The sequence below is a fragment of the Pipistrellus kuhlii genome, unplaced genomic scaffold (assembly GCF_014108245.1).
Source record: "Pipistrellus kuhlii isolate mPipKuh1 unplaced genomic scaffold, mPipKuh1.p scaffold_m20_p_48, whole genome shotgun sequence".
In the NCBI taxonomy this organism is placed as follows: Eukaryota; Metazoa; Chordata; class Mammalia; order Chiroptera; family Vespertilionidae; genus Pipistrellus; species Pipistrellus kuhlii.
Genome location: NW_023425549.1, coordinates 43,675 through 112,016, shown reverse-complemented (window position 1 = coordinate 112,016; position 68,342 = coordinate 43,675). Strand labels below are relative to the sequence as shown.

The window sequence follows — 68,342 nt, the reverse complement described above, 5'->3', positions numbered from 1 at the left end:
CAAATAAACTCAGAAATTCTCGACAGGTTTGGACGTTTCTTATGTTGACAGAGTCAAGCCTGGATACTTCCCCGCCGGTCAGACACACTAGGCCCAACAACCCAGAACCTTCCTAGTGGGAATTCCAGCGCTCTTGCCTCATCCACAGAACTGTAGATGTAAGAAACCTGCACACCTGAGAGACTCACAAGAGTGTATCTGAGCCAAACTGACGGGAAACAAGATCTCAAAATGCTCCATGAACAACAGCCCAGCTTTGTCAAGAAGATGCTTTGGAGGCAGCAACCATTTGCAGGAAGTTCAGATGTTCTGGCCAGCACAGCAGCCCAAGCCTTTAGTCTTCCAGGACTAGCTCTCCTAAAGGTCGTAATATCTGTTTAACATTAAAGGGATCTACGTAATACGTAATACGGGTGACTAATTCACGGTCAAGCAGGTTTTCTCTTATCCCAGCCCAACAAAGAAGACCGAGAGAGAGGAGGGTCCTGGCTGGCCACACGTCAGGGGGCGGGAGGCATGATGTAGATGAGATTGTCTAGAGCCAGTGTTTAACCTGGAATCCTTGCGAGGGGTCAGAGGATAACAGATTTGGAGAGGAAAACATTATAGTAGTTTCACCTTTTTCATGCTTTAAAAAATGTATTTTTATTGATTTCAGAGAGGAAGGGAGAGGGAATGAGAGATAGATACATCAATGATGAGAGAGAATCATTGATCAGCTGCCTCCTGCACACCCCCTACTGGGGATTGAGCCTGCAACCCAAGCATGTGCCCTGACCGGGAATCGAACCATGACCTCCTGGTTCATAGGTCAACAATGCTCAACCACTGAACCACACAGGCTGGAATCCTTTTCCATACTTTTGCTTCCTGAAGTTTTCAGTTACCTGTGATCAACCGCCATCCTAAAGTATTAAATGAAAAATTCCAGAAATAAACAATTCGTAAGCTGTGTGCCATTCTGAGTTGTGTGATGACTTCTGGCACTATCTGTGTTCCGTCTATCTGTCGAGTGAATCATCCCTTTGCTCAGTGTATCCACACCGTATATGTTACCCAATGGTTAGCCACCAAGTAGCCGACTCATTATAGGATCAGCCGTTGTGGTATCGCAGTGCTTGTGTTCAGCTAATCCTTATTTTGCTTAATAACTTAATAATGGCCCCGAAGTACAAAAGCAGTGCTGCTGGCAATTTGGATATGCCACAGAGAAGCCATAGTGTTTCATCCAGGTGGAAAGGTGTGTACAGTGTTAAAAAAACAAAACTCAGCCGAGTAAATCTGAAGATGTAATTGGCTTTATTAAGCAGTTCATGAATCAGGTGTGTGAATGGGGAACGTCCCAACTAGCAAATAGAGAGGGGCTCCGTGTGGCTGTGCAAGAGGGAGGTTCTTATAGAAGGAAGGACATCTTTTTAGGGGTGGTAGAGAATGGAAGGCTTACTTCTTCCTATGGGGGTAGGGGTGGGGCCCATGTGACAGATGACCTCCAGAAAATTCCATACTGGTTGATTAAGATGTTTCTGGGAGAGGTTGAACCTTCAGCTAGATGAGATATTAAGCCTAGGTTTGGTATCACTGACGTTAGCATGAGTGATACCATTTGGGGCTTCTGGTTTTCTCTTTAACAACTGTAGAAAGAGGGAAACGCATAGGACATATAGGGCTCAGTGCTACCTGAGGTTTCCAGCATCCACTGTAGCGTATCTCCTGTGAATCCACTGTAGCGTATCTCCAACTGAAAGTCAGCATTTTCCCCAATTCAGTATCTGTGGGCAATGAATCACAGTTATTTCTGGGTCTCTGTCACCAACAAAAAATTTCATATCACATCGCTGTTCTTGCAGGTATTGATTTTCTGCTCTAGTCGGTTTGGCTCGGTGGATAGAGCATCAGCCTGCGAACTGAAAGGTCCCAGGTTTGATTCCGGTCAAGGGCACATGCCTGGGTTGTGGGCTCGATCCCCAGTGGGGGACTTGCAGGAAGCAGCTGATCCATGATTCTCTCTCATCGTGGATGTTTCTCTCTCTCTCTCTCTCCTTCTTCCTTCCTCTCAATAAAAATATATTTAAAAAAAAACCCAAAACCCCCAAAATATTTTTTTACATTCTACTCTGCTTCAAAATTAAGATGGTTATTGTATTATCAACCAGATGGGTATATTTGATCAAAAAGATGTTAAAGAAATATTTTGATAACTGTATTTCTATTTAATTGATTTCCTTTGTTTTGTACAGTTTGTTTCATGAGTCTATAAATATAAAGAACTAATATGCTGTGTCCCTCCCGCTGTCCGACCAGTCACTATGATGTGCACTGACCACCAAGGGGCAGACACTCAACTCAGGAGCTGCTGAGCTGCAGTGACTTGGCAGCGGCAGTTCTCAGGTGATGCACCCTGAAAGCAGAGAGGAAGGAGCCCAGTTCCTCACAGGGCCATGGATTCCACCTTTGGTGGGTTATATTGTTGCTGGGGCACTGTCGGCCCGAATCTGGTTTACTGCACACTTGGGCTCCACACCCTGTAAGACAGCAACTTTGCAGAGTGCCCTCTCTCATTCCAGGACCCCTTGGGGGATGTCAAGCTAGTTTTGGCCTGATCCCTGCAGGCCAGGCCAAGGGCCCCCACTTACTCTGCAGAGCCTTTTGAGTCACAGCGCCACCCCAGGTGTGGCTGGCCAGGATGGGACTATGGGGGAGTGGCTTTAGAGTGTGTCTGGCCCATCTAGCCCAGTCCCCGCAGGCCAACTTTTAATTAATTTCCTTTCAATATGCACAAATCCCTACCCCGGGCTACTAGTTTAAATATATTATCTAAGAAGGGGTCCACAGACTTCACTAGACTCTGGCACAAAAGACGTTAAAAATCCCGGATCTGAGCCCTCGTTGGTTTGGCTCAGTGGATAATGCGTCAGCCTGCGGAATTAAGAGTCCTAGGTTCACCGAAACCGGTTTGGCTCAGTGGATAGAGCATCAGACTGTGGACTGGGGGGTCCCAGGTTCGATTCTGGTCAAGGGCATGTCCTTGGTTGCGGGCACATCCCCAGTGGGGGGGTGTGCAGGAGGCAGCTGGTCGGTGTTTCTCTCCCATCGATGTTTCTAGCTCTCTATTCTTCTCCCTTCCTCTCTGTACAGAATCAATAAAATATATTAAAAAAAAGAATACATTGTCTGAAAAAAAAATTATACAGAGTCCTAAAAACAGAATGGAAGATCGCAAGAATCAAGTCAAAGATTTGGAACATAAAGAACCAGAAGAGCCGAAACCGGTTTGGCTCAGCGGTAGAGCGAATGTCTGCGGACTGAAGGGTCCTGGGTTCGATTCCGGTCAAGGGCATGTACATTGGCTGCGGGCACATCCCCAGTATGTGTAGGAGGCGGCTGGTCGATGTTTCTCTCTCATCGACGTTTCTGGCTCTCTATCTCTCTCCCTCCCTCTCTGTAAAAAATCAATAAAGTATATATATATTAAAAAAAAAAAAAAAAAAAAGAACCAGAAGACACTCCTCCGCAGAAGCAAGAAGATAAGAGAACCCAGAAAGTTGAATCAGAATTATGGGGGTCCCAGAAGAAGAGAGAGAGCAAGATACCGAAAACATACTGGAAGAAATAGTGACAGAAAACTTCCCCACTTGGTGAAAGAATTAGACTTACAAGTCCAGGGAGTGCACAGAACCCCAAACAAAAGAAATACAAAGAGGACCACACCAAAACACATCATAATTAAAATTCCAAGAGCAAATGACAAAGAGAGAATATTAAAAGCAGCAGGAGAAAAGCAGGTAGTTACCTATAAAGGAGCACCCATATGATTGTCAGCTGATTTCTCAACAGAAACCATGCAGGCCAGACAGGAATGGCAAGAAATATTCAAGGTAATGAATAGCAAGAACCTACAACCAAAAATACTCTACCCTCGCTGAAACCGGTTTGGCTCAGTGGTAGAGCGTCAGTCTGGGGACTCAAAGGTCCCATGTTCGATTCCAGTCAAGGGCATGTACATTGGTTGCGGGCACATCCTCGGTTAAGGGGTGTGCAAGAGGCAGCTGGTCGATGTTTCTTTCATTGATGTTTCTAGCTCTCTATCTCTCTCCCTTCCTCTCTGTAAAAAAATCAATAAAATATATTTAAAAAAAAAGAAAAACAAAAATACTCTACCCAGCAAAGCTATCACTCAGAATCTAAGGCCAGATAAAGAACTTTACAAATAAAAAAAAAAGCTAAAGGAGTTCATCACTGCCAAACCAGAATTATATGAATTGCTGAAGGTGGTTCTTTAGGAAGAGAAAGAAAATAAAGATAAAAATTATGAAGAACAAATAAGTAACTATCAACAAGTGAATCTAAAAACCAAGGGAATTAAAAAATCTGATGAACAATATTAACTGGTGAATATAATAGAATCAGAGGTATGGAAGGGGAGTGAACTGACGATTCTTGGGGAAAAGGAGAGTGGGGGTGTGGGAAGAGACTGAACATAAACAGTGCATCTATGGATGAGGACAATGGTGGGTGGGGAAAGGGTAGTGGGGTGGGAACCTGGTGGAGGGGAGCGATGGAGGGGGGGGAATGAGGAACATTTGTAATAATATGAACAATAAAGATTTATTTTAAAAATAATAAAAAATAAAAATAAAAAAATAAGAAAGGAGAGGGAGAGAGAGAAACATCAATGATGAGAGAGAATCATTGATAGGTTACCTCCTGCATGCCTCCTACTGGGGACTGAGCCTGCAACCCATGCAATATGGCCTTGACTGGAATAGAACCAGAGATTCTTCAGTCCACAGGCTGTGGCTCTATCCACTGAGCCAATCCCGCTAGGGCTAGACTGGATTTTTTTTTAAGTACTGTACATATATTTATTGATTTCAGATAGGAAGGGAGAGGGAGAAATGGAAACATCAATGATGAGAGAATCATTGATCGGCTGCCTCCTGCTTGCCCCCAACTGGGGATTGAGGCCACAACCCAGGCATATGTCCCTGACCGGAATCAAACCCGGGACCCTTCAGTTCGCAGGCAAACCAGCCAGGGCTGGGCTGGATCTTTCTTATCTTTCTCTCCAGGAATGCTTCAGGCTTGGTACGATTTATGTGGTGCTCAAGTGATGTTTGTGGGAGCATAGGGGTTAAGAGCAGGAACTCTGAGCCAGGCTGCCTGGGCTGGGGACCTGGCTTTGCCACTGTCTGTCTCAGAAGGCCCAGGGCACAGCTTGTTTGGACATTTCTGTGCCTATTTGCTTATCTGAAAAGTGTAATCCTCACATAAATCTTTTATTGTGAAGAATAAGATTAAACGCCGGGACCGGTTTGGCTCAGTGGATAGAGTGTCGGCCTGCGGACTGAAAGGTCCCGGGTTCGATTTTGGTCAAGGGCATGTACCTTGGTTGCAGGCACATCCCCAGTAGGGGGTGTGCAAGAGGCAGCTGAACGATGATTCTCTCTCATCGATGTTTCTAACTCTCTGTCCCTCTCAATTCCTCTCTGTGTAAAATCAATAAAATATATATTAAAAAAAAAGAATAAGATTAAACAAGTTATACTCAAAGCACTCAGAAGAGTGCCTGACACTTGGCTAGATTTATCAAAGTGTTACCCTATTATAAATGTTATATATATATATATTTATATATATATATATATATATTTAAAAAATATATATTTTATTGAGTTTTTACAGAGGGGAAGAGAGAGGGATAGAAAGCTAGAAACATTGATGAGAGAGAAATATCAATCAGTTGCCTCTTGCACACCCCCTACTGGGAATGTGCCCACAACCAAGGTACATGCCCTTGATCAGAATACAACCTGGGACCCTTTAGTCTGCAGGCCGACACCCTATCTACTGAGCCAAACTGGTTTTGGCTAAATGTTATATATTTAATACTAGGGGCCCAGTGCATGAATTCATGCACCTTGAAAGGAACTGTGAGCTGCAATGCTTTGGTGGGCACAGGGGAAGATGGAGAAGCCCTCAGTGGTGATCAGGGCTGGCAGCTGCCACTTGTACTCAGTGATGATGCCAAGTGATTGGGACCAGCGCTGGGAGCCCACAGGTGTGAATGCTGGGCAGGACTGCAGCAGAGGGCGCGGGGGAAGGGCGAAAAATTTTCAGTAATCCCCTGGGGCTTGCACCGATGATGACAGTGACTGGCGCCCTGCCTTGGTCTGGTGATACAAGCCATGTTCTGTGCTCTGCTGCCTGTTGCCAATGCCTGCTATGTTCTGTGCACACACCCTGGTGGTCAGTGCCTATCTTAGCAACCGGTTGTTCGGTCTATTTGGATATCAGCCTTTTACTATATAGGACTAGTGACCTGTTGCAGGAATATTCCTACAAGACTTTTGGGGGGCTTCCCTCCAGCCACTGCCACCTCCCTCCCCCACCTCTCCCGCTGTGGAGGGCAGGGTGGGGTGGAGCAGGGCAGGGTGGTGTGGGTGAAACAGGCGGGGCATGCCCCGCCCGTCCCACCTGCCCTACCACCCCTGCAGCCACCTCTGCCACCTCCGCTGCCCACCTCGCCCCACATGCCTGACCCTCCACACCCACCACCCCTGCTGCCTCCCACGGCTGCCACCATCACTGCTGCCACCATCACTGCTACCACCACTGTGCGCCTCCCTGTATGTGCTGCCAGTGCTTTCCCTCCAGCAGCCACAGCTGCCTTGCTTTCTACTTTCCCTCCCTCTGCCTGCTATGCTGTCTTCAGTATTCATTCCTCCCTCCCTCTGTGTATGCAAATTAACTGCCATCTTTGTTGGGTTAATTTGCATATGTGCTCTGTTTGGCTGGTGGCCGTGGCTGGTTGGCATGGCTTGTGGGTGTAGCGGAGTAATGGTTAACTTGCATATTACTCTATTATTAGATAGGATATAAATATTTCACTATTAAATGTTAGCTTTGTTATTAAATTGCTTCATTTATTTTGTACACTAGTGCATCTTCAGGTCCCAGAACAGTGCCTGGTACACTGTAGATACTTAATAAATATTTGTAGAATGAATGAATGAGTGGTAGACTTCCTTTCCTCTCACTCCAGAGTCTCGCTGCCCTCCCAATCTGGATGGGTGACAGGGTGTTCAAAGGCCATCAGGGCCTCAGTTAGGGGGTTAGTAGAAGTTTGTAAGCAGGCCTAGGAAATACCTCTGGATTTTTCTCCAGGAAAACGTGTCTAATCTAAAAAGGAACTTCTGGAACCCAGGTCAAAGGTACATTGGGGAGAAAAATCTGCATGTGTACCAGGAACAACTTCCTTTGTCTTGTTTTATTCTATACATTCAAGTTTTCTTCTCTAGGCTAGGCTGATTAGAGTGCAAGTTGCCAAGTTAATTTGAATTTCACTTTTTGTCCTTGGTCTCACAGAGAGTCAACAGGCTTCAGAACACTGCAAAGTGTCTCTGGCACCAACAAAAGGAGTGTTTTTCAGCTACATAGACCTGGATTTGAATTAGGCCTTCAGAGTCTTAGCTGCACTTGGACTCACTTTTCTTATCTATAAAATGGAAATACCCTTACTTTCTGCACAAGACTGCATTTTGAAACACTTAAGCCCTCTACAACTATCAGTTATTGTGGATCTTCACATTGGTTCCTCGGTAGGGCTTCAGGGGAAAAAACAGAGATCCCTACTCTATGCAAGGGTTCAGAGGGACCAGGTTTTCTTGTCCCAAGGGTATTTGGGGGCAAAGCTGTGACAGTTTGGGTGGGCGATCAGTGCTGGACCAGACTAGGATCCAGGGGTCCTGGCTAAATCTTATGCTTTTTTGCAGGTCAAAAAATTATAATCAGCCTGGCCAGTGTGAACCTATGAACCAAGAGGTCACAGTTGGATTCCAGTCTGGCACATGCTCAAATTGTGAGTTAGATTCCCCAGAGTAGGGGTGAGGGGGGTGCAGGAGGCAGCTTATGGATGATTCTCTCTCCTCATTGATGTTTCTCTCTATCCGTCTCCCTTCTTCTCTCTCTAAAAAAGCCAATAAAAATATTTTTAGCCCTTTCTGGTTTGGTTCAGTTGATAGAGTGTCAGCTTGTGGACTGAAGGGTTTTGGTCCTGGGTTCGATTCTGGGCACGGACACATGCCTGGGTTGCAGGTTCGATCACCAGTAGGGGACATGCAGGAGGCAGCCGATCAATGATTCTCTCTCTCTCTCTCTCTCTCTCTCTCTCTCTCTATATATATATATATGTATAAAATTTTATTTTTATTGATTTTTTTACAGAAAGGAAGGGAGAAGGATAGAGTTAGAAACATCGATGAGAGCGAAACACCAATCAGCTGCCTCCTGCACACCCCCTACTGAGGATGTGCCCACAACCAAGGTACATGCCCTTGACTAGAATCGAACCTGGGACCCTTTAGTCCGCAGGCCAACGCTTTATCCACTGAGCCAAACCGGTTAGGGCTCATCATTGATATTTCTATATCTCTCTCCCCTCTCCCTTCCTCTCTGAAACCAATAAAGATATATTACAAAAAATAAAAATATTTAAAAAAAGTCACAATTCACAAATCCTGGTAAGGACGAAAGAAACACAACCCCTAAAGACGGTGAAGTGGCCCGGTCAGTGTGGCTCAGTGGCTGAGCATCAGCCAGCCTGACGGGTGTGGACCTATGAATCAGGAGGTCGCCGTTAGATTCCTGGTTAGGGCACAAGCCCGGGTTGAGGGCTCAATCCAGTGGGGGGGGGGGGGGGTGGAGGAGGCAGCGGATTAACGATTCTCTCTCATCATTGATGTTTCTATCTCCCTCTCCCTTCCTCTCTGAAACCAATAAAAAAAAATACACATATATATGAAAGACGGTGAAGTGAAAACCGAGAGGGTCTGGGTGTGCAGTCAGGTAGAAACCTGTGAGCGATGGGCACAGATCGCCATCCAGAGTGAAAGTAGGGCCGCCAAAGGCGCCAGGCCAAGGAATTTCGGTTCCGCCCGGCGATTCTCGCTTTGACTCCAGTTCAGTCCACAGAAGCCCTGGCCCCTCGCCCCGCCCCCGAGGGTAATTAGACTGTACCATTGTGCCTTGCCAGGGGTGGAAGTAATCGTGGGCTAGCCTCCAGAGCGAACCAGAGTTCTTTGTTAGAAAAAGCATGATTATATGTATTATTTGAAGTTTCTTATGTTCTTAGTTTATATGCTTCCCCTCTGCCTGCTCGGCCCTCTATACTTTCTGGAGTGTTGAGAGTGCGGCCACACCTCCCCCTGGCTTTCCGCACTTGGTACCTCCCCCCGCGGTACGTAGGCGGGAGGCATACATAAACCGCGACGCGGCGGCGGGCGCTCAGTCCTCGAGGCGTCGGCGCTGTGCGGTGTGGGGCTTTGCGGCGTGTCGGCTGAGTGCGCGTGCGCCGACATGGCCTCAAACGGTATGTAGGGGCGCGAGGCGGTGGCGGCGCGCCGACCCGGGCTCGTTGCCTCCCAGCCGGGCTTGTGTGTTTCGGTGGGGCCGGGGCGGTGATCCCGTGTAGGATCTGGTACCTCTGGCGGGAAGCAGCAGAGAAGGGTGGAGGGGGGAAGCCGAGGTCGCCATCTTGTTTCTCTGCTCCGATGCCTCGCGCGGGGCGGGATGTCTTCCATTCGCAGTCCTGCTCCTTGAGGTGAGGGTTGGGAGGCATGATTCTTGGTGGCATGAAATGCGAGATACGGATGGAGATGCTCGGCCCCTGCAGCCGCTTTCCCCCGGCTCCCCAGCCCGGCGCCCGGGCCGCTTTGTCGCAGTGCTGCATCCGGGCACTCGGGGCGCGCACGCGCTCTGCCGGCCCCTCCCCCCCATTCGCGGCGCGAAGCCCCCTCCCGCCTCTTTTGGGACCTTTTTGTCGCGAGGCCCTCTCGGCCAAAGGCTGCGCGGTGCCCGTCCCGCACGGGCCTCGGTCCCCCCGCCGCCCACGGGTCCCTCGGGAAGGGGCGGGGCCGCCCCGTTCCCTCTCGGGCTGCCACGCGGCGCGGGGCCGGGGTTCGAGATCCCGGGCCCGTGCCCGCCTAACGGCTGGCGGGTGGCGGTGGTTCCTGAGGGTCGTCCTGCGGCCTTCGGGGCCGGGCCCGGCCGAGCGTGCTCCCCCCAACCCCCCTCTTCCTGAGGTGGGAACGGAAAGGAGCGACCGCCCCGGGCCACACCCTCTCGCGGTTCTTTGGCCCTTTTCCTGGGGGGAAGCGCCGTGTGCTGTGCGGAGGAGAGGGGTGCTCTGGCCGGGCGCCTTCGTGCCGGCGTCTAAAGGCGCTTTCACTGCTTTTGGTTCCGGGGAAGGCGGGTTCAGTTGGAGCCCCGGGGCTGGGGACGTGGGTACCAATGGTCTTGTCTCTGAGGCGATGCTCTCTGTCCTGTGGGGTCGGAGTTCTCTGGGTTACCTGTCTTTGCATTAGAAGTCCAGCTGCTAGTCTTCAAATTGTGGAAAGGGTGGGTGGCCTCTTTGTAGACATGCTTGCTCTTTTATTTTGCTCTTCGGTGGAGAGAATGGCCACATCCCGAACACTGTTGCCTCCTGCTTCCAGCTGTAATTAAAACCTGCCCCACTTACACAGCCCTGACTTCAGCTAACTCTCGGTGATAGCTTCCTCCTGGAGTGGGCATGACGAGGAGGCGTGTGGATATGTGCGGCTCCTGAGCCCATTGAGTCTGTGGGAAAGTGTGGCTGCCCACCACAACTCTCGGTGTTTCCATCCAGAAAGGTTTCTGTAGAATTCCCTTTTTCTTTATTGTGTTCTCCTTTCTTCGGAGTGGCGGAAAGTAATTGTATTTTTCTTTTGCAGACTATACCCAGCAAGCAACCCAAAGGTGAGTATCATTTCTGGCCTTCCAAAGTTTTCAGAGGGCAGGAGTTGCTATGTTTTCCTGATTGCTGATTTTGTTTTTTCTTCCCCACCCCCTCTCCAGCTATGGGGCCTACCCCACCCAGCCTGGGCAGGGTTATTCCCAGCAGAGCAACCAGCCCTACGGACAGCAGAGTTACGGTGGCTACAGCCAGTCTGGGGACACTTCAGGCTATGGCCAGAGCACCTATGGTTCTTATGGGCAGACCCAGAACAGTGAGTGCTTTTAAGTGGGTCACCCGCCTCTTCCTACTGTTCTCAATGTTGCTTTTCTTAACCGCCAAGCAGTGCTGAAATGTTGAAACTGCCCCATGTTTCTTTTCTCTTATCCAACCCTTAAGACTCTGGAGTTGAGTCCTTTCAAACAAAAATGCTTATTGGTTTGTAATTCTGTTTTGTTTTCTTTTTTTACTTCTATTTATACTGCACTTTTCCCTATTTCACCTCAGGATGAAAGTGAATGTGTCGGGGAAATATTCACTAAAGGGGAGAAAGTTTTAGGCTTTTAATACTCATAGGGGGAAAAATGATTTGCCTGAAGATGTTTGAGATTAGACTATTAAATGTCATATGCTATATGAGAGGTGGAATTTTCCCAGAAGTATAAATAATGGATTGTCCTAATTGTAGTGCAGACACGTGAGCAGGTTGAAACGATGGTAATGAGTAGGAATATCGGGCTGTGGTTAGTGGTGGTCCCTGGAGACTGGCTTTGGGGTGGGTGGGATGAGATTGGAACTCTGAAGTTGGAACATTAGCCTTAGAGTAGAAGAGAAGGGTAACTTCTTTGACTATGATTTGCACAATTTCTAAGTAGCTTCTAAGAGGCTGACTTTTAAAATAAGGTAGCATTGGGTAATATGTAAAGTTTTTCCCCTCTTCTTTTTCCTCTTAGCTCTCGTGACTTCTTTGCTCTTTTCCTTGTTAGCAGGCTATGGCACCCAGTCAGCTCCCCAGGGATATGGCTCAACCGGTGGCTATGGCGGTGGCCAGAGTTCTCAGTCATCTTATGGGCAGCAGTCCTACCCTGGCTATGGCCAGCAGCCAGCTCCTAGCAGCACCTCGGGAAGGTAAGAAATTACGGAGAGGGGTGAATTGATAAGGAATGATGTGACTCCAATAGGAGCAATTATAATGGGGAGTGTTTTTGTTGGATTTAGAGTAGGGGTGTCGAACTCAATCAGAGAAGGGGCAAAAATCTAAAATCCAGCCTAAATCGTGGGCCGAATGGTTTACTGAACAGTCATAAACTGTCATTGTGATGGAAACGCAGCGGAGTGCAGTGATAACAGCGCGGTGCTGGCCACATTGCAAGGCCTGGCGGGACGGATTTGGCCCGCGGGCCTTGTGTTTGACACATGTGATTTAGAGAATGGGGATGTACCAAAAGTGAAAGGAAGTAGTGGACATGTTGGCATTATAATTCTGTGTGTTTTTTTTCCTTTTAGTTACGGTAGCAGCTCTCAGAGCAGCAGCTATGGGCAGCCCCCGAGCGGGGGCTATGGTCAGCAGTCTGGCTATGGTGGACAGCAGCCTAGCTATGGACAGCAGCAAAGCTCCTATAATCCTCCTCAGGGCTATGGACAGCAGAACCAGTACAACAGTAGCAGTGGAGGTGGCGGAGGGGGTGGAGGAGGTGAGAAGGTGTCTTCGGTTTTTGTCTCATAATCTTGGTTCTATAAAGATTGATATTCTGCCTGGTCCTTGCCCTAAAAGGGTTCTTAAAAGTCTTGATTTCTTATTTCCTTCTCTTTTTTTTAAATATGTTTTTATTGATTACAGAGAAGGAGGGAGAGAGAAACACATCAATGAGAGAATCATTGATTGGCTGCTTCCTCATACCCTCAACTGGGGATTGACCCACAATCTGGGCATGTGCCCTGAGGGAATGGAACTGTGAACAACTGAGCTACACTGGCTGGGCTGTGTATTTATTTCTAGTCACTTATCTCCTGGTTGGTTGAACTGTTTTAAGTCATTTCACAGTGTGTGTGGGTTTTTTCCCCCTCTTACGGTATCTTTTCCTTCTGACAGGTAACTATGGCCAAGATCAGTCCTCCATGAGTGGTGGCGGCGGTTATGGCAATCAGGACCAAAGCGGTGGTGGCGGTGGCTACGGGGGCGGCCAGCAGGACCGCGGGGGACGAGGCCGGGGCGGTGGCGGTGGTTACAGCCGCAGCAGCGGCGGCTATGAACCCAGAGGCCGTGGCGGCGGCCGTGGCGGCAGAGGCGGCATGGGGTAGGTGTCTTGTGAGCCAGGGTATAATATCATGGGGGGGGGGGGGGTTTGTGGTGGGTTGCATGATTCAGTACCTTAGAGCATGTTAGTCTTACAGGGATTTGTCATGGCCTTTATACAGGGGGGCATAGACTGTATATCCTCCATCCCATTTTTGTGAGAGCTTGGGAGCCTGAACCCACACCTCAGCATTGACACATTTCCAAAGGAAAAGGAAAAACATGGGTGTGTATGGATTGGAGTCATTGATATCCTAGGCAGGAAACATGGAAGTAAAGGCTTCTCTCTGCAAGGGAAACCGATGATCCCACTCCTGGCAATAGGAAAACTTGTTGTGTTCCCATGTGTCTTTTAAGGGAGTTGTTAACGGTGAATCTGACTTCAGCTTCCAGGATTTGACTACTCTTCCCATATTCTGTAGTCATTTGAATCCACGAGCTTTATTTGCAGTAATTTGACCGACAGTGGCGATTTTGTTTCTGACTTGCTTTGTGGGGCTATTGAAGTGTGCAGACCATTTGGACAAAACACACTGGACAGTTGTATCCCACATATTTGCTCCACTGTCCCCCTCCCCCTGGTGACCTGTCCAACTGGACCTTCCCTTCCCGCTGTAGTTGATTTGAAGTAAAACCTTCGATTTGATGTTAAAGCATGCGTCAAATCTGTAGGTAAATATTATTAGAAGGACCATACTCTTGTCTCCTTTGTAAAGGGGAGAGATGTCATCAGTGTGTTATTCCTTTTTTTTTTTTTTTTAAAGTAGGGTTTTAAAGTGAAAGTTTATATATGGTAAGTATTCAGAGGGTGGGTGGGGGCAATCTCAAAAAACCATACAGAAATGAGGAAAACTATTGTGTGCGTGTGTTTAATGCAAAACTTTAAAAAGAAAAAACAACTGTTATGTGACTGTTAACTTGCTCTGCATTTTATGTGCCACAGGTATGAAAGGTGACATTGCAAAATACTCCGCTCTTCTCGAAGTGTAGAAGGGGTGACCCCGGTGGGTGGGGGGAAAACGGCTCAGTAGTTAGGATAGGGTTTAGTTAGCTAAGTTTGTCTCGCTTTAAGGGGAAATTGCCTTTGGTTTTGACTTTTTATGGAATGGGGTTGGGTCTGCTTGCTGCTTTCAAAGCAAAAACCACAGAAGTGTGTTCAGGGCTACCCCAGCCTGGTGTGAAATGTCTTCTGGGTAAATTGGGGGTAGGGTTTTTAAACCAACAATTGGGTTGTCAACCACTTGCGTGCAACAAGAGGAAAAAACATCTGCTACGTTGGAAGACCAACCAAGGAAAATGGGTCATTTTTTTTTTCCAGAGGAAATAGATATATAACCTTTTAAAGCAAAATTCTTAAAAACAAACAAACAAACAAACAAAACTGTGTCTAAGAAATTTGCACACATGTGTGTGACATGCTCAAAGGTCAGACAAGGGGTGGTCAGGAAGAGGAATGTATTTTAGTAGCCACTTGTATCTTTCCCAAAACACAATACCCTTGTTGAGAATACTAAAACAAAAACAAACACACAAAAACAAACGCCCGTTTGTAGCTGTTGGAAGCTTCATGTCCTTTCTTCTAACTTGTCTTCTCCAGCGGAAGTGATCGTGGTGGCTTCAATAAATTTGGTGGTAAGTGAACAGAGTTTCCAAAATTCCCAACTCTCCCAGCAATGCTTTGTCTGATTGTTCATTTGCCAGATGTCTTAGCGTGTTTTAAGTGTCAAAGGTTTTGAAGTGTCCAGAACCACCTCCAGAAAGGGGTGGGGTAGAATGCCACCTGCTGCCAGATGTGTGCTAACGAGGCAGGCAGGGGTAAGACTCCACAGTCGTCTTTCACCAAATTGGTTTGACTCAGGTCGATAGGTGTTTAATGCGTGTTGCCATACCTGGTACTTGGTGACCATGGCATTATGAAAAACTGGAGAGTGTGCTGGAACACGAACAAACTTGGCTCTAGGGTACTTTTTGATAATTGTGTTCAGGGTGTGTGTGTGTATATATATGTATGTATGTGTATTTGTATGCGTATGTGTAAAAGTGTAACAACCTCTTAAGTGTTAATTCTGGAAGAGGGATGTGAAATACTGCCCTGAGAATGGTGAAGTTGGTATATACAGTATTTATACATTAAATACTGAATGGTGTCAATTCAATTCTACATATATGTATTTAAACAACTCAGATGGGCAAATAGCAACTAGCTGTGGAAAGGAAGGTGTGGACCACAAGAACGGTTGGGAGCATGTGTGGCTCATGGGAAATAACAGCACAAACTAAGTTCATGAAAAATGGCAAATTTGAGAAGTCTGCCAGTAAGCTGGAACTTTTCTGGTTTGGTTAACAAAAGGTTTCTTGATTTGTCTCACCATTTAAAACCAAAGGCCCGGGTTCATGATTTTGGTGTCATTGAATGTGGGTACAGTGTATATATGGTGAATTCAGAGAAACTTTGGTCAAAGGTGGTCTCTGGAAAAAAATAGGCTGCATTATGGAAATAAAGCTATTATATATGTTTTTAATTTTTAAAATTTTCATATGTGGTTTTGGGGAAACAACATGGTTTTAAGAAGGTTTCTAAAGAAGAAATTAAAAATTGTTTCACGAGGGATAAGTGTCTTTGGTGGTAAAAGTATGGAGAAGCTGGATGGATGCATATCACATTGCTGGTGGTGAGCCCATTTCTCTCGGGTGAGAGAACAGGGCCAAGTTATGAGTTGGTTTGTTAACTTCAATGAGTTTCCTTTGGCCTCCCACCTCCCCCCAATCTGTGCTGAGGACATTTCCCAGCCTGAGCTGGGGGAGGCAGCATTTATGAAGTGCGGAGTTGTCCCTGTGGGGACTCAAGTTACATACAGATGTTAAGAAGAGGGGCCTGTGTCTTCTCCCCCAGCCCTGCCTAGGATTTTCTCTGGGGTTTGGAGTGAGACTGTGAGCACTTAACTGATACTTTGCGAGTTTGGATTTGGTTTTAAGTTTTTGCCTTGTCAATCTTTACCTGTTGACTAACGACCCCTCTTTCCTTGTTTTTTTTCTTTCCCCCCCATGTTACTTAAGGCCCTCGGGACCAAGGATCTCGTCATGACTCTGGTGAGTCCACAGGTGGCTAACATGGGACCTTTTCTGGATGTGTTTTGAGAAAGAGCAGGGGGTAGAGAAGGAAAAAGGAAGGGAAGGAGGGAGTTTAGGCGTAGCTGTAGTTAGTGTATCAGAAATAAACATGTATCAGAAATAATTGATGTAGTTTACTCCACCAGCAATTTAGCCCAATAAGTCTTGCATTTCTAACAAGTCTTAAGAGTGCTGATACATGTGTATGGTCCATGCACCAGAACTGCTGGTTTAAAGTATAGGTTTTTTAAGATGTAAATCATGATCAAATTAGTGAACACTGAAGACTTATATAGGGAAGCATTTTAGTGTACCTTTGTTTTGATGATGCTTGTACTGGATTTTAGTATAAAATAGGTTTCTTACCTTGAGGTCTTCAATTAAGAGTTTTACAAACATTGGTGTTCTTAATTATGTGATATTTGGCAGTTAATTTGAGCCCTGGTTTCTGTAATGGCTATTAACGTGTGCAAGTATAGTTGTAGAACTAATTTTAAATTTCTGAAATGGGTGCCATATAGACATTCAAATAATAAAAATTAGAGATGTGGGTTTTTTGTTTGTTATAAACCAAATTATATTGGTTATTTTAGGATTTTTTTCCTTTGGAAGTTTAGTATCGGTTTAGGTGAAGAGTCAGCCATTTTTATCTTTGCTTGTTGTCTTTTGCACAAACAGAACAGGATAATTCAGACAACAACACCATCTTCGTGCAAGGCCTGGGCGAGAATGTCACAGTCGAGTCTGTGGCTGATTACTTCAAGCAGATTGGTATTATTAAGGTACTTGTGGTGCAGGGTGGGTGCTTCCTATCTGTTTCAGACGTGGATTTCACACATTAGTAAAAATAAATGTCTTAATGGTTATGAACTTAATTTGATGAGGAAGGAGCATTTGCTGTTGCTGTTTTCCAAAAGAAATAGCAAACAATTGATAAAAGGACTATTCTAGACTTTTGAATTTGTAAGGCTTAACCATTAATTTTATCTTTTTAACTAGAGGCCCAGTGCATGAATTTGTGCATCAGTGGGATCCCTCAGCCTGGCCTGTGGTATTGATCCGAAACCAGCTCTCTGACATCCCCCAAGGGGTCCCGGGTTACAAGAGGGTACAGGCCAGACTGAGGGATCTCACTGGTACATGTCGGGCTAGGGAGAGACGCTAGGGAGGGACTGCAGCAGCCACACCCCATCAGCAAGCTAACCAACCAGTCGGAGCATCTGCCCTCTAGTGGTCAGTGCATGTCATACCAAGCTGTTAAGCGGCCTTAGCATATCATTGGCATATTATGCTTTGATTGGTTGAATGGACACAACCAGACACTTAGCATACATATTAGGCTTTTATTATATAGGATATGATGTGAGCGAATGGGAGCTACTGATTTTTATTCAAATTACATGTGAGGTGGGAACTAGTAACTGAGAAGAGAGGAGCTGACGTATGGTTACGATGAGCCTCAGGTTCTGGAGGAGGAAGTTAGAAGGTGGGTAGAACTATTATGTCCTGTAAGCCTAATGTTATCTCAATGTTGCCTTTTTCAGACAAATAAGAAAACAGGACAACCCATGATTAATCTGTACACAGACAGGGAAACAGGCAAGCTGAAGGGAGAGGCAACGGTATCGTTTGATGACCCACCTTCTGCTAAAGCAGCTATTGACTGGTTTGATGGTATGTATGAGGAGGTTGTGGTGTCAGGTGGGGAGATCCGGGCAAGCAAGCCTTGGGAAACTGACTACATTTTGAGGGTTTCTTTGAGTCTTTCAACATTTGCTCTATGTGCTACTTAAAGTAGTATTTATTTTTGCTTATATCTCTTTAGATTATAAACCTTTTCAGGAAGGCAGAGTCTTACCTTGTTGATTGTATCTAGTGTCCTTTCCAAGCATGTCAAATGAGGCATCTGTGTTAGACTTGCTTATTTTTAGACCCATGGGTCATAATAAGCCTCCCCCTTTTTTGGGGATATGTTTATTGATTTTACAGAGAGTGATAGAGAAAATCACCGATTGGCTGCTTTCTACACACCCCCTTTTGGGGATCAAGCATGCAACCTGGCATGCCTGGAGAATCAAACTGACCTGGTTCAAAGCTCAATCACTTAGCCACACCGGTCAGGCAAAAGCCTCCTTTTTATACCTTCTTTATTTCTTTAGGTAAAGAATTCTCTGGGAATCCTATCAAGGTTTCATTTGCTACTCGGCGTGCAGATTTCAATCGAGGTGGTGGCAATGGTCGTGGAGGCCGAGGGCGAGGAGGTGAGGAGCTATTTCCTGATGTTCGTGTAAAGAGGTGATGGGAAGAGGGGGCAGCATTGGGAGGGCTTGCATAGGAAAGAAGGCTAGGTTAACTAAACATGGAAAGGGGCCGGACCCATGTTTGTATCTACACTAGGACCCATGGGCCGCGGAGGCTATGGAGGTGGTGGCAGTGGTGGCGGTGGCCGAGGTGGATTCCCAAGTGGAGGTGGTGGCGGTGGAGGACAGCAGCGAGCTGGGGACTGGAAGTGTCCTAATCCGTGAGTGAAACTTTTTTCTCTCAGTCTTACACGTGTGCCCTTTGATGTTATGGTGGAGTTGTGTGTTTTCTAAACTAGTAAAGCCAAGGCTGCAGTGATAGAGAGAAACAGGCTAAGAGCTTACCTCCTAGGTAAGGTAACTGTAGTGGGAATGGCATTGGACTGGGTTTGCTAATTGAAGTTTTTGTTCCTGTCTTTGAGAAGCAAGCCTTCTTACCTTACTTGAGGGCTGAGGCTCAGTTTTCTCTCTGTAAGGTCACTGGAGTCTGAGTCTTTCAATTCTAGGTCTTGCCTTACTCTCCACCCCTTCAAGTTATTTTCTTTCCTCAGTACATGCGAGAACATGAACTTCTCTTGGAGGAATGAATGCAACCAGTGTAAGGCCCCTAAACCAGATGGCCCGGGAGGGGGACCAGGAGGCTCTCATATGGGTAAGGAAAAGGCGGAGCTGGTAATAAGAATTTGGGATCAAAAAGCCCTTAATTTTTGGGGGGCTGGGGGTGGGCTAGAAGGGGTCAGTGGGAAGAAAAGGGAGGCACATGTAATACTTTTGACTATTTTTTTAAAAAGCCCTTAATTTTAAGCAGAAAAGCTAGAGGGAAGGGTAAGGGAGATTTTGGGATATGATATATCATATTTCTTTTGTCCTAGGGGGTAGCTACGGAGATGATCGTCGTGGAGGCAGAGGCGGCTATGATCGGGGCGGCTACCGAGGCCGAGGCGGGGACCGCGGGGGCTTCCGAGGGGGCCGGGGTGGTGGGGACAGAGGAGGCTTTGGCCCTGGCAAGATGGACTCCAGGTAAGACTAAGTTGAAATAGAAGTAATTGAACAGGTCATGGGGTTCAAGGTTGTTATTTTTTTTAATACATTTTTATTGATTTCAGAGAGGAAGGAAGAGGGGGAGAGAAACATCAGTGATGAGAATCATTGATTGGCTGCCTCCTACACGCCCCCTACTGGGATTGAGCCTTGTAATGCACTCACGTGTCTTTGATGAATCAAATCTGGGACCCTTCAGTCCGCAGGCGTATGCTCTATCCATTGAGCCAAACCAGCTAGGGTGGGATTGCATGGTTTTGTTGAGAAAGTTGTTTCATTTTGAGAGTTAGATTGTTAAATTGAGATTGTGGCCCTAGTGGGGATGGAAGGAGGGGATGAAAGTTATCTCTGGAAACTAATCTCTGTACTCAACACTTAGAGAGGTTTTTTGGGCTAGGATTTTGGGGGTGGGCTGAGAAGTTGGTAACGCAGACCTTAATGGATACTCTCTCTTTGCAGGGGTGACCACAGACAGGATCGAAGGGAGAGGCCATATTAGCCTGCCTCCTGCAGTCCTGAAACGGCTTTTCTTCTATATCCAGTGTGACCTTCGTTGTTTTGTAACTTTTCAACTTCTGACCCACCATGGGTTTTTGTCGGACTATGTTATTGTAACCATATATCTGGTTCCCATTAAAAACCATCGTTTTAGTTAAATTTTCTATCTCTACCCCCCTCTTCAGAGGATTATGTCCAGGTCAGGAATGTGGAGTGTTTTCCTCTTTCAGATAATCCTGCCCAGCAGGAACTGGAATAAAGTGTTTGATACTTGGTCCTGGGGAGAAAAAGTCAAGTGGTCTCCTTAAAAATAGAGATTAAACTCATCACAAAGTTGGGTGTATGAATGGGGTAAATGAACATGTGATGTCATGAGTGTTGCCCCTAATATGCCCAACTCTGTGAACAATTTTTAGCAAATTTGTTTACATGCTGGTCTTAGTGTATGTACTGTTTACAGCAGCCTTACCTTCCAAGGACGGTTGGGTGTTTTTACACTTTTTTAAAGTGGGGCTCGAATCGGAATTGCCTTTAGGGGCAGTATTCACATTTGACCACCATGGGAGGCGCTGCTGTCAGGTCTTTGCACAAAGGTGAGTAACGGCACCTCACTGCAGGGGTTGTGTGGCCTCCCTAGACAGAAAAAGTGTGGGGCATGTGACAGAACCAGAATGATTGAGCCCTAGTGTTCTGACTTTGTTTTTAACCTGAAGCCATTTTTCTGAAGGGAACAAACTCATGATCATTTGCTTACACCTTTTTTGTTTTTAATTATTTTTACTTTTTAAAATATATATTTTATTGATTTTTCACAGAGAGGAAGGTAGAGGGATAGAGAGCTAGGAACATCGATGAGAGAGAAACATCAATCAGCTGCCTCCTGCGCACCCCTGACCGGGGATGTGCCCGCAACCAATGCACATGCCCTTGACCGGAATTGAACCTGGGACCTTTCAGTCACAGACCGACACTATCCACTGAGCCAAACCGGTTTTGGCTGCTTAGAATTTTTTTTATGTGAGGATTCTAAATTTGAGGGAGGTTTGTGGAAGGTTGAGTGGGCTGGGTCATGCACCTATGACTTGAGGCCAGAATGTATCAAAGGATCTTTTATTTCAGACCATTAGAGTCCATGGTCTCCAATGTAATAAAAGGGTGCAGGTAGGCTGAGTCCAAAAAAGGAATCAATGACTGAAGCGGGAGGCAGGGTTTTATTAATTTTAGAGGCCCAGGGAACGAATTCAGGCATGGGTGGGATCCCTCAGCCTGGCTGGCGATCAGGCTGTCTCGCTGGGTGAGGTGGGGACCTCTGGAGGTTGGCTCCGGGAATTCGCTACCACCAGGGGGCAGCTCCTGTGTTGATTGTCTGCCCCTGGTGGTCAGTGCATCATAGTGACTGGTCCTTCAGTCACTTAAGCTATTATATCCTAGTCTGTAGGTATATATTGATAGCTGCTGGCTGCAAACGGTTCTGCTGATGGAAGGGTCTGGTCCATCCTTCGTTCCTCAGTGCCAGATGTCTAGTGGTTATATCGAGGGTATGGTGAGCTCAAGGCTGCAAGTTTTCTGCAAGATAACTAAGCACAATGTTTCCTTTGCCCTGTTTTATTCTCAGTTTGGGTAAGAAGGGGAAAGGTTAGCAGGGAAAGGAAGTTTAGAGGCATATTTCAAGGTACACCTAGTTTTCCTAAAGATGGGGCTTGGACAGACGTAGGGAGGCAGTGGTTTACCCCTCTCATCCTGCCTGTTCCCAGAAGGCTGAGGCCATTGCTGTTATAAGATACTAGGCTTGTATGAGCTTTAATGATTGTGGGTGGTAAGTCCTCCCTTTCAATGTGGTGGTGGAGATGGGGAAAGGGTGGAACCAATGAGTTTGAAATCTCAGAACAATGACCCCCCAAAAGTGCCTTTCCTGACCATCAGAGACCCACTTTTCCCACCAATTCTCAAATTGAGAGAATGCAATCAATTGCTGAGCATGCATTTTAGTTACATAGAACTGAAAATTAGAGCCAGCAGCTAGAAGGTGCCTGGGAGCCCTGGTGGAAAAGTGCTTTCCTCTGTTGAAGTTGTCAGGTGTGCTGTTTGCTGTCCGTGTATTCTAAAGAGGTGATTGGTAAATCGTGAGGTCTCCCCTGACCAGCAGAAGCTCTGGCTTCCTCTTCCTCCTGGGTGGGGTGCTCAAAAACCAAGAGTAGGCTGTGTGGCTGAGCTCCCAGGCAATGGTCTGAATTGGCTAATTGAACTTGGTACATGTGAGAAGCCCTTGGATTTAGAGCCAAGATTATAGCAGTTATCTCTTGGGTGTGGCCAGGCTGTTTGATCTCAGATGATTGGTTGAGTGGCCTGATCTCAGAAATGTACTTCTGCCTCACCTAGTAGGGTTCGGGGTTGTGGTTTCTTGGTCCCGGCTCCTAGGGGTACATGTTGAAGATCCGTATGAAACGAATGGTGAGTGGGACTGTTGGTATTAAGTTTTCATGTCCTTTAATGGGCTTCAGTGATATTGGCTAGTCCTCACATAAAAGGTATCTGTTTAGTGGGTAGATCTATTGTAGGAACCTATCTAGGATGGATGTAGACAAAAATAGCAAAAAATGTTGGTTTTGAGGAGCTGGTTCTGCTGCCAGTTCATTATTATTAAAAAAAATCTTACAGCACTAGGTGCCTGGCTTTTTTAATTATTTTAATTAAGTCTATTGAATTGCCTGTTTTTTTTAAAAAAATTAGGATTGGGATTGGGATAGGCTAAATAATGGTGGTGGGTGGGAAGAGGTATACTATAGGTCTGCTTGTCCTCATTGATTTAGTTTAGTCTTTTTAGCTTGTCCTATCACTGCTAAGCCTGGCCTGGGTTTTTTTTGTTTTGTTTTGTTTTTTGTTTTTTGAACTCAGTAGGGAGAGGAGCATTAATGATGAGAGAAAATCATTGATAGGCTGCCTCTTGCATGACCCCCACCAGGGAATTGAACCTCCTGGTTCATAGGTTGTTGCTCAACTGAGCCACACTGATTGAGCCTGTCCAGCTTTTATTGATTTGAATCTAGGGCTGAGGTTACCGTAAGTCATTGATGGGTAGACTAACCAGGAGTTAAGGTCTAGGTCCAGCCCCTGTGAGACTCCACTTCATCCAGGTATGTTTGTTCCCACTTGGTCCCTGTCTCTTAATGATCCACCATGGGCTGTGGTCTCACTTCCTGTACTACTGTGCATGGGGGACAAGAGGCTAAATTCCTTGGGGTCTCATCTGCAACCATTCCTCCCCAGTCTCGACAGAAATCAGGCTCCTTTATTACTATCAGGCCCTCAATATGTAGAAAACCTTTAAGTTTTAACTTTTCTTTTTGGAAATAATTTGAGTTTCCATATAAATTATTGTTCTTGGTGTTTGCATATGAGAACTGAGGAACTGCCGAAACCGGTTTGGCTCAGTGGTAGAGTGTCGGTCTGCGGACTGAAAGGTCCCGGGTTCGATTCCGGTCAAGGGCATGTACGTTGGCTGTGGGCACATCCCCGGTGGGGGATGTGCAGGAGGTGGCTGGTCGATGTTTCTCATCGATGTTTTTGGCTCTCTCTCTCCCTTCCTCTCTGTAAAAAATAAATAAAATATATTCAAAACAAAACAAAAAACTGAGGAAGTGGCCAGTGGATCTTGCCAGCAGATTTGGCTTTAGGGCTTGTAGAAATTGTCAGACTCTCAGTACTATGGTTTTAGAGGGGCTTTGGAGACCATTGACTAAAATTCCTATTTGCCCAATTGGCATGCTTGGTGGTTGAGCATTGACCTATCAACCAGGAAGTCATGATTCCTGGTCAGGGCACATGCTCAGTGTTGTGTGCTTGGCTTGCAGGCTCAGTCCCCAGTGTAGGGAGTGCAGGAGGCAGCCAACCAGTGATTCATCATTGATGTTTCTGTCTTCCTCTCTGAAATAAAAAATAAAATACTCATTGTTCGAGGCCAGGAACAGGCAGGAAAAGTGTGTTCCTCATGAGCAGGACTTGCTGCTGGAGAGAGTTCTCGGCTCCTCGGGTTGTGATGTGGCTTTAGCTCTGCTGCTAGAGAAAAGGCTTCTTTAGCGGAGAGGAGTTGAGAGCCACCCTGTTGGCTTGAAGATTGGGGATTCCTTGTCCCCTAATAAGGGACCAAATTTAGGCGGCTTTACGTTGGGAATTCCAAGGTGGGGGTGTGAGTGGGGTGAGAGTGGGAAAATAAATCCTTGAAGGGAGCAGGAGTCAAGCTTTCCACCCAGCACCGCACACACTTCAGGCTGGCTGTGTTGCTCAGTTGCCTGGATGCGCAGTAGCTGTCCAGGGTGGTGTCCTTGGAGCTTTGCAGCCTCTTTAGGATGGGAGCTCTCTGTTAGTTCTAGGTTTGTTTGTTTTTTTAACTACCCCTACCCCCTTAGATTTTGAAGGAAAACTGGCCCATTCTGGGTACTGTCTCCTCGAGTAAAAAGGCAAACCCCTGTGTGGGAAGGCCTCTGTCACCTGACTCCAGTCTGAGTTGGCAGAGCTGAATCCTGTATGTAGCTGTAGGTTTTAAGTTGAATATGCACGTGAACTGTTGAATAATTTTATTGGCTTGTGGATTCTAATTCAGTATGTAGGTCCAAGTCTGGTGCAAGCTGTGCTGCTGCTGCTGATTCAGTAGCATACTTAAAGCCATGCATTCAAGTTCTGCAGAGACTCCTTTTCTTGCTAATTCCCTCTACCTTTCCTGTGACAAGGAACTTGATTGTACAAAACTTATTGAATATTTTTTTTAAATTGATTTCAGAGAGGAAGGGGGAAAGGGAGAAACATCAATAAAGAGAGAATCATTGATTGGTTGCCTCCTGCATGCCCCACTCTGGGGATCGAGCCTGCAACCCAACATGGGCCCTGACCAGGAATTGAACCTTGACCTGGTTCATAGGTCAATGCGCAACCACTGAGCCACTCAGGGCAGGCTGTAAAACTTTAAACAATGTTACCTAGGAGTTAAGGAAATGGTTAGGGAAGGTGGGACCCGCATGCGGGCTTTTTCCTAATTAACATAGGCCAACCAAAACCGTCTTTTGTTCTGCTCCCCCTCCCTCCCCCCCGTTATGTGATGCTTAAAGATGAGAGCAAAAAAAGTTATTTCAGATCATATTCTAACCTTTGGGGAGCTAGGGACATATTGGGTCTAGTAATAATTAATGTCGTTTTTAAACATTCGTTTAAAATCTTGCTTGGCGTTGACTTGTATTGACATAACCTTCAAACACGTGGTATCTACAGAACGTGTGAAGTGCAATTAACAAGTTTTGCTTGAAAAAGTTTGTGTTTGGTTTGGTTTTTGTTGCAAAACTAGGGCTAAGAAGATGGCGGATGAAGAGCATATTCGGCACTGCATGCTTTACGAGTTCCAATTAGGAAGAAAGCAAGTGAGGCTGCAAAAAACATCTGTAGTGCTCTTGGTCAAGATGCAGTTAGCGCCAGAAAATGCCAGCGTTGGTTTGAGAAATTTCGCGAGGGAAATTTTTCGTTAGATGACAAGAGTGGTCGAGGCCATGTGTCCAATTTTGATCAAGAAGCTCTTCAAGCTCTTTTGGTGCAAAATCCTCAAATGACCCAACAAGAGCTTGCGACAACTTTAAATTGTTCACAGAAAACAATTTCCAATCAATTGCGTGCACTTGGCAAAGTCCAAAAGTTTGGAAAATGGGTTCCTCATGAGTTGACCGACAACAACCGTAATCAAAGAGTCACAATTTGCAGTTCGCTCCTCTCTCGTCAAAACCGTTTGCCGTTTTTAGAGCAAATTGTTACCGGAGGTGAACAATGGGTGCTGTATGTTAATTTGAAAAGGCGGCCTCAATGGTTGGACAAAAATGAGGCTCCGCAGCCCACGCCAAAACCTGACTTGCATGCGAAAAAAGTGATGTTGTGTGTTTGGTGGAATTTTAAAGGAATTCTTCATTATGAACTTTTGCCATCTAACCAAACCATTACAAGTGCAGTGTATAGAGCCCAATTGGAAAGGTTAGCCCAAGCTTAAGAGAAAAAGAACCCACGCTGATTAATCGGAAGGGCGTAATTCTTCACCACGATAACGCACGACCGCATACTGCAAGAATCACTGCTGAAAAACTGCGCCAGTTGGAATGGGATGTTCTCCCTCAACCTGCATATTCTCCTGATATTGCCCCTTCCGATTACCATTTGTTTCGTTCTTTGCAAAACTTTCTTCTTGGAAAAAAATTTAATAATGAAGAAATGCCTCAAAAATGCATTGACCGAATTTTTTGCATCAAAATCACAAGAATTTTACAACAGAGGGATTAAAATGCTTCCTGAGCGTTGGGCACAAGTAGTAGAAAACAACGGCAACTATATTGTTGATTAAATTTTGTTGTATTTAAATAAATTTGATTTAAAAAAAAAGTATTAGAAAACGACATTAATTATTACTAGACCTAAAACACCATGACAGTATGGTTTTCTTTACACACAGATTCTATAGGAAGTGCCCCGGGGCCCAAAGGAAGGCATCCAACACCTATGGGCACACTAGGACAGGTAGATTTCAAGATGTTCAGAAGCAAGGGACCGGCATGTGCTAGACACAGGCTGTGAACAAACGGGTGCTGGGCCGGGGTAGGTGGAGAGCTAGGAGGGAGAGGTTGGGCAGGTTCTTACAGGCTGGGCTGGAGTGAGAGTAGGTGTCCTAATGTTAGAGTTGAGAGTCCATTTCCATGATTAGTTTTGATCACTCAGGCCCTTGAAAGTGATAGATTAGAAGCAGGTAAGACATTAGGCATAAACCAGGTGGGGCCAATGAAGTTGAAAAGGCAATTGCAAGCCTGACTAAATCTAGGCTTTATGTAACGTGGTAGGATTTGTGGTAGAATTTTGGTTCGGCTGCTGCTGTTGCCACATGTACTGGTTAATGATGCGGATTTTTTTCAATAGATGGATGTTGATATGCAATCTGATATGTATGCCATTTTGCTATTTTGACAAGCTTCAAAATATATCAAATTTGCTGAAGGTGTTATAGATATTTTTACACCTAGAAATGTTGAATTTTGTGCCCCCCAAAAACCAAAAACCAAAACATTTGTGGGAAGTTTTAATTATTTTCAAGAAAAATGCTGCTGAATATTTCAGGAAGCTTATGGTGATCATGCTCTATCTCAAGATACTGTGAACGCTGGTCTAAATGCTTTCAAAGTGATGATTTCGATGTGAAAGACAAAGTCATCCAGGTCAACCAAAAAAGTTTGCAGACCAACAATTACAAGCATTATTGGACGAAGATGTGTGTCAAACTCAAAAACAACTTGTAGAAATATTAAACATTGCTCAGTAAATAATTTCCGATCGTTTACAAGCAATGGGAAAGATTTTAAAGGAAGGAAAATGGGTGCCATGTCAACTGAATGAAAGACAAGTGGAAAACAAAAGTCATCAGTAAAATGTTGCTTCAACAGCATGGAAGGAAGTCTGGCAATGAAAAATGGATTTATTTTGAGACTCCCAAATTCACTAAGTCACGTATTGATCCAGGTCAACCATCAACATTGACTGCAAGGTCAAATTGCTTTGGAAAGATGACAATGCTCTGCATTTGTGGGATCAGGAAGGTGTGTAGTGTATTATGAACTTCTAAAACCAGGTGAAACCATTAATACTGATCTTGACTGAAAACAAATAATTTGAACCATGCTTTGATTGTGATACGACCAGAATGTGCCAGAATACATGGCAAAATAATTTTGCTTTATGATGACGCACCATCACACACTTCAAAACTAGTTAAAGACACGTTAAAAGATCTTGCCTGGGAAGTATTAATCTCCCTGCCATATTCACCAGACCGTCCTCTTTCAGATTACCACTTGTTCCAATCAATGGCATATTCATTTTTAAAATATTTATTGATTTCAGAGAGGAAGGGAGAGGGGGAGAGAAACATCGATGATGAGAGAGAATCATTGATCGGCTGCCTCCTGCACGCCCCCTTCTGGGGGGTGAGCCCACAACTTGGGCATGTGCCTATGGCTGGAATTGAACCCGTGACCCTTTAGTCCACAGGCTGATGCTCTATCTACTGAGCCAAACTAGCTAGGGCACATATACATTTTCTGAGCAGTACTTCAAAACATGAAGAAGTGGAAATTTTAGTTTCTGAATGGTTTGCCTCAAAACAAGAATTCTATTGGGATGGTATCAACAAATTACCTAAAAGATGGGGAAACATGTAGCTAGTGATGGACATTACTTTGAATAAAGCACTTTTGATGTTTCTCTTGAAATTATTGTGTTTTTTAATACAAAACCCACTATTAACTGGTACACTTAGTACAGGGTCGGTAAAAGGAAGACAGATTCACTCTTGGAAATGGTAAGTCCTTGAAGAACATGTGATTGAACATAACTGGGATTGAATAAGGCTTGGAAGACTTGGTAGAAGAGGGTTAAGGTTGGATCAGCATTTTATGGGTAGCTGGCCAAAGAAAGGACTAGCATGGGGTTCTGAGGTGTGGGGCTGATTCCCACCTTTTGGGAAGCTTACGTTTTCTCCTGGAGGCCCAAGTAGCCACATCCCTTCTTGGTAGATTACTCCCACAGCTAACCACTTGTTTTCTCCTATTACTCTGGTGACCCAGACAGAATAGGGAAATGTTGCACAGACTCAGTGAGATCCTACATACACCCCTGAAGGAGTGTGCATGGGGAATAAACTGCATTTGTGCCATCTAGGTGAGGAGATTGAGATCTTGTAGCTTTGTTCATTGTGGGTTCGTGTATCATTTTGAGTGGCACAGAACCAATCACCTTATATATACCCTCATACCTGGATCCCTGTTTGATTAACTCCCACGGGCCCTCCTCAGGGCCTCCTGTTTTGCATACTGGTTACCCCCAGCACAGCCCTGTTCTAACTAGAAATCATTTTGGTGAAAAGTATATGCAGGTTGTCATCCTACGATCCTGGTTCCCTAACAGGCTCATTAAGTGCTTTTTCTGGAGAGAGATAGTTGGCCCTTTGAACAACATGGGTTTGAACTGTGCAGGTCCAGTTAATAAGTGGAGTTTTATCAGATGACCTGCACAGTTCAAATGCAAGTTGTACAAGGGTGTACACCATGCTTTGGAATATCTGTATGTGGAGGGCTTTTTTTTTTTTTTGTAACCTTTTTGCATTTATTGGGTCACATCTATATGAAAGGCTATATGCTTCACCTGTGTTGCTATGACACACACTGACCAGCAGGGGGCAGATGCTCAACCCAGGAGCTGGCAAGCTGCAGTGACTGCAGCAGCGCTTCTCCGCGGATGTACCCCAAAACCAGAGAGGAGGGAACCCGATTCCTCGTGGGGTCATATGATTGCACCTTCAGCTGTGGCTTTGTTGCTGGGGGACTGTTGGCTCTGAATCTGGTTTACTGCACACCCTGTGCACCTGTACTATGACAGTAACTTTCAGAGTGCCCCTTCGCACTCCAGCACCCCTTACTTAGGGGATGTCAGAGAGCCGGTTTTGGTCCGATCCCTGCAGGCCAGGCCGAGGACCCCCACCTGCTGGAGAGACCCCCCCCTCCACAGATGCTGGGAGGGACCGCGGGAGGTTGGCTCCAGGGTGTGTCTGGCCAGTCTCACCCAGTTCTGCCCCGCTGGCCACCTTCTAATTTCAATGTGTACAAGTCCGTGCACCGGGTCACTAGTTGGTTAATAAAATTATATAGGTTTCAGTGCAGTTTGATGATGTATCATCTGTATATTGTATTGTGTGTTTACCAGCCCAAGTCAAATCTCTCTCCATCACCATTCATCCCCCTTGACCTTCCTCTACTCCCTCCTCCCCTTTCCCCTGTTATCACCACACTGTTTCTGTGTCAGATGTTTTTGTAATCCCCCCCAGGGTGTTTTTCCCCTCTCTGATTTTTAAAATATACTTATTTTTTTACAGAGAGGAAGGGAGAGGGATAGAGAGAAACATCAATCAGCTGCCTCCTGCACAGCCCCTACTGGGAATGTGCCCATAATCAAGGTACATGCCCTTGACTGGGATTGAACCTGGTGGATAGGCCGATGCTCTGTCCACTGAGCCAAAATGGTCAAGGCTGATTACTTTTTTTTTTCTTAGAGTGAAAGGGAGGGAACAGAGACAGAGAGAAGCACTGACTAGTTGTCTCCTGTATGTGCCCCAACCAGGGGCGGGGAGGAAACCTGCAACCAAGATGCCTGCCCTTGGCCGGAATTGAACCCGAGACCCTTTGGTCCAAGGGCTGACACTCAAACTGGAGCCGAACGGGCCAGGGCTGATGTGCTCTTTTGTATCTGTTTTTTGGGGGCTTAACCTCTTCACCTTTTCACTCAGCCCCACAGTGCCCCTCCCCTCGGACAGCAGTCAGACTGAATCTATTTTGTTTTTGTGAGGGCTGATGCGTTTTATATGTGGATTTAGGACTTCGTAGGAGGCTAGCACCTCTAACCCCCATGTTCAAGGGTCAACTGCATGTACTTATGTTTCCTTTAATTCCATCACAAGAAGAAATAGCTACTAGAATTCATAAAGTTTTGCTTTTTGGTTAGCATGTTTTCTGGGCAGCGTGTAACTATAACCCCTTCCTTCAGGGGGTGGCAGGGAGTAATTTAGCCTACTGCTGTCAGTGCCAGAAGGAATCCTGGAATTTTACTTGGTTGCTGTGATCTTCCATGTTTAGATGCTACTGTCTCCCCCTGAAAATTGCTCTAATTGTACAATTACTCTTTCCCATGGAAGATGCAAAAGAGCAGCTCTGCCAGCTAGCACCGTGCCCTAAGTTCAATGCCTCTGACACACCTGGCTCCCACAGTCCAGACCCTGTGTGCACGCCCTGTAACTAACACTGCAGGGCTGGCTGGAGTCTCAAGGGTGGACCCTCTTGGACAGCACTGGAGGAGCCACTAAATGGTAAAGGAAGGAATTTGCCGCCATGGTGACAGGCAGGCAGGGTGACAGTCTGGGGAGCCTGCTGCCCCACCCTGGAAAGGCAGTGAGCTGCACCTGAGCCTCCGCAGCCTTTAGCTGTGTAGCTGACTCTGCAGGTGCGGCCAGGCTGGAAGCAGGAAAACCCACACAAGTACAAGCTGACTTTTTATTTAAAAAACACGTCCAACCCCTGGTAGTTCCAGCTGCTGCCTCAGCGCCCTTCCAGGTCGTCCACCAAGTAGGGCTGGGTGTCCCTCAAGGCCTGAAGGAACAGATCCTTGCAGGTCAGGTTCCAGGCTGGAGCGAAGCTGAAGAGCTTCCTCATCTTGTCTTGATTGGTGGCCTCTGCCCGCACGGCCTGGTACTGCTCCTCCGACAGGACCCTCCCGTGCAGAGCGTCCAGCACGCCGCTCACGTCTGTGACCCGCCTAACGAGGGCTTCCCGGTGCCGGTCCATGAAGTGCGGGGCTGGGGAGAGAGGGGTAGAGCAGGTGAGCTGGCGCCCAGGCTGGAAACTGGGGCAGAACCCTGTTTGCTTCAGAATGGCTCTAAAAGCACCCTGAGGGGGTGGGGCTCCAGGTACAGAGTACATATATGGATGTATGATGTACATATATGGATGTATATACATCCCCCCAGCCTGGCTCCGCCCCCGTGGTGAGCAGGTGGGTGGGAGGGAAGGGGAAGGGTTGGCTCTCTCCCAGTGCAAGCGTTTAGGTGACAGGCAGGCTGTACGGGGGTGGCGGGAGCCTGGTGAGGTGCCCGGGCAGGTGAGTTGGGTGTGACGCCTCACCTGATACGGCTGCCGCCCGGAGAGCAGAGGCTTCCATCCCCGCTGGCGGCGCTCCAGAGCCTGGAAGGAAACAGAGGCAAACGCGGTCCTCTCCCTGCCTATGGGGTCTCCAGGCTCTCGGGTCCGGAGGCCAGCGGGGACCGAGCGCGGGCAGCCTCCTCCCCCCAGGAAGGGCTTCATGGGGGCAGGAGGAACGGAAAGCGAAAGAGCCCAGGGAAGGGGGTTGGGCTGGGCGGGGGGCTCCGGAGAGGGAGGGGCAGGGGCTCACCCCGGGCGCGGCTGCGGGCCTGCAGCTGCTCCGCGGCCTCCTGCATGCCCATGTCGCGCAGCAGCTGGGCGGTGAGCTCGGCGGCGTAGGCCTCCAGGTAGCAGCTCACCAGCCGGTCGGCCAGGTCCACGGCGTCCATGCGCTGCAGGGCGCCCCGCGGGATGCGAGAGTAGCCGTCGCGCATGGGCGCGTTCTGCAGCTTCAGCTTGAACTTCTTGAGCTCATCGGCCGTCAGCTCCTCCAGCGCGTCCAGGATGGCGTCCCGCGTGCCCGCCATGGCGCCGGGGTCCCTCGCGGCGACTGGGGCTCACCGGGCGGCCGCCGACCAGGAAGTCTCCTCCGGGGCGGGCCCTGCGGTTCCCGCCTTCCCCCGACGCCGCCCCGCCCGGGCCCATTGTCCTCGGTGGGAGCTAGGGCGTCCCAGTCTCTCCCTTGTGTCCCTTCTCCCGCCCCCTCCCTTCCCCATCCCCACCCTTACCCCACCCTCTCCATTTGGTCCGCAAGGTGGGACCCGGGAGACCAGCCGGGAGAGGAGGCGCTCCTGGGCGGTGCCCGCGAATCCAGGCTTGCACTAGCTGGCACGGACCAGGAACCCGGCTTACCGGTTCACCGGAGTGCCAAGGCTTCCAATCTTGGAATTCAGAAGCCCCGAAATCTCCACCTTCCCCTGCACCTTAGCATCCTCTCTCACAGCCAGAGGATGTAAGAATCAGAATCCTAACCGCCAGGACCTTGTAGCTCCCAACTGCACATACTGGGAAGAAACGAGGCATTAAAAAAAGGGAGAAGAGCTGTGTGTACGTTCTCTCTCAGCCTCTTAGCAAATATTCCAGCATGTCCGGGGCTCCCCAGGGCTCCTGAAACCTTGTCACAACTTCCGGGAGAGCCAGGCTTTGGTCCCGGGAGCCGAGGTTCTGGGGACGCGGTGAGGAGACACTGTTTATAGGTGAGAAGACGCTAGACGGGAGGGAAAGTGATGGGTGGGAGTCACTCGAGTGGTTTGCCCCAGAGGAGCAGGGGAAAGCTGGGGATTGGAGCCCAAGCTGTGCCCAGAATCCCCCTCTCGCCCTTCGCACGGCTGGTCTGGCCTGTGGATCTCCCCAGCCTGGTCTTGCACCACATCCTGTTCTCCCTCTGTCTCAGTCCCAGCCACGCTGGCCTCACAGTTCCTCAAATGTGCCAGCTCCTTCGCACCGGTCAGCCTTTGCTCATGCTGCTCCCTCAGCCTGGAAGTCTGTCCCCTCGCTCCTGCCTGATAAACTAGTTGAGACTTTAGGTCTCAAGTTAAACGCCACCTTCTCAGGGAGCCCAGGCTTAGCATGCCTCCCAGAGTAGTTCACAACACCTGCTCCTCTCTGCAGCTCTCATAGCAATGGTGACTGCACTGCGCTGACTCCATGTGTTAGCCTCAGTCTTCCCAGCCTGCACATCATGCTGTCCAATCACTGTCACAGCTGCAGCACCCAGCACAGCTCCTGCCTGTAATAGTGCTCAGTGAATCTCGTGGAATCAACAAAGAGCGAATGGGCCTGCGGCTCAGGGCGGAGACCAGGCACTGGAAGGTGTGCCTCTCTTCACAGAGGCAGCTCCCAGGAGCTGGAGAACTGTGTGGCCTTGAAGGCGGCAGTCCCTGGTTTGAATTCTGGCTCTCGTTCCCAGTTGGGGACTGGGACTCCATATATCCCTTCAGCTGGGCTGTACCAGCACCATTCCTTCTAATGATGTGATCCTGACACATTACACATCCACTTATTTATTTATTATGGTTGGCTTTCATCTCAATTCATCAGAATGTGAGTTTCATGAGTCCCGAGCCTTAAGAGAATGCTGGCACACAGTAGGTGCTCAGTGAAGAATTAGGGGTGAATGAACGAAGGGGTAAATGTAGCTGGGTCACCCACAGCATGTTGTATGTAAGAGCTTCTAGAAGGTAGCAGGGCCCTGCTCCCCATCCTTCTGTATTGTCCCACGCGGGCTGGGTAGTACCATGTGCCAACACCCTCACCATGCGTGGCCTTTGTGGCCCAACTGCCAGTGTCCCCGGCTCCTGGCTGTTTGTTATTGTGCCTCTTCATGTTTTGTGCACGGCGGCCAGAAGGCTGCATCCTCCCAGCCCACACCTGATGCTGTCCCCACCTGCTCAGCGCCCAGATTCAGGTCCAAGCTCCAGGGCGTGGCCTGGAGGCCTTTGCCAGCCTCCTCGGCAGCACCTGCCACCGTATTGACCTCTGGACCTCTGCACACGTGATACTTGCTCTCTGTCTGGCTTTTTTCTTCCTGATCTGCTGCTTGGTGGGTTCCTGCCTGTCCTCCAGCATTTGTAAATTAAATAATAATAATAATATATATATATATATATATATATATATATATATATATATATATATATATTATTGATTTCGGAGAGAAAGGGAAGGGAATCACTGATTGGCTGCCTCCTGCACACCCCACAACCCAGGCATGTGCCCTGACTGGGAATTGAGTTGTGACCTCCAAGTTCATAGGTCGATACTCAACCACTGAGCCGTGCTGGTGGCACAAGAGTCACTTCTTGTAAGAAATAACAAACATTGGAGCCCCTCTTTAGGCTGTGTTCCTTCATGTGTCTTGTTTCTAAGCCTTTCAGCAACCCCTCTGGAACAGGGAATAGTAGCCCCATTTTATAGATGAGAAACAGAAGCTCAGAGAGGTCGAAGGACTTGCCCAAGGTGATCTAGCTGAGGGGACCAGGTAGCTTGTCTGTCTAGCATCTGCCTCTGTCCCCTGTCTGCTCCTCTGTCCGCTGTCTGCTCCTCTGTCCCCTGTCTGCTCCTCTGTCCGCTGTCTGCTCCTCTGTCCGCTGTCTGCTCCTCTGTCCGCTGTCTGCTCCTCTGTCCCCTGTCTGCTCCTCTGTCCGCTGTCTGCTCCTCTGTCCGCTGTCTGGACTCTCTGTCCCTGTCTGCTCCTCTGTCCCCTGTCTGCTCCTCTGTCCGCTGTCTGCTCCTCTGTCCGCTGTCTGCTCCTCTGTCCGCTGTCTGCTCCTCTGTCCGCTGTCTGGACTCTCTGTCCCTGTCTGCTCCTCTGTCCCTGTCTGCTCCTCTGTCCCTGTCTGCTCCTCTGTCCTGTCTGCTCTCCTGCCCTGTCTGCTCCTCTGTCCGCTGTCTGACTCCTCTGTCCGCTGTCTGCTCCTCTGTCCCTGTCTGCTCCTCTGTCCCCTGTCTGCTCCTCTGTCCGCTGTCTGCTCCTCTGTCCCTGTCTGCTCCTCTGTCCGCTGTCTGCTCCTCTGTCCGCTGTCTGCTCCTCTGTCCGCTGTCTGCTCCTCTGTCCCCTGTCTGCTCCTCTGTCCGCTGTCTGCTCCTCTGTCCGCTGTCGCCCCTTCCCTGTCTGACTCCTCTGTCCGCCTGTCTGCTCCTCTGTCCGCTGTCTGCTCCTCTGTCCGCTGTCTGCTCCTCTGTCCGCTGTCTGCTCCTCTGTCCGCCTGTCTGCTCCTCTGTCCGCTGTCTGCCTCCTCTGTCCCTGTCTGCTCCTCTGTCCGCTGTCTGCTCCTCTGTCCGCTGTTTGCTCCTCTGTCCGCTGTCTGCTCCTCTGTCCCCTGTCTGCTCCTCTGTCCGCTGTCTGCTCCTCTGTCCGCTGTCTGCTCCTCTGTCCGCTGTCTGCTCCTCTGTCCGCTGTCTGCTCCTCTGTCCCTGTCTGCTCCTCTGTCCGCTGTCTGCTCCTCTGTCCCTGTCTGCCCCTCTGTCCCCTGTCTGGACTCTCTGTCCCCTGTCTGCTCCTCTGTCCCCTGTCTGGACTCTCTGTCCCCTGTCTGCTCCTCTGTCCCCTGTCTGCTCCTCTGTCCCCTGTCTGCTCCTCTGTCCGCTGTCTGCTCCTCTGTCCGCTGTCTGCTCCTCTGTCCGCTGTCTGCTCCTCTGTCCCCTGTCTGCCCCTCTGTCCCCTGTCTGCTCCTCTGTCCGCTGTCTGCTCCTCTGTCCTGTCTGCTCCTCTGTCCGCTGTCTGCTCCTCTGTCCGCTGTCTGCCCCTCTGTCCCCTGTCTGCTCCTCTGTCCGCTGTCTGCTCCTCTGTCCCCTGTCTGCTCCTCTGTCCGCTGTCTGCTCCTCTGTCCCCTGTCTGGACTCTCTGTCCCCTGTCTGCTCCTCTGTCCGCTGTCTGCTCCTCTGTCCCCTGTCTGCTCCTCTGTCCGCTGTCTGCTCCTCTGTCCCCTGTCTGCTCCTCTGTCCGCTGTCTGCTCCTCTGTCCCCTGTCTGGACTCTCTGTCCCCTGTCTGCTCCTCTGTCCGCTGTCTGCTCCTCTGTCCGCTGTCTGCTCCTCTGTCCCCTGTCTGCTCCTCTGTCCGCTGTCTGCTCCTCTGTCCGCTGTCTGCTCCTCTGTCCGCTGTCTGCTCCTCTGTCCCCTGTCTGCCCCTCTGTCCCCTGTCTGCTCCTCTGTCCGCTGTCTGCTCCTCTGTCCCCTGTCTGGACTCTCTGTCCCCTGTCTGCTCCTCTGTCCGCTGTCTGCTCCTCTGTCCGCTGTCTGCTCCTCTGTCCCCTGTCTGCTCCTCTGTCCGCTGTCTGTTCCTCTGTCCGCTGTCTGCTCCTCTGTCCCGTCTGCTCCTCTGTCCGCTGTCTGCTCCTCTGTCCGCTGTCTGCTCCTCTGTCCGCTGTCTGCTCCTCTGTCCGCTGTCTGCTCCTCTGTCCGCTGTCTGCCCCTCTGTCCCCTGTCTGCTCCTCTGTCCCCTGTCTGCTCCTCTGTCCGCTGTCTGCTCCTCTGTCCGCTGTCTGCTCCTCTGTCCCCTGTCTGCCCCTCTGTCCCCTGTCTGCTCCTCTGTCCGCTGTCTGCTCCTCTGTCCCCTGTCTGGACTCTCTGTCCCCTGTCTGCTCCTCTGTCCGCTGTCTGCTCCTCTGTCCCCTGTCTGGACTCTCTGTCCCCTGTCTGCTCCTCTGTCCGCTGTCTGCTCCTCTGTCCGCTGTCTGCTCCTCTGTCCCCTGTCTGCTCCTCTGTCCGCTGTCTGCTCCTCTGTCCGCTGTCTGCTCCTCTGTCCCCTGTCTGCTCCTCTGTCCGCTGTCTGCTCCTCTGTCCCCTGTCTGGACTCTCTGTCCCCTGTCTGCTCCTCTGTCCGCTGTCTGCTCCTCTGTCCCCTGTCTGCTCCTCTGTCCGCTGTCTGCTCCTCTGTCCCCTGTCTGCTCCTCTGTCCGCTGTCTGCTCCTCTGTCCCCTGTCTGCTCCTCTGTCCGCTGTCTGCTCCTCTGTCCCCTGTCTGGACTCTCTGTCCGCTGTCTGCTCCTCTGTCCGCTGTCTGCTCCTCTGTCCGCTGTCTGCTCCTCTGTCCCCTGTCTGCTCCTCTGTCCGCTGTCTGCTCCTCTGTCCGCTGTCTGCTCCTCTGTCCCCTGTCTGCTCCTCTGTCCGCTGTCTGCTCCTCTGTCCGCTGTCTGCTCCTCTGTCCCCTGTCTGCTCCTCTGTCCCCTGTCTGCTCCTCTGTCCCTGTCTGCTCCTCTGTCCGCTGTCTGCTCCTCTGTCCGCTGTCTGCCCCTCTGTCCGCTGTCTGCTCCTCTGTCCCTGTCTGCTCCTCTGTCCGCTGTCTGCTCCTCTGTCCGCTGTCTGCTCCTCTGTCCCCTGTCTGCTCCTCTGTCCGCTGTCTGCTCCTCTGTCCGCTGTCTGCTCCTCTGTCCCCTGTCTGCTCCTCTGTCCGCTGTCTGCTCCTCTGTCCGCTGTCTGCTCCTCTGTCCCCTGTCTGGACTCTCTGTCCCCTGTCTGCTCCTCTGTCCGCTGTCTGCTCCTCTGTCCGCTGTCTGCCCCTCTGTCCCCTGTCTGCTCCTCTGTCCGCTGTCTGCTCCTCTGTCCCCTGTCTGGACTCTCTGTCCCCTGTCTGCTCCTCTGTCCGCTGTCTGCTCCTCTGTCCGCTGTCTGCTCCTCTGTCCGCTGTCTGCTCCTCTGTCCGCTGTCTGCTCCTCTGTCCCCTGTCTGCCCCTCTGTCCCCTGTCTGCTCCTCTGTCCGCTGTCTGCTCCTCTGTCCCCTGTCTGGACTCTCTGTCCCCTGTCTGCTCCTCTGTCCGCTGTCTGCTCCTCTGTCCCCTGTCTGGACTCTCTGTCCCCTGTCTGCTCCTCTGTCCGCTGTCTGCTCCTCTGTCCCCTGTCTGGACTCTCTGTCCGCTGTCTGCTCCTCTGTCCCCTGTCTGCTCCTCTGTCCGCTGTCTGCTCCTCTGTCCCCTGTCTGCTCCTCTGTCCGCTGTCTGCTCCTCTGTCCCCTGTCTGGACTCTCTGTCCGCTGTCTGCTCCTCTGTCCGCTGTCTGCTCCTCTGTCCCCTGTCTGGACTCTCTGTCCCCTGTCTGCTCCTCTGTCCGCTGTCTGCTCCTCTGTCCCCTGTCTGGACTCTCTGTCCGCTGTCTGCTCCTCTGTCCGCTGTCTGCTCCTCTGTCCGCTGTCTGCTCCTCTGTCCCCTGTCTGCTCCTCTGTCCGCTGTCTGCTCCTCTGTCCGCTGTCTGCTCCTCTGTCCCTGTCTGCTCCTCTGTCCGCTGTCTGCTCCTCTGTCCGCTGTCTGCTCCTCTGTCCCCTGTCTGCTCCTCTGTCCGCTGTCTGCTCCTCTGTCCGCTGTCTGCTCCTCTGTCCGCTGTCTGCTCCTCTGTCCGCTGTCTGCTCCTCTGTCCCCTGTCTGCTCCTCTGTCCCCTGTCTGCTCCTCTGTCCCTGTCTGCTCCTCTGTCCGCTGTCTGCTCCTCTGTCCCTGTCTGCTCCTCTGTCCCCTGTCTGCTCCTCTGTCCCCTGTCTGGACTCTCTGTCCCCTGTCTGCTCCTCTGTCCGCTGTCTGCTCCTCTGTCCCTGTCTGCTCCTCTGTCCGCTGTCTGCTCCTCTGTCCCCTGTCTGCTCCTCTGTCCGCTGTCTGCCCCTCTGTCCGCTGTCTGCTCCTCTGTCCCTGTCTGCTCCTCTGTCCGCTGTCTGCTCCTCTGTCCGCTGTCTGCTCCTCTGTCCCCTGTCTGCTCCTCTGTCCGCTGTCTGCTCCTCTGTCCGCTGTCTGCTCCTCTGTCCCCCGTCTGCTCCTCTGTCCGCTGTCTGCTCCTCTGTCCGCTGTCTGCTCCTCTGTCCCCTGTCTGGACTCTCTGTCCCCTGTCTGCTCCTCTGTCCGCTGTCTGCTCCTCTGTCCGCTGTCTGCCCCTCTGTCCCCTGTCTGCTCCTCTGTCCGCTGTCTGCTCCTCTGTCCCCTGTCTGGACTCTCTGTCCCCTGTCTGCTCCTCTGTCCGCTGTCTGCTCCTCTGTCCCCTGTCTGGACTCTCTGTCCGCTGTCTGCTCCTCTGTCCGCTGTCTGCTCCTCTGTCCGCTGTCTGCTCCTCTGTCCGCTGTCTGCTCCTCTGTCCCCTGTCTGCTCCTCTGTCCCCTGTCTGCTCCTCTGTCCCCTGTCTGCTCCTCTGTCCCTGTCTGCTCCTCTGTCCGCTGTCTGCTCCTCTGTCCGCTGTCTGCTCCTCTGTCCGCTGTCTGCTCCTCTGTCCCCTGTCTGCTCCTCTGTCCGCTGTCTGCTCCTCTGTCCCTGTCTGCTCCTCTGTCCGCTGTCTGCTCCTCTGTCCCCTGTCTGCTCCTCTGTCCGCTGTCTGCTCCTCTGTCCGCTGTCTGCCCCTCTGTCCCTGTCTGCTCCTCTGTCCCCTGTCTGCTCCTCTGTCCCGTCTGCTCCTCTGTCCGCTGTCTGGACTCTCTGTCCCCTGTCTGCCCCTCTGTCCCTGTCTGCTCCTCTGTCCCGTCTGCTCCTCTGTCCGCTGTCTGGACTCTCTGTCCCCTGTCTGCTCCTCTGTCCGCTGTCTGCTCCTCTGTCCCCTGTCTGGACTCTCTGTCCCCTGTCTGCTCCTCTGTCCGCTGTCTGCTCCTCTGTCCCTGTCTGGACTCTCTGTCCCCTGTCTGCTCCTCTGTCCCTGTCTGCTCCTCTGTCCGCTGTCTGCTCCTCTGTCCGCTGTCTGCTCCTCTGTCCGCTGTCTGCTCCTCTGTCCCCTGTCTGCTCCTCTGTCCGCTGTCTGCTCCTCTGTCCCTGTCTGCTCCTCTGTCCGCTGTCTGCTCCTCTGTCCGCTGTCTGCTCCTCTGTCCGCTGTCTGCTCCTCTGTCCCCTGTCTGCCCCTCTGTCCCGTCTGCTCCTCTGTCCGCTGTCTGCTCCTCTGTCCCGTCTGCTCCTCTGTCCGCTGTCTGCTCCTCTGTCCGCTGTCTGCTCCTCTGTCCCCTGTCTGCTCCTCTGTCCCCTGTCTGCTCCTCTGTCCGCTGTCTGCTCCTCTGTCCGCTGTCTGCTCCTCTGTCCCCTGTCTGCTCCTCTGTCCGCTGTCTGCTCCTCTGTCCGCTGTCTGCTCCTCTGTCCGCTGTCTGCTCCTCTGTCCCCTGTCTGCTCCTCTGTCCGCTGTCTGCTCCTCTGTCCGCTGTCTGCTCCTCTGTCCGCTGTCTGCTCCTCTGTCCCTGTCTGCTCCTCTGTCCGCTGTCTGCTCCTCTGTCCGCTGTCTGCTCCTCTGTCCGCTGTCTGCCCCTCTGTCCCCTGTCTGCTCCTCTGTCCGCTGTCTGCTCCTCTGTCCGCTGTCTGCCCCTCTGTCCCCTGTCTGCTCCTCTGTCCGCTGTCTGCCCCTCTGTCCCCTGTCTGGACTCTCTGTCCTCTCTGTGCAGAATGAATTACTGCTTGGCCATGTCCACAGGATGCCCTGCTGTGCCTCTACTGCAGTGTTTCTCACAGCCAGTCTGTTTGCTCTGCTTTCCCCACCAGGCTGAGCTCCCAGCTCCCAGCACAGGGCTTGACACAGACTCTGCCCGGAGGAGCCTCTATGCCGTGACAAAAGAATCCTAGAATCTGGAACTCTAGGAACCTGCTCTTTTCACATTTGGCAGACTCTTAGACACTCTGTGTGTCTGAGCCATGGAGTTGAAAGAACTTGTCCAATTCAACCCCTTCTCAGAGTGGAGCTGTCCCGGCCACATGGCCGCCACTGTATCACTTCAAACCTAGTTTGGATGGGGTGGCCTTGGTTCTAAGTAAAATCAGTATCACGTGTTTCAACTGAACCTTTGGGGCTGAGGAAATGGCACCTGGGGGAGTGTGTGTCCCGACTCGGAGGAGAAGGGGCTTCTCACTGGCTTCCTGGGCGTGAGGAGCTGAGGGCTTCCTCCCGCCTATCACCGCCCAGGAGCCTTCTTTGGGCCCAGCGTGACCCTGGCTCCAGCCCCAGCCACATTCCTGCTCAGACACAGAGGAGAACTGGCAGTGGCTTTCACCTGACATCGCCTCGGAGCAAGTGCCAGCTCCCTGGTGTGATGTCACTGGAGGCGAAGGGCCCAGGGGCCGGGACACACAGCCGTTCCTCCCCTGGGACTGGACGCCTCGCCCCTGCAGTGGCTCCAGGCTGGACCTCAGTGGGAACAAGGGGTACTGCGTGACAGGGGCCCGTTCTCCGTGAGAACATGGTACACGTCGAACTCAGGAGGACACCGGGTTTGGGAAGAGTCTCTGTTATTCTAAAAATACGTATCAAGGATCTACTAGAACCCAACCCCATGGTAAGTGCTGGTGAAGACAATAGTGACGACAGCTTTCATTTTTTAATGGACTATGTGCCAGGCACTGTGCTCAGCACCCGACAGTCATAGCTCATTGGGTTCTCCCAGCAGCCCCATGACGCAGAGGAGAAACCGAGGTTTTCAGAAGTTACTCTGGAAGCCTACACTGGTAACACCTGAGGAAACTGGTTGAACCATGGCCACCAGACGCCGAGGCCCAGAAGCCAACCACCATTTTACAGTGCCATGTCTGTCCTCAAAAACGGACAAATTGCTTGGAGAGTTACGAATAAGGAAACTTATGCCTCCTCCAGACTGCCCACAAACACCCTCAGGAGGGCAGGCATTGCAATAACAGCAATGCTAACAGCAACTTCCTCCTCTTTGAAGACTGCTCTAGGGCTTTCAAAGCACCTTCAGAGGACTGTGGCATGGTGGGACACGCAGGAGATCAGGGGTGTCAGACCCACTCACATTTGATTCCAGGCCCTCTGCCGCTTAGCTGTGTGACCCAGGGAGGCCACAGCCCCGCTCTGCGGTCCGCACGCTGTGTCATGAAGGAAAAGGACTGTGCGTTGCCCAGGGCCCCCAGGGAGGTAGAGGAGGAGCCTGCTCACTCCGGGAGACTGCCGGGTGGTTTGCGCTGGGAAGGTGGGGACTGGGTGCCTTGGGCAGCTTTCTGGGAATCCCTGGTAATCTCTTCTGCCTTGACGCCCCTTTCTGGGGAAGTCTCAAAGCTCTGAGCTTTGACCCCTGGCAGGAAAGAACCTCCTAGTCTTACCTCGTGGCCCACCCTTGCCCCCTGGATGAGAGCCAGAGCAGTTGGTGGTAAATTGGTTTCTGGGTGTGACCCTCTACCCAACAAATAACCCTATGATTGCTGGAGCCAGATTGCGCCTCCTGGGTCCAGAGGGCCCAAACACTGCCAGGAATTGGGCAAGTCACTTAATCTCTTTGTGCCTCATGGCCTCCTAGTCAGAGAGGAATAATTATGAGGTTATTATAAGGTTACAAATGGATTTAAGAGGTTATAACTGGATTAAGAATTATGAAGTAATAAAAAAAACAAGAATTGCAAAGTGTTTGGAACAGGCCTGACACATAGTAGGTGCCTTTGTTCTTATTGAAGTTTCTGAGCCTCAGTTTCTCAATTTGGGGATGATGCCGGTTCATTGGAACAGTTAGTAATAATAATTGTAATGAAATCCACTGCCAACATTCAGTGAACATTTTCTATGGGTCTGGCATTGTTCTAAGTGCTTTACACGAATTAACTTGTTGAATCTTCATAACAATCCAATGCTCTGGTCCTAAACCTTAGGTGATCCTCATTTTACGGGCAAGTGAATCACATTAAATAACTTGCCCAAGGTCTCACAACAAGGAAAGAGTAGAGTCAGGTTTGAACCTAGCACTTCCTAAGCCCTTTGGTGCCAGCCCGCACAACACCCTGGTGTTTGCTCACGTTGTCTAGTTAAATCCCCGTGACAAGGCTGCAGGGCTGTGTTATCATCCTCCTTATCCTTCCATTGGAGCTGGAGATGCTGCAGCCAGAGAGGGAGGCGATCTCCTGAGCTCATGGTGTCAGCATCAGGACCTGCTTCTGCGGTGGTCCTGATGGGGGCTCTGGCTCCCGTTGCATGTATCCAAATCAAGGGGCTCTCATCCCCCATGGCACTCACCACTCCAGCTCTGGGGATGCTCTCCCCTAGGACAAGCTAAAACTTGCAGTCTTGCCAAAACCAGTTTGGCTCAGGGGATAGAACACCGGCCTGCGAACTGAAAGGTCCGGGGATGGATTCCAGTCAAAGGCATGTACCTTGGTTGTGGATACATCCCTGGTAGGGGGTGTGCAGGAGGCAGCTGATCGATGTTTCTCACTCTCTATCTCTCTCTCTTCCTCTCTGTAAAAAAATCAATAAAAATATATTAAAACAAAACAACCCCTCTCTCCCCTGCAGCCTCTGAGCTCTGGGCTCCAGCTCTGTCTTAGGGTCAGCGACACTTGTCCTCCTTCCCTTTTTCCCCTCCTCCCCTCGACATGATCTCTGGCCCCTTCTCGTCCTCCAATCTGTTGTAGACAATCCATGTCCCTTCATACGATCAGAGGTCAGACCTGGCTCATCCACAGAAAGGGAATGAGCAGACTATCTTCCCTGTCCTGGGTTCCCACTCATTGCCTAAACCACATGTGTCAAACACAAGGCCCGCGGGCCAAATCCATCCCGCCAGGCCTTGCAATGTGGCCCGCACCGCGCTGTCATCACTGCACTCCGCTGCGTTTCCATCACAATGACAGTTTATGACTCTTCAGTAAACCATTCGGCCCTCGATTTAGGCTGGATTTTAGATTTTGGCCCCTTCTCTGATTGAGTTCGACACCCCTAGCCTAAACCCTTCAGCCCAGCCTGGCAGTGATGAAAACTCCAGGTGAAGTCTGCCTTCGGGATGCTGACTTTTCTGAGCCAAAATGAAGTGGCTTGTGGTTTCAGAGACCAGCTCCAGGTACGCTCTAACCTCTACCCCCGTCCTGTTTACCAACCCCAGGCCGACTCTGAGCCATCAAAAGTGGCAGAGAGAAAATCAGAGACTTAGAGGTACAGTAGGGAAATAAAACTTCTCTGGATTCTGGGAGAAAGCCTTAGCTTCCCGAGACTGCACACATATCAGAAGATCCAGGCTGCAGTCATTTGTATAGTTAATTGCCCGATCCAAAAAAATAATAAAACTCTTATCTCTTCCTCAGGGGCCCAAGTGATTACAGCTTGAACAAAGTTCCTAGGCTAAGCCCCAAGTGCCAGGGAGCCCTGAGTAGCTTCCTAATCGGGCCAGTGTGCAACATGCAAGATCCTCAAGCATCAGGAAGAAATGAGCCCACAGCTTGGAGACGAGGACAGAGCCTGGAGACTTGTCATAAACGCCAAGATGTGCAAGGAGCTCTCCTGACTTCCGAGGACATTTGTTTAGACATTTAAGCAGAGGAGGGGGACAGTTGCCTCCTCCCCTTCTAAAAAATATATATTTTATTGCCCTAGCTCAATGGTCAGCAAACTCATTAGTCAACAGAGCCAAATATCAACAGTACAACGATTGAAATTTCTTTTGGGAGCCAAAATTTTTAAAGTTAAACTTCTTCTAACGCCACTTCTTCAAAATAGACTGGCCCAGGCCGTGGTGTTTTGTAGAAGAGCCACACTCAAGGGGCCAAAGAGCTGCATGTGGCTTGTGAGTCTGAGTTTGCCGACCACGGCCCTAGCTGGTTTGGCTCAGTGGATAGAGCATTGGCCTGCGGACTGAAGGGTCCCAGGTTCGGTTCCGGTCAAGGGTACGTGCCTGGATTGCGGGCTTGATCCCTGGCCCTGGTTGCAGTCCCTGAAGGAGACAACTCATTGAGATGTCTCTCATCATTGATGTTTCTGCCTTTCTCACTATATATCCCTTCCTCTCTGAAATCAATAAAAATATGTTTAAAAATATTTTTAATGGATTTTTAGAGAGAGAGAGAAATGTTGATTGGCTGCCTCCTTCACACCTACATGTGAATTCGAGCCCACAACCCGGGCATGTGCCCTTGACTGGAATTGAACCTGGGACCCTTCAGTCTGCAGGCCGACGCTCTATCCACTGAGCCACCCTAACTAGGGCAGGAGAAATGGTTTTTGTTGCTTACGTGTGGGGTGTCTGGCTACTCTCACAGGCTAATGGACCTGGCTCTCATCACGTCATCCCGGGCACAGGGGGACAAACGTTGACTGCCGACCGTGAGGAATCAATGAGAAGTCTGTCTCTGACCTAGGACACCTTGTGTGCAAATTCAGCCTAAAACACATAAACATGAATATTAAAATCCCAAGAGAGAGGCAAAGAGAGCGTCCAAAGAGGAAGTTACGTGACTGAAACAGGAACAGAATCTCTGAGAGAGACAGAGAGGTCGAGGAAAAAAGAGAAACCCTGTAAAGGCTGAGAGGGAGTGATGGGAGGTCAGACGTTCCTGTGTTGATTTCTCTGTTGAGTATTTATTGAGCACCTGCTGTGTGCCACACACTTACCTTTGAGTTAGAGACAAGCAGTGAACACATGTGTGGTGGTAGGAGGAGACGGATGAATGCAAAATGTTTTGAAGACAAGGAAAGCAGGGAAGGGAGACGTGAGATTTAAAATCAGGGAGTTAGGAAAGCCTCAGGGAAAAAGTGACGTTGGCCAAAGATCTTCCTTTGAAAGAGTTTTCCAGACAGAGGGGATGACAAGTGCAAAGGCCCGGCTGGAGTGAGCAGGGGGTGACGGTGAGAGACAGGTGGGGTCTCGTTGGGCAGAGCCTTGCAGGCCACAGGCAGGACTTGGGTTCTTAACCTCAGTGAACTTTAGCAGAGATCTCAAGCATCAGCACAAGGGAGGACCAGGGCTCCAGGCAGCTCGGCTTCTGGACTGCGGGCTCTGGATTCGGTTCGTTCATTTATTCACTGCCAGTCCATTATTGACTTTCAAGCATTTAGGGAGGCCAACTTTGGCCCCGGGCTTGCACTGAGCTCTGGCGAGACAGAAAAAAGACTTTTTCCTCAGCTCTGGAGGAAGAAAACCTCCGGGGGCGGGGGCTGTAGATCATACTGTGGGTGTGAGAGCCATTAGCTGGGGAAACAGTGAGTGGGTGACAGGCTGGGCCGGCCGCACTGGGAAGGGGAAGCTGCAGATTGAGGCGTGGGAGTGGAGGCCGGGAGGAAGGGCAGACCTCTCTCCTCTCTCCTCTCTCTCTCTCTCTCTCTCTCTCTCTCTCTCTCTCTCTCTCTCTCTCTCTCTCTCTCTCTCTCTCTCTCTCTCTTAGAGAGGCCCGGTGTCCTGCTGGCTTTGAGCGCTGGCTTCAGCAGAGGCGACAGTGGATGGGCCAGGACAGGTGGCCTTGACATGTGCAGCTTGTTCCCTGACCACTCAGCCTTCACTTTTAGAATGGTTTCCAGAAATGATAGGAAGCAGCTAAATATAGTCCTGGGGCCAGAGCCCAGCAGGGAGGATCCCTCTGCCAGTCACCGCTGCCCATCAGCTGTGGTGCCCACTGCTAGCTGCCCCGTGCGTGCCAGTGCCCGTCCCTGCTCCGGGCGGGTCGCTTGCCTCTGACCTACCTTCGGACAACACCCTGAGGCCGGCGCTCAGGCTGAGCCTCCCGGGAGTCTCTTTTTGCCTGTGATCTCTGATCAGCCCTGTGAGTCCCGGATCCTGTGGGCCTGGAGATAGTGGGGAGGGGAGGGCCGGGGTCCTGGGGGCGGGAGGACAGGAGGGTCGGCATGGGGCTTTGGAGAACCTGGGGCTGAGCCAGGGAAAGACAGTGGGTAGGACTGTTTGGAACCCGGGCTTGTGTTTGGGATCTGGGAGTGAGACAGCTCCTGATGGGGCTGTTTCGGGGCTGACCTCCCTGACTGACCTCTCCTGTGCCAGGCGCGCCATGGCGGCCGCGCCGGGCCTGCTGCGCCAGGAGCTGTCCTGCCCGCTGTGCCTGCAGCTGTTCGACGCGCCGGTGACGGCGGAGTGCGGCCACAGCTTCTGCCGCGCCTGCCTGGCCCGCGCGGCCGGGGAGGCGGACGGCACGGTGCCCTGCCCCACCTGCCAGGCGCCCACGCGGCCGCAGGCGCTCAGCACCAACCTGCAGCTGGCGCGCCTGGTCGAGCGGCTGGCGCAGGTGCCGCAGGGCCACTGCGAGGAGCACCTGGACCCGCTCAGCGTCTACTGCGAGCAGGACCGCGCGCTCGTGTGCGGCGTGTGCGCCTCGCTGGGCGCGCACCGCGGCCACCGCCTGCTGCCCGCCGCCGAGGCCCACGCGCGCCTCCAGGTGCGCCCGGCGGCCGGCGGCCGGGGAGGACGGTGGGAGGGGGCAGGGCGCCCGTCGGGTGTTGGGAGGGGGGCGCGGGAGGGCAGGGCGGGGACCCCGGGGCGAGGAGCTGGGGGTGGGCGGCGGAGGGAGGCTGTGAGGCGGCTTCAGGGCGGCCGGCCGGACAGGCTGGCGCAGACCTGGCCGCTCCGGGCGCGCCGGGCCCGCGGGCTGGTGCACAGGCCATTGCCACCGGGTCAGGTCGGGGTGCGCCGCCGGCTGGAGCTGTCAGACCTGAGCGCGCGGCGCCCACGCACGGGTGTGGCGCCCGAGGCCTGCGGTCCTCGGGTGCCCAGAAAGGTCCTCCCCCCCCCTCCCCCAGCCCGCCCAGGCCCTCCGCGAGGCCAGTCACCGAGGGGAGGCGTCCACACAGCCAGGCAGTCTCTCATGCATTCTTTATTGGCGGGGTTGCAGTCTGGGGGCACGCAGTGGCCCGGGGTCCCTGGGCGCAGCTTCCCTGGCCTCGGCCTCAGGACTGGGGTCCCGGGGCTTCTGCGTGGTCTCAGCCCCCTACTTCAGCCAGGCGCTCTCCTCGCCCGACTCCCTGGGGGGCAGACCAGCTCTCAGGCGCCCCAGGACCACCCTGTCACCCCCCCCCCCCCCCAGACCCAGCTCCCCCAGCAGCAGCTGCAGCTGCAGGAGGCGTGTGCGCGCAAGGAGAAGAGCGCTGCGGCGCTGGAGCAGCAGCTGGTGGAGGTGGAGGTGCGACTCTGCTGGCAGGGCCCGGGGCGGGGTCAGCAGGGCCCGGGGCGGGGGTCAGGGGGTCAGGCAGGGCCGGGGCGGGGGTCAGGCAGGCTCCCCCCGCCCAGCGCCTTTGCCGTCTGCCCGCAGGAGACCGTGCGCCAGTTCCGGGGGGCCGTGGGGGAGCAGCTGGGCAAGATGCGGCTGTTCCTGGACGCGCTGGAGAGCTCCCTGGACCAGGAGGCTGAGCGGGTGGGGGCCGAGGCGGGGGCCGCCCTGCAGAAGGAGCTGGGGGGCCTCTACTCGTACCTGGAGCAGCTGCGGCAGATGGAGAAGGTGCTGGAGGAGGTGGCCGACAAGCCGCAGACCGAGTTCCTCATGGTGAGCACCGGACCGCCCTCCTCTGCCCCTCGCCGGGCCCAGGCCCAGAGAGCTCGCCGCGAGGCGGGGCAGGCACCCCGAGGCCCGGAGAGGTGGGCACCCTGAGGTCCGGAGGGGCAGGACCCCGAGGCCCGGAGGGGCAGGACCCAGAGGCCCGGAGGGGCGGGAGCAGCCGGGGCTGCACAGGCAGGCGGGGAGGCTGCTGCAGGCACTCTCTCTAGCAGGTGTCCTCAAACTTTTTAAAGTGGGGGCCAGATCATGGTCCCTCAGAGAGCTGGAGGGCCAGACTATATGAACTACTAATTCCTACTGTAACACCTCGGCTGCGCTCACTGCCCAAAAAACCTGGCGGGCCGGATCAGACTCCTCTGCGGGCCGCATGTGGCCCGAGGGCCGTAGTTTGAAGACGCCTGCAGGGGGACCATTCACGTAACAGTTTGTTTACTGCTTGGGACAGTCTTCCACCGCAGAGTGCTGTTTCTTGAGGAAGGGGTACCCTTTTCTGATTCACACAGATAAAGGGCTAGGGTGGGTTTCTTTGGACTTTCCTGATGTTTCCTGGCTCCGCACTCAGCATTCCTGGTCCATCCGCCCCATCCCCAGTCGTGTCCAGAGACTCTCCTGCCCGCCTCACCGCCATTTTCTCCTTCTCTCTCCAGAAATTCTGCCTGGTGACCAGCAGGTGAGACCACCCTGGCCCCGCCCCTTCCCCAGCCTGCCCTGGTCTCAGGGGCACCGGCTGGCTCACCCTCCTCCCCATGTCCACTCAGCCCTCTGCACTCTCCCTGCACTCGGCTTTGAACATAGAAATGACCTGGTCCTTCTAGGAACCCCCCAGGCAGGGGGCGGGGACGTAGGCATCACTGTGCTCAGTGCTGCGGGGAGAGGAGGGGGAGGTGGGGGAGAGGAGGGGGAGGCGGGGGAGAGGAGGGGGAGGCGGGGAGAGGAGGGGGAGGCCGGAGAGAGGAGGGGGAGGCCGGAGAGAGGAGGGGGAGGCCGGAGAGAAGAGGGAGACCAGGGAGAGGAGGGGATGGCCGGGAAGGAGAGAAGGGGGTGGCTGGGGAGAGAAGGGGGAGGCCGGGTGGCCGTCAGAGTTGGATGCTGGAGGAACGGGCTGGAGTTAGCAGGTCAGGAGCTGGGGGAAGAGCCCTGAGAGAAGGCAAGAGTGAGAGAAGGTGTGCTGGTGTGGCAGGCGGGCAAACGGAAGCGCTGAGGGGCTTGGACCTTATCCCAACAAAAGACCTAAACATTTTGTGGTAAAATGTACACAGAATAAAATTGACCATTTAAAAATATATGTTTTTATTGATTTTAGAGATGGGAAGAGGGAGGGAGAGAGCTATAGAATCATGGATGAGAGAGAGACATGGATAGCCTGCCTTCTGCACGCCCCCTACTGGCGATCGAGCCCACAACCTGGGCATGTGCCTGATGGGGAATCAAACCACTGAGCCACCCCAGCGGCAAACCATTTTTAGCGCGCACTTTCCCTTCAGTATCATTATGTACATTCATGTTGTTACGCAACCTCATCACCATCCATCTCCTGAACTTTTCATCTTAAAATTACCACCCAAGGATATGTTTACTGATTGCAGAGAGAGAAGGGGTGGGGTCGGGGAGAGAAACACATTGACGTGAGAAAGAAACATCAGTTGGTTGCCTCCTGCACTGGCCCTGACTAGGGATCGAACCTGAAACCTTTTGGTGAATGGGACAACGCTCCAACTGAGCCACCGGCCGGGGCCAGAACTTTTCATCTCTCCAGACGGGAAAGGCAGCAGAGGCATCATGTGGAGAGGTCCTGGGACTCCACAGCCCTGTCCTCTCTTCTGGGCACTGCTTTTTCCCTCCCCACCCCTGCCTCCTCCGGAAGTGCCCTCACAGACACTTCCCACCCTCAGGCTGCAGAAGATCCTGGCAGAGTCCCCCCCACCTGCCCGTCTGGACATCCAGCTGCCTGTCATCTCAGATGACTTCAAGTTCCAGGTGTGGAGGAAGATGCTCCGTGCTCTCATGCCAGGTACCGGAGGCATGTTGTTTGTAACATGTGGTTGTGGGGAGGCCACAGCCACACACAGAGGCCTCCAGGCCTCAGCGAGGAAGGTCACAGAAGGCGCCATTGCCCATCTGCCTCTGCACTCTAGGGCAAGCATGTCAAACTCCAAGGCTAACACAGGCCAAATAAACAAGGTTTAAGTTTATGTGGCTGCAAAGAAACAAAAGCTTCAGTTTTCATAGATACGTAGGTTTATTTCCATAGAGATGCTGAATACAAAGAACTGAAATAAATGGGTCATTGTGAGCATAAAATCATAGAACATTTTAATAATATTTTTCTTAAACATTAAACTTACCAGACGCTGAATAACTGCACAAGTTAATAAGCATAATGCAAATAAGCCTATTTTTCATGTTCTCCGAAAGTAAAACATTTCCTGTTGTGCACATCAAACAAGTCAGTACAAAACTAATGATTGGCAATTGGCTGCTAAAATAGTCGATGCTAGTATTAGTGGAGAGGAATGGTGCAGCTGCGTATAAGGCGTATAAGGGAAATGAATGCAACACAATTATAGTGATCAGTCATTAGTGAACATTGTAGTTCATTATTAATAACTAGTAGCCCAGTGCACGAATTCATGCACATAGAAAGGAAATTAATTAGAAGAAATATTTTAATTAAAATATATATTTTATTGATTTTTTACAGAGAGGAAGGGAGAGGGATAGTTAGAAACATTGATCAGCTTCCTCCTACACACTCCCTACTGCGTATGTGCCTGCAACCAAGGTCCATGTTCTTGACCAGAATCAAACCTGGGACCCTGAGTCCCCAGACCAATACTCTATCCACTGAGCCAAACCAGTTAGGGCGAAATATTTTAATATTGCTACTCACCATTTCTCTATAATAGAAGTGCCAATCAAATTCACGGTTGACAATGACAGATGGATACACACACACACACACACACACACACACACACGTGTGTTATTGGTGCCAGCAAGAGCTTTATATCTATCGTGCATCTGCAAGTCAACTTAGCCTATTATAGATAGAGAATAAACTTGCCTATCAGACCTGCTTTCTGATTTAGCTAAACTTGTCCAGCCCAGTGAAGCACCCAACTCCTCTTTCAGGGTCACAGCAGGAAATATCAACACAAAGCAGATTGTGATTGTAGTCCTGCAGGGAGAACAAAGGGTAAAATATTTAACTGCAGCAGCGTTTGACTATATTCTGCAGAGGAATGATGTGGAGAGATCCTGCAGTGAGAAAACCTGAGGTCATTTTCAAGGTCCACCATTTCTTATTTCTTTTCAGTCAGGTCAAGTTTCTAAGCTTTCTAAATCTCCACTTTCTGGCTAATGAAAAGAAAACAGGACTCCACCGAGTCTCCCAGCTACCTACTCCAGGACTTCTGTGAGGATCAAATGAGATGAGGCGCCTCAAAACGTTTCACAGACATTTGGTTAAACTGTGAAGTGTTTGCACCTGGCTGTAAAGCAAGTTGTGTTTCTGGGCTGGAAAAACTGCAAGGAGGCTAGCTGCTAGGGAGAGGAAGCCAGGAATTGCTATGTGACATCATTACCCTTACCATGGGACACTTAGCATATTAGCCTTTTATATATATAGATTATGTATAACTGGATTGTGTAAAAATTAAGTTGCAAAGTTTTTATTAAAATGTTTCTTACATACCGTTATATTGGCGAGGCCACAAAAATGTTTGTTGTGGGCCACGTGTGGCCTGTGGGGCCGTGAGTCTGACATGCCTGCTCTAGGGTATCTCTGCACCCTAATACCTGTGCTAAGAGAGGGACCCCTGAGGGCGTGGGACTTATAGGTGGGTGCCTGACGGGGAGGGTGCTGCTTACAGGAAGGTGCAGCTGCTGGGCCTGGGTTCGAACCCTGAGTGCTCCTTGGCCAGACCCTCCCCTGTGGACAGTGGAGGGGATAACCTCTGTTCATTGGGGCCTGGGGGTCTGCAGGGCTGGAACCCGGGGCAGCCCCTGACTCTGATGGCCCAAAGGCTCAGACTCCCCTCCCCAGGAGCTGAGCTCCAGGGCATGCACACGTGGTGGGCGGGCGGGGGATGGGGGGAACTCGGTTTTATCCGGGAGAAGACTAAGGCCCAGACTGACTGAGGCCCCACTGTGGTGGTGAGACAGGGGCGCCGGACCCGGCTTCCTGACTGTCTCCTCCCTGTGACCCGGGTGGTGCTGTCTGCCTTGTACCAGCCTGACCCCACAGCCTGTGGCCTCCGCTTACAGTGTCAGAGAGGCGGTCTTCAGAGGGGGTTCGCCCCCACCCGGAGGCCCGGAGGGGAGGAGCCGGGCTGCCCATCGGTGGGCGGGGAAGGCTCCGGAGGTAACGGGCTGCCTCTCTCCGCAGTGACGGAGCTGACCTTCGACCCCAGCACGGCGCACCCCAGCCTGGTGCTGTCCCCCTGCGGCCGCCGCGCGCACTGCGCGGAGCAGAAGGCGCCGCCCGCCGCCGAGGACCCGCGCCGGTTCGACAAGGCGGTGGCGGTGCTGGCGCGGCAGCGGCTGGCGGAGGGCGAGCACTACTGGGAGGTGCAGGTGGGCGACAAGCCGCGCTGGGCGCTGGGCGTGATGGCGGCGCAGGCGGGCCGGCGCGGGCGGCTGCAGGCGGCGCCGTCGCAGGGGCTGTGGCTGCTGGGCCAGCGGGACGGGAAGGTGCTGGAGGCGCACGTGGAGGCGAAGGAGCCGCGCGCGCTGCCGCCCCGGGAGCAGCGGCCGGCGCGCATCGGGCTGTACCTGAGCTTCGCCGACGGCGTCCTCGCCTTCTACGACGCCAGCGACCCCGACGCGCTGGAGCCGCTCTTCGCCTTCCGCGAGCGCCTGCCCGGGCCCGTGTTCCCCTTCTTCGACGTGTGCTGGCACGACAAGGGCCGCAACGCGCAGCCGCTGCTGCTGGTGGGGCCCGAGGGCCCAGAGGCCTGAGCGCCAGGCGGGGTGGGGGTGGGGGGCTCCGAGGGTCCGCCTCTGGCGTGAATGGGGGGCCGTGTGGGCGGGGTCTAGGCAGGTCAGCGGGAACCCCAGTTTGGGGACCAGGAGAGGCAGGTTCCAGGAAGAGCTGAGGTTGAGGGGGGAGGGCAAGGGGCCAGGAGCCTGGGGAGGGGAGGAGCTGAGCGCTGGGGGAGAGGTGGCGGTCTGCAGCTCCCCTCCCTCCTCCCGATGGGGAGCAGGCCCACCCGCCAGACCCATCCTCCAGGCCCACCCGCCAGACCCATCCTCCAGGCCCACCCGCCAGGCCCATCCTCCAGGCCCACCCGCCAGGCCGTTTGGGGGTGAGGTGGGGAAGGAGGGTCTCCAGCTGGAGAGGCCAAAGCCATCCTTCCAGAGCGGCAGCAGCGGCGGGGCCAAGCGCAGGCGGCTGAGTGTGTGGCTCAGCAGGCTGGGCGTGTAACGGGAAGAGGGCTCCATGCTGCCTGTCACTGCTCCAGCCAGTGAAGCAGGGACAGGGCGGAGCCATACAGGAGCGTGGACTCCAGTCCTGCCGGCAGCAGGGGGAGCAGCAGGCCAGCCAGACACCTACTGCCCCCCCCCCTCCCCTGCCCCCAGCCGCTGCTTCTGTAGTGAAAGCACAGAGGAAAGGAGGCAGAGGGCAGCTTACAGACAGGTCTGCGGGAGGACGGGGTCTTCACAGGGCTGGTGACGTGCAGGGCGGTGACAGGGGAGAGAGCCCAGGGCAGTGCCGGGCGGGCAGTTCACGGCGGGCAGGCTGGAGGCTGCAGAGGCCTGCGGGGCCGAAGGGCTGGGCCCTCAGAGGCCGGCGGCTGGTGTCTGGGAGAAGCTGCTCACCTTCCCAAGAGGACAGCAGCTCCATACGGGAGGAGGCCGCCTCTCCGGGGCGCCCCGGCCAGAGAGGAAGTGCCCTCATCAATCGGAGCACGGCCACCGTGGCGAGCAGAGCGGGATGCCTGTTTCTCACGGCCACCATGGCGAGCAGAGCGGGATTCGTTTCTCACGGCCACCGTGGCGAGCAGAGCGGGATTCGTTTCTCACGGCCACCGTGGCGAGCAGAGCGGGATTCCTGTTTCTCACGGCCACCATGGCGAGCAGAGCGGGATGCCTGTTTCTCACCGTGCTTGCGGTTCCCATACTCTGCTGCTGCCCCTCCCAGGCGGGACCTTTCTGACCGGTCCCAGGTGGTGCCGAGCCCTGGAGAAGCTCCTGGGCACCGACTGCTCAGCCCGCCGTCCACCTCAGTCACTGGTCAGGCCTGTCAGCCGCCAGGCAGAGGAAGCCCAAACACAGCCCTCCGCGGCCAAAAACCGCCCGCGCCCTGCATGCCGAGCAAACCGCCCCCTGCTCCCTTTCCCGCGGAGTAAGCTCACTGAGTGTCTGCGACTAGGAGGTCCTCCCTCCCCCAGTTGTCAGCCAAGAGAACAGCCTGATGCTCTCCTGCTCCCCGCTGGGCCTGCTGCGGGGGGGGGGGGGGGGGGGGGGGGGGGCTAGAGGGCGCCATCCCTCTGAGCTGGCCCTACACTCACCGCTGGTTCACACCTTCCTTGGTTTTAGCTCCAAAACCCGCTTTCTGGGCTTCGGGTGACCATGAGGCCGAGGGGCCTTTGGGGGCTCGGCAGGTGGGCCTGGAGGCTGCTGGGTCCTGTCCCGGGGAGACGCCGGCCTGGGACCACCTCCTGTTGGTGTGTGACAGGCCTGGGGCCCCTGACAACTGGTCAAAGTGGGGATTTGGTTGGGTGATGGTGATGGAACTAGAGATGGGCCATGGAGGGCTGTGGTTGGTAAGAGGCCCCGGGACCTGGCTGGTGGGCACTCCTGGCTGGGCTCCTCGGAGGAAGCCTGCTGGGCCCTGGTCCAGGACGCAGGAGAGAGGGTTAGTGAGGCCTATTCATGCTAGAAAATAAAACAATAAAGTACGTGGTGTGAAATCCAGCAGCGTTAATAAAGCGATTGCACTCGGACTCCTTCCGCATGAGGTCTCTGTGGAGACAGGTGACCCAGTCTTGGCAGTGACCTCCTGGCTGCCTCCCGGCCTTCAGTCTTGACAGGTCAGATCTTTCAGGAAACACAAACGAGGGCCTGTGACTCGGTGGCTCAACACTTTCAGCAGCTCCCCGGTGCTTAGAGGAGAAAGTCCGGTCTCTGGCGCAGCATCTGAGGGGCCCTGCCCTTCTCCCCTGGCCTGTGCCACCCTCCTCATCACCCAGTGCCCTGCCCCCCCTTCACCCTTCGGTGCTCTCAGAGGCATCGCCATTTCTTACCCTCTCTGAACCCCAGCACCTCCTTGCACTGTGCGCCCCTCGGCCTGAGCCCCATCATGGGCGTCAGGGGAAGGCTGGTGACTTTCTGAGGAAATGGGGAGCCTGAGAAGCAGACACCAAGGTGGACCAAATGTGCAAAGATGGGCGAGGAGACGGCTGGGGGAGAGAACGGAGGCCACAGCTTGGAGGCCGTCTGACCGAGTGAGGGCAGGGAGGAGGCTGGGGTGGAGGTGACCGTCGTGGGGACTCCTCCACTGAGCCGCCCCGGCCAGGAGCGTGTGTGTGTGTGTGTGTGTGTGTGTGTGTGTGTGTGTCCCGGCCATGAGCGTGTGTCCCCGCATGCTCCCAGGCTGGCTGCGAGCAGACAGGGCGTGGGGTTCACAGCGCCTCAGCCGCGCCCTCGCTCCTTTGCTTCTCTTTGTGAGAGCTCCGTAGAAAATTTCCTTTTCACGGCCACCAGAGGGTTGTGCCCTGAGGGAAGTGACCCTGTGACCCTGCCCAGGGCTGGCTGAGGAGAGACAGGTCCCTGAGCCAGAGGCAGCCATGAGGGCCAGCGTGTGGAAAACTGCCCAATCAGGGTGTTCCTTGTTGGACGGTGGCTGTGTGGCCCGGCCAGAACCTCCTGGGGAAGTAGGAAGGTGAAATGGGAACCGAGAAGTGGGTCCCTCCAGCACTCAGCTTCCCCTTGTGGACCTGGGATCCCGAGAACTGGCGGCTGAGGGGGTGGGGGGCGAGGAGGGCGGGAGGGCCCTGACTTCCGGTGGACAAGAGCAAGCTGGCACCTGCCAGGGCAAACAGAGACTGAGAGCTTGCTCTGTGTCACTAATGAGGACTCTCACAACACCAGGCTCCAAACAGCTAACCCCGCTAGGCTTGCTTGCCTCTTCCCGGGCATCCAGTGTCCCCAGGGGACAGCAGTGGTGCCAGCTGAGGACCCGAGTCCACGTCACGGTGCCTCTTGGAGAACCGGCTATGCCAGACTGCCTCTCCTCGGTGACGGCAGCGGCAGGAGAGCTAACTTAACCAATAAGTACACGTTGAAAACATCACGATCATATCAAAACAAACACATTATGGGGTATAGGCTATGCATGGATGTTTAAGATGAAATAAGAAATATCCATAAAATTTGAAAAATATGTTTGTATTGATTTTAGAGAGAGGAAAGGTGAGGGGTAGAGATAGAAACAGTGATGAGAGAGAGACCTTGACTGGCTGCCTCCTGCACGCCCCCCACACTGGGAATCAAGCCTGCAACCAGGGCATGGGCTCTGACTGGGAGCAGAAATGGTGACCTCCTGGTTCATAGGTCGACACTCGACCACTGAGCCACACCAGCCGGGCAATCCATAAAGTTTTGCATTGGTGCTGGCTGTTGGATCTAGACTTCCAAACCCTTGGGTATATAAGTTCTTAAGATTATTTTTAAAATTAAAATGTGAATAATGCATGAATATACTTAATATCTTACGGAGAAGGGGAACGTTCTCTGATCATGCTTCCCAATCTCAAGTTCTGGTCTTCCTGGTTGCGAGTTTGGTGAGTGGTTTTCCAGGACCTTCTGTACATGTTTATGTCCCACAGGAAGTAGCTAAGACTGTGCTTTTCTTTATAAAAAACTTCCAAGTGGTCGGGCATGAGGGGTCACATCAGAAAAGCGCCTTTTACCAGTGGGTCAGCCGTGCTCTGAGGGCCGCACTGCTTTTAGGTCATTGCAGCTGGAAGAGCCGTCTCCTTTTCAGGCAGGAAAGTGTGCAGTCCAGCCAAATCCAGACTTCCCACAGCACATCCGATTTACAGTGACCTCAAGCGGAAGGGGATCTGGTCTTTCACTCTCCTTTCAGCTCCTCCCCTCCCCACCCTGCTCTGCTGGCTCTTCCGGGTTCGGGTTAGTTAGAGGAAAAGAGATGACAGGTGACTGGTGTGGTTATAAGCTGGACCGCTGTCATGATGGCCGTCCAGCTGCTCCTCTGCCATGGCCGGTGCTGTGGGCTCTTCAGAGATGAGGAAAGCAGACACTGTCCAGCTGACGGTGAGACAACCTCTCAGCTCCTGCCCTGCCCCCCTCCCCCCCTCCCCTGGCTCCTGGAGTCACACCCCCGAGGTGTAGTTACACCTCTGCCCGTCCCTTTGCCAGGGTAGGCGACTGTCTTGGCTGGGAGTCTTCCAAGGTTGCAGGCTCGATCCCCAGCAGGGGGCGTGCAGGAGGCAGCTGATCGATGGTCTGCTCTCACATTGTTTCTCTTTCTCCCTCTCCCTTCCACTCTCTCTAAAAACCAATGAGAGTATATAGCAAGAAAGAACGTGGGACAGCATTCCCATCATATGTTGTCCCCATCTTAACAGAGTTCGGAGTCATTTGCCCCGGGGGCTGGGACAGGGAATCTGAGACCCCCAGAGGGAATGCTGTGTTAGTAAAACGGAAGGTCATCATAGACGTTTGAGTTGTTGCTAGAAACAACTCCTGCGAATAGAGGCTGAGTAGAGAATCCAGCAAGGCTGGCAGAGCTGGGAGCTCCTGGGCAGTAGCCCCAGGGCCTGGCCGAATGGGTAGAAACAGTTTCCACCATGTAAACATGTTGTCTTTTTCTTTAACTCGTGGTCAGCAAACTTCGGCTTGTGAGCCACACGCGGCTCTTTGGCCCCTTGAGTGTGGCTCTTTCACAAAATACCCCGGCCTGGGCGAATTTATTTTGAAGAAGTGGCATTAGAAGAAGTTTAAGTTTAAAAAATTTGGCTCTCCAAAGAAATGTCAATCGTTGTACTGTTGATATTTGGCTCTGTTGACTAATGAGTTTGCAGATCACTGCTTTAAACCATTGAGAAACTTTGTCAATCAAATAGTGTGAGATAAAATGTCAAAGGGTTTTTAATGAAATGGAAAATACTCATGAAAGAAGTGAGAAACCACAAAGCATTAGATCAGACTATATATATCCATCATGGTTGCAATTATGAGAAAAAACCCTGAAAAAAAGACTAAAGAGATGTCAGAACATGTCACCGGAGGGATTCCCGGCGACTTAGCCTTTCTTTCTACGTCTCTGTGTGCCCCCGTGTTCATGGTGAGCTGCTCTGACTGTCCTCAAGGTGGAGGATGAGGCCAGAGAGAGGCGTGTGCTGGGCTGACTCTTGGGGGGACTCTCAGCACCGTTTCCTTCCTAAAACCAAGGAGGCGGTGATGCCCAGAGAAGGTAACACGGTGGGAAGTGGCAACGCTGATTCTGCCAAGGAGGAGCATTTCAGGCTGGCCAGGAAGGGCTGTTCTGCCAATTGTGAGCCGGGCCCGCCTGGGCGAGCACCGGTGCCCCGCCTGCCCGCCCCGTCCGCCCCGCCCCGCCCCGCCCGCCCGTCCGGCCCGTCCGGCCCGTCCGCCCCGTCCGCCCCGTCTGCCCGCTGCAGGCTCAGCCAGGTCTCCGCGGGCCTCCCCTCCCGACCTCAGCAACTCTGCCGCTGACTCATCTCTGTCCGGGAAGAGCGCCTCCCAGGCTCCGACCTGTTCGAATGCAAAGTCGTCCAGGAACTTATTTATTTATTTTTTTAGATTCATTATGTAAATTTTTAATTTTGTTTTTAATAATGTGTTTTTTAATTAAGGTATTATATGTGTACATATCTTTCCATTGCCCCCCCCCCCACTCTCATACATGCCCTCCCCCTCACTATGTAAAATTTATTTTATTTTTTTAAATAAAAAATGTGTTAATTAAATCAGTTAATTTGTGAAAGCATTCTTTTTTTGTAGAATACTTACTGGCATCGCAACGTTTTAAAGAAATGAAATGGCAATCTACAAAAAATAAATTTTATTTAAAGAAATGAAATGGCTATCTACAAAAAGTAAATTTTATTTTACCTTGTCTTCACTATGTTTATTTTCAGCATTACTTTCTATTCATAAGCAAGCGACACCGCCTTTCTGTGTGGGTTTGGTGTGACATTAGCTTTCACAGCACGCGTGTTAGGGAACACCGTGCGCACAGTGGGACCTCCCTGGCCGATCTGGAGATGGGATTGTGGTTCCGGAGGCCGGCGGGTCTGGGCGGGAAACTTCCCCGTGCGTTGTTATACCTTTTGAATGTTGAGCCATGTTGGTGTGTTTGTTAAAAACATAATTTTATTGCACCCCTGCGGACCACAGCTCCCCGTCTCTGGTCTGTGACTTCCTGTGGGCCGGGGCCGCCGCCTTCTCGGGGCCGGGGCGGCAGCACCGTGCGCTTCCGGGCGGGAGCCGAGGCGGGGGGTGACCTCTGCCCGCTTCGTGCCCTCAGTCTCCTGTGGGGGTTCCGTGGTGGCTATGTGGGCCCGTGGCCCGCCAGCCGGCTGCTGGGGGCAACGGGAAGCCACCCTGCGGAACCCCAGCGACCGCCTGGTCTCCACGTGGACAAGGTGTGTGCCTTGGAGGCGCCAACGGTGACCTGGAGGTGACATCACGACTGCCCGGCCGCCCACGCCTACAGCCACCACCTCCCGGGGCAGTGGGACAGGGCGCCTGGGGCCCCGGAGGACGCCAAGGTGGTCCTGCAGACCCGGCTATGGCTGCTGTCGACCTCCCACCCAAGTGGACCGGAGCAGGCCCTGCGTGAGGGTGGAGGGGCGGTGCGGCCTGCGCGGGTGCTGGTGCGGCCAGGGCCGGTCTGGAGGTGCAGGCTGAAGGCCTGGAGGAGGAGCGGCCTGGAGAAGAGCCTCAGGAGGGAGTCAGCCCCCTGAGGGGCCAGGCGGCCGCCAGGTCAGCACGGAGGTGGATTTTGCTCCAGAATCGACCTCACCAAGAGCTGAGCACCAGGGGTTCTGGCTGGGGAGACCCGGAGGATGCTGGCCCGAGGGCCTGAGCTCCCCTCCTCACCTGGCCCTGCTCTGGGCCCCACATCAGAGCTGCCACCCTCTCCCTCGCCTTCTCATGTTCACCTCCCCAGACACTCCCCAGCTGGTCACCAACTGCCCCTTTCCCTCTTCTTTCTGTCTTCCTCCCTCTCTCCCCCACCCACTCCCACCCCTCATCCCCTTTCCCATCTATACTAATAAAAGGGTAATATGTCACAATACCCTCACAGTAACAAGTGAACAGCAGGCTGCATGGGGTGAGCAGGCTGGCAGGGGTGCAGTGAGGTGCAACCAGGCTGGCAGGGGGACAGTTAGGGGTGATCAGGCTAGCAGGCAGAGGTGGTTAGGAGTGATCAGGCTGGCAGAGGGGGCAGTTAGGGACAATCAGGCAGGCAGGCAGGTGAACAGTCAGAAGCTAGCAGTCCCAGAATCTGAGAGGGATGTCCAATTGTCGGCTTCAGCCATTCCCCAAGGGGTCCTGGATTGGAGAGGGTGCAGGCTGGGTTGAGGGGACACCCTCTCCCCATGCACAAATTTTGTGCACTGGGCTTCTAGTAATTTAATAAAGAAATGTTTATTTTGGAGGGTGGTATGCTTCACTCCATTGAAAATCAACCAGCCAGCACATTCCCGCGGGGCTGGGCTGCGGTTTGGGCTCACAGCGCCAGCTCAGTGAGTTACAGGTGCTGTTGCCTCACTCACACAGATTTCACTCTAGCTCCGCCCACAGCGAAGCACTGAGACTAACGCAGAGAAGGCGGCGTGATTTGCACCGTTCTCACGGAGCTGGGGACACCCCTCCCCAGAGTTTCTTCACACGCCCCCCATACAGCACGCTAAAGGAAGAGAGGAGGACGGGGAGCAGGGCAGCGTGGGTCCTGCCCATTCCTCAATGAAGAAAACCCCCAGACGATGACCACACTCAGAGGTCGCTGGCCATGCGGAGCACCTGCAGGGCAGCGAGACGGGCACCGGCTGCAGCGCCGGGCCGGTTCTGCGGAAAACGCCGGTGGAGCGGAGGCTGGGCTTGGCGCCGGCCCAGGGCCAGGTCCTCGCTGACCCGCCGAGTGCCGTCCGTGCCCACACTGAGGTCAGAAGCCAGAGCAGCGGCAGTTCATGGACATCATGCAGCTGGAGGCCCTGGCTGGCGAGGCTCAGTGGTCACAGTTCCATTCAGGGCCAGGGCACACGCCGGGGAATGTGTGGCTGGATCCCCAGTAGGGGGCGTGCAGGAGGCTGCTAATCAAAGATTCTCTCTCATCCCTGGTGTTTCTATCTTTTCCCCTCTCCCTTCCTCTCTGAAATCAATAAAAATATATTAAAAAAAAATCTCATAATGCCGAAACCGGTTTGGCTCAGTGGATAGAGCGTCGGCCTGCAGACTGAAGGGTCCCAGGTACAATCTCGGTCAAGGGCATGTACCTTGTTGCGGGCACATCCCCAGTAGGAGGTGTGCAAGAGGCAGCTGATTGGTGATTTCCTCTCATTCATCAATGTTTCTGACTCTCTATCCCTCTCTCTTCCTCTCTGTAAAAAATCAATAAAATATATTAAAAAAAAATCTCTTAAAAAAAAATGCGGGGAGCAGGGGATTACCACCTGGCACAGCCTGCTCCAGGGCCAGGATGCCACCTGCAGCACCCTGCCCACCGGCAAGAGGCAGCAGCTTCCTGGGCGTCCTGGTCCAGCAGGGGGAGCCCCTGACCCTTACCCCTGGCTCCTCCTCAGGCCTGTCAGTAAAACTTTATGCCCCCAAAGAACCAAAAAAACCCCATCATTTTATTTTTAAAACGGAAATTAACATGGAAGAAGGACATTTAAGTAAAAAAGAGTCTATTAAGACGTGTTAGTGCCACAGGCGGTACTGCGGGTATGATAAACATGCAGATGGCATGTGCAGGTGGCACGTGAGAGAGTGAAGCCTGGGAGACACTTCTCGGAGGGTGGAGGTGTTTGGCCCGTGGTCTTCCAAGGGGAGGAGGCTGTGGGGGGGAGGGTCCATGGTGATGCCGGTGTCGGGAGGTGGGGACAGTCATTTGCTGTCTGGGTCTCAGTTTCCTCGTCTGTAGTGGGAGGGGGTTGGCCCAGAGAGTTCTCTGAGATGCCACAGTCTTAGTTCGGATTCCCCCAAGCAGACCTTAAGAGAAGAAAGACCCCAGTGAAAACAGGCTGCATATGAGGTGCAGGAAACACTGGGCGGGGGGAGGGGTCAGGGGCCGCGGGTCAGGGTGGGGGCAGGGAAGGTGCAACTATGAAGGAGGTTAGCGCAGGGAGAGGGGAGCTCCTCACCGAGAAACCCCTCACCCCACCTGTGGTGAAGAGATTGGGGTGCAGACTGGGCCTCCTGCCAGCCCCTGGGCCCGGAGGGAGGCGATCTCCCCTCCCCTCTCCCTGTTCTCCAGGAGGGCCGTCTGCTGAGGTTCCCAGGAAAGCCCGTGGGCAGGGAGGTGCCCGTGGGCAGGAGGTGCCCTGGGCAGGGAGGTGCCCTGGGCAGGAGGTGCCCGTGGGCAGGAGGTGCCCCTGGGCAGGAGGTGCCTGTGGGTGGGAGGTGCCCTGGGCGGGAGGTGCCCCTGGGCGGGAGGTGCCCTGGGCAGGGAGGTGCCCTGGGCAGGGAGGTGCCTGTGGGCGGGAGGTGCCCTGGGCGGGAGGTGCCCCTGGGCGGGAGGTGCCCTGGGCGGGAGGTGCCCTGGGCGGGAGGTGCCCTGGACGGGAGGTGCCTGTGGGCGGGAGGTGCCCTGGGCGGGAGGTGCCCGTGGGCAGGAGGTGCCCTGGGCAGGAGGTGCCTGTGGGCAGGAGGTGCGGCTGCAGGTGGGAAGTCCGAGCACACAGACGGGAGAGGCCGGACAGTGTGTCTTCTCCCCTTACCCTCTCCCGCCCCCCCTCCCCGGCTCTGACTGGCTTGAGTCTGAGCTTCGGAGCCTCCAGAGAGAAAGTGGAGGCAGTGGAGGGTCCCCGAGGACTCTCAGTTCCTGGATGTGGGGGGACAGGAGGGGGAGCGTCCTGGCCTGGGGGCGAACAGCAGCGAAGCAGGCTCTCGGGCTCCTGTTGGGCTGTGTCACCGGCGTGAGGACCAGGCTGTGCGCTGGTTCCTGTGTCTGGGTGGAGCCGAGAGGGGCCTTCGGGCCTGAGGGAGGGAGTGTAGGTGGTTTCAGAACCAGTAGGCCTTGCGTCGGATCTTCAGGTGCCCAGGGCAGGGCGGACTTCCCGAGGACAATTAGGGGCAAGGCAGGAGGTCTGGGTTTCTGGGTCGGAAGCATACAGTGGGGGGAAGGGAAACTGAGGGCAGATGTCCGGTCCGGGCGGTGGAGGAATGGGCTCAGCACTGTCTACAAAGGCGAGGAGCCGGGGAGGAATGGAGGCCAGACCCGGAGCCCGAGGAGAGGCTGACGGTGTGGCCCTCCCTTGCCTCCTGGGCCAGCAGCCTGTTGCCAGGGATCTCTGCTGTTTCCCTCTCTGCCCGAACAGGAGCGTCAGCAGCCACATTGCTCGTATCCCGGGTGAGGAAACAGCCTTCGCAGGAATTTGTTTCTAAAGCAAAGTGGCAGGTTGGTGGCGGAACAAAACCCAGAACCTCTCATTCCCACGTCCAGGTCAGAGATCTCTCTGAGACTTCACTTTCACGGGGGAGAGTAAGATCCCTAAGGGCAGAAACCGTATGCTGTTATTTAAAAAAAAAATATTTTTATTGATTTTCAGAGAGGAAGGAGGAGAGAGAGAAACATCGATGGTGAAAGAGAATGGTTGATCAGCTGCTTCCTGCACGCCCCCTAGTGGGGATGGAGCCTGCAACTGGGCATGTGCCCTGTCGGGATTGAACTGTGACTTCCTGGTTCATAGGTCCACGCTCAGCCACCAGCCACCCCAGCCGACCCCGTGTGCTATTTTTAACCTCCGGTGCACAGACTTGGATTAGGCAGAATGCTGTCAGCAGTGGGTCTATGTATACCTCCTGCATTCCGCTACCCGTTTATTAAAAAATCAGCCCCTGTGAACCCAGCACCCAATCCAACAAGTCTGCTAGTTCTAAAGACACATCTCCCCTGCCCAGCCCGCCTCCCTCTCAGAGGGACTGTGAGCCTGGATTTGTGGGTTTTGGTTTCCTTGCTCCTCCTTTTAATCACCGCACATGCTTTTAGTTTCATTTTTACTTGTGTATGGACTGTATAAAAGAGGCAATGAAAACACTTTGCTGGGATGGGTTTGTTTATTAGAAATCTCGGTTTTATGAAAATCTCAAACCACAAAGCAGAAGAATATCATGAGCCTCTTGTAATGTTACGCCCAGACTTCGTGATCCCCAAGGACCACCAGGGAGCCGAGTCCGATGCAATAAACAAAAGAGCCTTTTCCGTGCTAGCATGGGCTCCTCCCACTCAAGCCGGCAGCATGGCGGAAGAGAGAGCGAATTTCGCCCAGTCCAGGGGTTTTACTCCGGTCGGTGGTGATGTCACTGCCTCGGCTAACCCTGATTGGTTGGGTGAGGGCTAGGGTTCAATTACTGAATGGAGGATAACTCCGCCCTGCCCCACAGTGGAGTCAGGATCGCATCCTCACCCCGCCCTGCCCTGCCCTCTCAGTATGAGCACCCAGCTTCAACAGTGATCAAGATTTTGCTGCACTTGCTTTATTGATCATGTTTTCCTTCCTCTTTCAATAGTTTAAAGTAAATCTTAGAAATCTTACTGTTTCATCAAGCCCTTCCTACCGCTGATGTAAATTTGCAAAGCAGGTGTTAAAGTAGAAAACAACCTTAGCAGACATTCATTCGTAAAAATAAAACTTTAATAAAGATTCCAAATCCGTCACCAAAACGTGTACATACCATCACGTGTGCATACTTTACTATTCATTTCTAAAAACAGCTGACATTTTCTTACACAATCATATTACTGCTATCACACCTAACAAAATCAACAATTATTCCTCAGCCCCATGGATCTGCAAGTTTGATGTAACTTTATGTTGCTAGTATTAATCCACGGTTTTGTACTTGGCTGTATAGTAATATTTCGTTTATTTGTAACTGTCCATCCTCTTGTTGGTGGGCCTTGGGTAATTTCTAGTTGTTAGCTGGTATGGAGAGTGTGGATATCAATACATTTGCCTGTGTTTTCTGATGAATATGAGCTGCGTTTATTTTGACAAAAACCTGACAGTGGAATGCTGGGTAGGTTATGCAGTTTTCAACCTGCCCTTCCAGTTTCCACACTGAGCAGCCGTGCATTCGTGACCACACCAACCCGTAGCCTCTGACACGTGGAGGTATGCTCAGTATTGGGTTGTAAAGTAAAATTCAGTTTCTTACTGTGGTTGCAGTCAGAAAAGTTTAAGAACAGTGGTTAAAGGAGTCCAGTAGTTACAAAGAATTTGCTACAAAAACCTGCAGTCCCTTAGTCCTTCTTCCCCACGCGCCCTCCCCCTCCCCCCGACCCGCTGAGCAATTCTTTTGTTAATTTTATTATTTGCCTTTAAAACCCTCGTGAAACACATAATGCTTCTTCTTAATTTTTTATTATACAAGATGAGGATATTTTTCTTGTTTACCCCTCCTTCTCCCTTTCCCCCATCTTCCCAAATTAGTTAAATCTTTATTTTTATTTTTGCCTCAGCCCCAAAGCCATTGCCTCTCCCTCCGGGCGCAGAGATTGCTGCTATTGACAAAAGAAAAGAAAGGATTATGTCTGGGCCCGGACACCTTATCTTTGGGGGATGAGAACAGGGGTCATTGTAAGAAATGTCCCAATGCATAGAGAATTTTTTGTAAGAGTTTATTTGAGCCAAACTGAGGGCATAAGCCTGGAAGCAATATCTCAAAAGCCCCAAACAAGCATTTCAGTATTTGTTTTTCCTTGATCAAACCTTTAATTAATTAATTAATTAATTAGTTTTAAAAATAACTTCTAAAAATTTCAATTACAGTTGACATACATTATTATATTATATTAGTTTCAGGGGTACATAACTTACTAATTGATCATCCCAATAAATCTCACACCTATCTGACACCATATATAGTTATTATAATATTATTGACTATATTCCCAATGCTGTACTTTACATCCCCATGACTATTCTGTAACAGCCAATTTGCACTTAAAAAAAATTTTAATACTAGAGGCCCAGTGTGTGAATTTCATGCGTGGGGCGGGGGGTGTTCCCTCAGCCCAGTCTGCACTCTCTCCAGTGTAGATGGAGATGGCGCCTTCCTCCCTGCGGGAGGTGATTGGGCTGAACAGGGGAAGGCGCCACCCCATCCCCCGCTGCTGCTATCACTGCAGGCCATGGTGGTTGAGAGGCCTGAGCTCTGGGCCTTGCAGCCACTGTGGCTTTGTCAAGATGGACACCGGGAAGACGTCTGTCCTAATTATCATATTACCCTGTATTAATATAGATATTTTATTGATTTTTTTTTTTACAGAGAGGAGGGTAGAGGGATAGAAAGTTAGAAACATCAATGAGAGAGAAACATCGATCAGCTGCCTCCTGCACACTCCCACTGGGGATGTGCCTGCAACCAAAGTACATGCCCTTGACCGGAATCAAACCTGGGTCCCTTCAGTCTGTAGTCAACACTCTATCCACTGAGCCAAACCAGTTAGAGCAATTTGCACTCCTTCTTCTTCTTCTTCTTCTTCTTCTTCTTCTTCTTCTTCTTCTTCTTCTTCTTCTTAAATATATTTTATTGATTTTTTACAGAGAGGAAGGGAGAGAGATAGAGAGCTAGAAACATCGATGAGAGAGAATCATCGATCAGCTGCCTCTTGCACACCCCCCACTGGGGATGTGCCCACAACCAAGGTACATGCCCTTGACTGGAATCGAACCTGGGACCTTTCAGTCTGCAGGCCAACACTATCCACTGAGCCAAACTGGTTTTGGCAATTTGCACTTTTTAATCTCCTTATTTTTTTCACCTGTACTCCCCAACCTCCTTCCAATTTGGCAACCATCAAAATGTTCTCCATATTAAACAAACAAACAAACAAACAAATTTAAAAAAAAGAAAGAAAAGAAAAAAGAAAAAAAAATTCTCTATCTATGACCTCTTTCTGTTCTGCTTGTTCATTTCTTTTTCTTTTTCTTTTTTTAGATTCAGCTATTGATAGATATGTCTTTATTGCCATTTTATTATTTTTAAACTAGAGGCCCAGTGCATGAATTTGTTCACAGGTGGGATTCTTCAGCCTGGCTGGTGATCTCGGAGCCAATCGGGGCCGATTGGGGCCGGCAGACCAGGAGGGAGGGAAGGGACCTTGGGAGGTTGGCTGTGGAAGCGCACTGACCACCAGGGGGCAGCTCCTGCATTGGGCATCTGTCCCCTGGTAGTCAGTGTGCATCATGCGACTGACTGGTCGACTGGTAGTTCCATTGACCTGTTGTAACAGTTGCTTAGGCTTTTTTTTTTTTTTTAAATTTAATTTTTAGAGAGAGGAGGAGACAGAGAGATTGATATGAGAGAGAAACATTGATGGGCTGCTCCCGATTTCCCCTGACCAGGGATCAAACCTGCAACCTGGGCATGTGTCCTGACTGGGAATCAAACTGGCAACCTGTCGGTGTATGGGATGACGCTCCACCAACTGTGCCACACCGGCCCAGGAACTGCCATTTTATTGTTCATATTTTTTAATTTTTATTTCTTCTTTTTAAAGAAGGCTCTTTACCATTTCATAAATACTGGTTTGGTGGTGATGAACTCTTTTAGCTTTTTCTTGTCTGGGAGCTCTTTATCTGTCCTTTGATTTCTTTCTTTCTTTTTTTTTTTTTTTCCTTTTATAAGAGAACATTTCTAAAATCACAGAAGTAACTCATAAAAGAGACGGACTGAGGAAATGAGTTATGGAGGCAACAGAAGAGCCCAGAGCTTGGAAATGAGAA

The 68,342-nt window shown here is 51.9% G+C and overlaps 3 protein-coding genes and 1 long non-coding RNA gene across 10 annotated transcripts; 2 read left to right on the top strand and 2 right to left on the bottom strand.

Annotated features, from left to right (window-relative positions):
- Positions 1–9,103: 9,103 nt before the first annotated feature.
- Positions 9,104–32,456, bottom strand: LOC118704942 (apoptosis-associated speck-like protein containing a CARD). 3 transcript variants are annotated; one of them, XM_045572532.1, is made up of 3 exons: positions 32,003–32,439; positions 31,735–31,794; positions 31,094–31,409 (listed from the first exon to the last, which is right to left on the bottom strand). In XM_045572532.1, exons 1-3 carry the CDS (start codon positions 32,277–32,279, stop codon positions 31,153–31,155), a joined length of 594 nt encoding a protein of 197 aa, XP_045428488.1. In that variant the 5' UTR covers positions 32,280–32,439; the 3' UTR covers positions 31,094–31,152. The 3 variants fall into 3 exon arrangements, with proteins under 3 accessions (XP_045428487.1, XP_045428488.1, XP_036268935.1); XM_045572531.1 differs by lacking the exons at positions 31,094–31,409; positions 31,735–31,794 and adding an exon at positions 9,104–9,708 and having other exon boundaries at positions 32,018–32,456; XM_036413042.2 differs by lacking the exon at positions 31,735–31,794 and having other exon boundaries at positions 32,003–32,438.
- Positions 9,264–20,155, top strand: FUS (FUS RNA binding protein). 5 transcript variants are annotated; one of them, XM_036413028.2, is made up of 15 exons: positions 9,264–9,367; positions 10,749–10,773; positions 10,873–11,024; positions 11,740–11,878; positions 12,257–12,444; positions 12,843–13,047; positions 14,644–14,678; positions 16,104–16,136; positions 16,836–16,939; positions 17,702–17,831; positions 18,317–18,418; positions 18,555–18,678; positions 19,009–19,109; positions 19,330–19,477; positions 19,958–20,155. In XM_036413028.2, the coding sequence occupies exons 1-15, from the start codon at positions 9,355–9,357 to the stop codon at positions 19,995–19,997; spliced, it is 1,539 nt and encodes a 512-aa protein (XP_036268921.1). In that variant the 5' UTR covers positions 9,264–9,354; the 3' UTR covers positions 19,998–20,155. The 5 variants fall into 5 exon arrangements, with proteins under 5 accessions (XP_036268921.1, XP_036268920.1, XP_045428486.1 ...); XM_036413027.2 differs by having other exon boundaries at positions 11,737–11,878; XM_045572530.1 differs by lacking the exon at positions 19,330–19,477.
- Positions 32,457–32,493: 37 nt separating the features above from the next.
- Positions 32,494–46,996, bottom strand: LOC123651319. The gene is made up of 3 exons (XR_006739944.1): positions 46,876–46,996; positions 45,133–45,263; positions 32,494–32,916 (listed from the first exon to the last, which is right to left on the bottom strand). It is a non-coding gene; the product is annotated as an uncharacterized LOC123651319 (long non-coding RNA).
- On the top strand, positions 46,788–53,371 carry TRIM72 (tripartite motif containing 72). Its single transcript, XM_036413034.2, has 6 exons — positions 46,788–47,280; positions 47,926–48,021; positions 48,151–48,381; positions 49,041–49,063; positions 50,286–50,404; positions 52,781–53,371. Exons 1-6 carry the CDS (start codon positions 46,897–46,899, stop codon positions 53,350–53,352), a joined length of 1,425 nt encoding a protein of 474 aa, XP_036268927.1. The 5' UTR covers positions 46,788–46,896; the 3' UTR covers positions 53,353–53,371.
- The last annotated feature ends 14,971 nt before the right edge of the window (positions 53,372–68,342 follow it).

Excerpts from the sequence above, each read along its gene's own strand:
- TRIM72 (XM_036413034.2), top strand. The coding sequence starts at position 46,897 with ATGGCGGCCGCGCCGGGCCTGCTGCGCCAGGAGCTGTCCTGCCCGCTG. Across the intron at positions 48,022-48,150 it reads AGCAGCTGGTGGAGGTGGAG|GAGACCGTGCGCCAGTTCCG; the intron begins GTGCGACTCTGC and ends GTCTGCCCGCAG. Across the intron at positions 48,382-49,040 it reads CGCAGACCGAGTTCCTCATG|AAATTCTGCCTGGTGACCAG; the intron begins GTGAGCACCGGA and ends TTCTCTCTCCAG.
- LOC118704942 (XM_045572531.1), bottom strand. The coding sequence starts at position 32,279 with ATGGCGGGCACGCGGGACGCCATCCTGGACGCGCTGGAGGAGCTGACG. Across the intron at positions 9,709-32,017 it reads CGCGGAGCAGCTGCAGGCCC|CGGCCCGGGCGCCGGGCTGG; the intron begins GCAGCCGCGCCC and ends ACTGCGACAAAG.
- FUS (XM_036413026.2), top strand. Across the intron at positions 13,048-14,643 it reads GGCGGCAGAGGCGGCATGGG|CGGAAGTGATCGTGGTGGCT; the intron begins GTAGGTGTCTTG and ends TGTCTTCTCCAG. Across the intron at positions 16,940-17,701 it reads AGCAGATTGGTATTATTAAG|ACAAATAAGAAAACAGGACA; the intron begins GTACTTGTGGTG and ends TGCCTTTTTCAG.